General features: G+C 40.7%; 2 protein-coding genes across 7 annotated transcripts; one reads left to right on the plus strand and one right to left on the minus strand.

Annotated features, from left to right (window-relative positions):
* The first annotated feature begins 2,923 nt into the window (after window positions 1-2,923).
* LOC136360119 (toll-like receptor 1) lies at window positions 2,924-9,309 on the plus strand. Of its 2 annotated transcripts, none has more exons than XR_010743421.1 (2): window positions 2,924-3,135; window positions 3,797-3,865. XR_010743421.1 is itself a non-coding variant. In XM_066317102.1 (2 exons), the coding sequence occupies exon 2, from the start codon at window positions 6,395-6,397 to the stop codon at window positions 8,798-8,800; it is 2,406 nt and encodes an 801-aa protein (XP_066173199.1). In that variant the 5' UTR covers window positions 2,924-3,135; window positions 6,305-6,394; the 3' UTR covers window positions 8,801-9,309. The 2 variants fall into 2 exon arrangements, 1 of the variants encoding a protein (XP_066173199.1); XM_066317102.1 differs by lacking the exon at window positions 3,797-3,865 and adding an exon at window positions 6,305-9,309.
* Window positions 9,310-12,828: 3,519 nt separating this feature from the next.
* KLF3 (KLF transcription factor 3) lies at window positions 12,829-40,763 on the minus strand. 5 transcript variants are annotated; one of them, XM_066317115.1, is made up of 7 exons: window positions 40,745-40,763; window positions 36,092-36,130; window positions 29,355-29,451; window positions 23,489-23,984; window positions 22,466-22,616; window positions 18,072-18,232; window positions 12,829-16,942 (listed from the first exon to the last, which is right to left on the minus strand). In XM_066317115.1, exons 3-7 carry the CDS (start codon window positions 29,409-29,411, stop codon window positions 16,761-16,763), a joined length of 1,047 nt encoding a protein of 348 aa, XP_066173212.1. In that variant the 5' UTR covers window positions 29,412-29,451; window positions 36,092-36,130; window positions 40,745-40,763; the 3' UTR covers window positions 12,829-16,760. The 5 variants fall into 5 exon arrangements, with proteins under 5 accessions (XP_066173212.1, XP_066173209.1, XP_066173210.1 ...); XM_066317112.1 differs by lacking the exon at window positions 40,745-40,763 and adding an exon at window positions 40,104-40,656; XM_066317113.1 differs by lacking the exon at window positions 40,745-40,763 and adding an exon at window positions 40,104-40,656 and having other exon boundaries at window positions 29,355-29,454.
* Window positions 40,764-72,089: the final 31,326 nt, after the last annotated feature.

Consider the following 72,089-nt stretch of genomic DNA (forward strand, 5'->3'; position numbering starts at 1 on the left):
TTACATACATAAAAATATCAACATACAAAACTGATAACATGGGAGGTAAACACCCTCCAAAGTCTAAAAAAATGCCCAGAATGAAATGAAAATATGAAAGTGTAAATATTTTTATGTGTATTTAAGTAGTATGTAGCATAAAGGAAACTGAACTATGGCAGACAGGGAGACTTGACACAATGAGGGCTGCCCTGCTGAGAGTTCCGCTCTTTAGCTTTAAAAATGTTACAAAACATCTTCACTGAAGTTTAGCTGCACATAGAGGAAGGAAAGGCACTCAAGGGAAAATAATGGGACTCTGGGAGATTCTGCTGAGGGGAAGGTTCAAAATCTCTGTGAAACCCATGTCTTTACTCATGGCTTTGGTTAGTCTGTTTTTTCTTTTGGAAATATTTGCTGGGATTGACTATAATGCTCATTTGTAGTCTCTGTTTTGTCAAGAGAAAGCAGTACTTAAAATCAATAAGTGAGAAAATTGTGTGTTCTGCAAGGTGCCTCTGGGTTATCAATTTGATTTCCACAGCTTTGATCCTTTATTGTCTCTTTGTACCAAAGCAAAATAGGCTTGAGCATAAATGTGATACAGTCTCTGCTCACTTTGCCTTGTGGTGGCATTTAACTTTGTTTCACCTATTTGACATACAAGTGACGATGACTATTACAGTTAAACATAAAGTCATTGATGTGACCAAACACCAGTTTTGCAAACCTTTAGTTCTTGTATTAACTTTTCATGAGTGCTTCAATGAGTTCATCTGCTGTGACTATGCTTTTTAAGACATGTGCTATGTCTTGCACATGTAAGTTCTTGTCGGAGAGATTCTTCACACTTTTAACATGGTGCTGGTCCTGAATAACTTTTCATACCCAGCCAAGGGTAGCTGTGGCTCCTCTCTGGGTAAGTAATGATGACATACAGGCAAAAGTGTGAAATCTGTTTTTGTGAACATTGATAAAACAAGCTGCAAAAACCCCCAGCAGTGTAAAATTCAGAAATGGAACAATGTATCTGCATGAACATATGTGAGCTGACTATGGAAAACATGGTATGTAGCTGGTACATTTCAAGTTGCATGAACAGAAATACATTGCTTTTAGCTTTTGCCTGTCATGAAAAATGACTGAAAGAAACCCCAAACTAAACTTTGTTGAATTGGTTAGTAAAAATACACTATGCAAGGTTTCTAGTGGTTTAACAGTGGTATTCAGAAGTATCGGTTTTATTTTAACTCATTGCAAGTTTTTCTTTATGGCAAACTGTGTATTTGAATGTATTTTAAAGCCTCATAAAGAACAGTGGTAAGAAAATCAAACATACTACAACTAAAATGTGGTTTTAATAACTGTGTGTACACTAGAGTCAGTTCTGATGAAAGCTGATGGTGTATTTGATTTTATCCATGCAACAAGATTTTTTCTTTGAATTATATTCGACGTAAATCTGCCACTGTTTTGCCTAACTGTGATATCATTGTTCTCTCAGCAAGTGCCTTACTCTATTCAGTATCATGAATTAATGCCTAGCAATAGGTGTGTCACTTTTAACTTGAAGTCTAGATAGTATCAGCTGGCAAACACTCTTGCTGCTTATTGAGAAACTGTAGGGGCATCCACGGGCGGCAGGGAGAAGGAACTCTGCAGACCTGAGATATTCCAGAAACACGTGGTTTTATTGCAAGGGTCGTGGGTAAAGAGGGCTGCTTTCAGCCACCAGCCTCGGCTGAAGGGAAGCCCCAAAGAGAGAGGGAGAGAGAGAGGAGGTATGAGGTAAGGGAGGTAAAAAAGCAAATAGGGTAAGAGAGGTAAGAAGAGTGCCGGGGTCAGGGCAGTAGGAGAGAGGGAGGTAGAAGAAGAAGAAGGGCGAGGACCTTGTTCCAACACATTATATCTTCTCTTGTGTTGAATATTCTAATTTACAGTGACCAACCGGCGCAAGATACAAAACCCACAAACTTTGCATGCAACCTATGAGAACTACTATAATTACCTTATCATCCCATATTCTAAACTCTAAAGACTACTCTTCTTATCTACTTTTTCCTTGATGCGTTGGCAGGGTGGAGAGGGGCTGCATTCTTGGGTCCTTTTGTTTTCTGTCCTTCAACCTATCTCCAGCTAATTCCCTGCCTGCCATGCCTGCATCTCAAAGCTGGCCTTCATTTCTATTTCACTCACAGGTTTTACATCTCCAGTGTTACTTACCAGACAGTCATATCCATAAGCCCTTCCTGTCCCATCTTTCCCAACAAGAAACCTTCATGATCCCTTGATTGAGTCACAGATGTCAATTTTCTCCCAGGCTCACATCCCTGTTCACAATGCTAACTGAATGGCTGCTTTCTTGGATTCCTTCAGCCCCAGGTTGCCTGATATTGTCATGTTCTTTACAACTGTCTTGTCATAGGGAATATTCTCTGTTAATTTTTATAATTTTTTGGAGGAAGCCACAATATGAGGTATCCTTGATAACCATTCTAGTGTAAAGATGATTGGCCTATAAAGGTTTCTAACTGTGCCAGTTTGCCCCTGTTACTAGCTTTTGAGATACAAACTTCTGTCATCCATCAGTGTGCTGCAGTAATTACTCTCCTTGATGAGCAAAAAATTTTGGTAGGGTAGCGCTCTGCAAGAGGTCTTGATATGAGTAGAAGTTGGCAGTGAGGGCTCTGCTTCCTCTTTTCTGTGTGTGCAAAGAGGAGATGCAGTTGACAGATTTCTAGAACATCTGTGTAACATCAGAAGCAGACTTGAAATTTGAATTATTTGAACAGTCCTGCCGAGGGAAATGTTCTGCACTACAGATAGGTTTATTTCCTGCTAAACCGGGTAGTTATGTAAATATTAGAGAAGTAAGCGTGTTTTTAGTCTGAACTGTTAAAAGTTTCCTTTCATTGTGCTCTTAATCCCCACATTGTAAGAAAGTTTTATTAATTCTTAGAATTTTATAGCCTGTTTTAAAAAGCCCTGGGTTTTTTGCTTCCTGAGGTAGGTAATTATTGAAGAATTAGTATCTCATGTGAGATTCCCCACTTTGAAGATTACATATGTTTGAAATTCTATTTTGAGGATGCTGACCAAGTATGCAGAGGACTTTTGCTGGTTCTTCAAATTGGAGATGAATTCCATGCACAAAAGGTTAGTTATATTTTTTTCATTATTTACAATTATTTTTTCTTTTTTACATATGTGTCTCTTGGACTTCATTAAATTTGAGGTGTGTCTTTGCTCTTGGAAGATACTCTTATATTTTGAAGTTTCAGTGAAAACAGTCATCTGAATTTCAGCAAAGAGGAAGGGGAGAAAAATAATTTGTTATGGCAGTTTTAATTCACAGCCAACTCTAATTTAATGGCATTCTAAAACAGCATTGGAGGAGTAACCCTTGATCCTTACTATTGTAAGACTGTTTTTCTAGTATTTGCTTTACTCTGATTGTGGCACTCTGCAGGGCCGTGGAGTGTGGATTGTCCCTTGTTACAGTGTCTAGCATAGCATATACAGTAAATGAAAACTCATCTGGTGCTGGAACATGGACAGAGAATATATTTCTGTTTTTTTCTCCCTTCAGAACATTTCTTGCTTTATTACTGACATCCCTTTTGCCCAGGAAGAAGTTCCTCCAGATAGTTCTAGATGAAAGTTTATTTGATTCAAGAGTTAGATTGTTCATCAGTCTGGACTCTGAAGCCAACAGCACTATGAAGGAGCTGGGTCAGATTTCCTTGTCTTGTTTTTTCTTGCAATTGATACTGTACTTTGACCAATCATCCCAGCCTCATTTCTTTTGTGTCCTCAGATATCATAGCACAACTTTCTGAAGGCGTAATTTGACCTCTCTATTGGATTCAACAGAGGGAGAAATACTTTAGTGATTTACTCTTTTTTTTTTGCTTTTAGTGATGTTAGTTGCACATATTTTTGCTTTACTTAATTAAAAAAAAAAAAACACACACACACAAAAAAACCTTGATTAAGACTGATAGGAAACTTGAATGGGAAGGGTTGAATTTTGATATCAGTTAGTCAAATTATTAGGGACTAACACACATTATAACCTAGAACTGCAAAAAAAAAAAAAGGTTTTTTGTTTCTATTTAACAAAAGATTACACAAGTACAGAATTTTAAAACTTTGGAGTTTTAGATCATTTTAACAGAAAAAATCAGAACAGAAAATAAAACTGGGGAAGTTTGTCTCCTGAAACTAGTTATGAGTTATTTATGCTTCATATTGTCTGTGTATTTTGTTTAATGCTTGACAACAGGAGAGTAATGCTCAGGTAGTGGTTTTTCAGAAAAGGACTGATGCCTCTCCGAGTCCAAGGAGACTATTGATAGGCATGACCAGCTTTAAATCAGCTGGACCCTATCCACAAAATCCTTTCCTCGGGATACTGATACTTAGAACTAGATTCATCATCCATCACTATTTTTAGAGAGGTTCTTTGTCAAGTTCCAATTGTAGGAAAATACAGGAAATTTCATGGGATACCTAGGAAATTCTGGATTCTTTAGTAATGTCTAGTGTTTTCTTTCAGATTTTGGGTATTACTGCTTCATACATAGTCCAGTCTTGGTGTGGTATTACCATTAGTATGCTTTTGGTTAGGCTGGCATTACAATATTCATTTGTGAGGAGTGTGGAGAGTTGACCCTGCAGGGTGCCCACCCAAGCCATTCCATCACCCCCTTCCTCAACTGGACAGGGAAGAAAATATAAAACGAAAAGCTTGTGAGCCAAATAAGGACAGGAAGAGATCACTCACCCATTACTGTCACAGGCAAAACAGACTCAACCTGGGAAATTATTTTAATTTATTACAATTTAGTCAGAGTAGGATAATGAGAAATAAAACCAAATCCCAAAACACCTTCCTTCCAGACCTCCCTTGTTCCCTGGGCACAGCTTCACTTCTGAATGCTCTGCCTCCTCTCCCAACGGCACAGGGGTCAGGGAATGGGGGCTGTGGTCTGTTCATCACTTGTTATTTCCCACTTCTTCCTCCTGACTCTATTCCTCTGCTCCGTCCTGAGATCTGTCCACTGGAGATGGTTCTCTACAAAGTTCTCCAGTGTGAGTCTGTCCCACTAGCTGCAGTTGTTCAAGAATTCTTCAGCATGGATCCCTTCCATGGAGCACAGTCCTTCAGGCATAGGATGCTCCAGCACGGGTCCTTCACAAGGTCACAAGTCCTGTCACAAACCTGCTCCAGAGTGGGCTCCTCTCTCCACAGGACCACAGGTTCTGCCAGGAGCTTGCTCCAACATGGGCCTCCCATGAGGTCACAGCTTCCTTTCTCCTTCAGGCATCTACGTGCTCCAGCATGGGGTCTTCCATGGCTGCAGGTGGATCTCTGCTCCATCATGGACCTCCATGGGCTCTAAGGACACAGCTGCCTCACCACAGGCTGCAGAGGAATCTCTGCTCTAGCACCTGGAACACCTCCTTCTGCACTGACCTTGGTGTCTGCAGAGCTGTTTCTCCCCTATATTCTCACTCCCCTCTCCCAGCTGCAGTTACTGTTCCCCATGGCTTTTCCCCTCTTCTTCACCATGTTATCCCAGAGTCACTACTAATGTTGTGGATGAGCTTGAATCCAGCTGCTACTGGCTCTGTGGAACACAGAGGAAGCTTCTGGCAGCTTTTCACAGAAACCAAACCTGTAGTCCCCCTGCTACCAAAACCTCACCACACAAACCCAATACAATAGACAGTATAATTCCTCCTCAGAATTCTTGACTTACTGGAAAAACTAACTCTTATGTCTTTGTGCTATAGCAAGGACAAAGCTGATAGATAATCTGACCCTGAGAGGGTGCATGGCAATGTCCAGGGTCTTTGGGGTATGAAGAAGAATATTCTTTGAGAGAAGAGGTTGTTTTTGCACCAGTTGCTGGAGGGTGGTTTTATTGGAGGTGTTTTTCCTGAATATGTGTGAACTTGGGATATATAGAAAGAGCAGATGGATGGGTTGTTTTGTTCTCCTTTATTGATAAATGCATTGATGCTGGTTTGTACCGGCATTTTTTTCATGACTGTTAAGAAATTTGTATTTCCTAATATCTATATGTTTTTAACATACCAATGACATCTTGCCCATTATAAGAGAAGTAATTTATATTTGACTGAGTCAATAATTAGAGTTAAAGAATGGAAGTGACAATGATTGATAAGAACTGAAAACAAGAGTATGTAAAAATAATTTCTTATTACATAGATTTTATATTGAATTTTATTTTCACAATAAAAAAGCAACTTCAACCCTTAAACAGCTCCATTAAATTTTATGTATTTTTTTTCATAGGGCTGGACTCATCAGTGAGACATATTGAACAGGAAACAAAGATACACTTCTGTGTGTCTGTAAAAAAACAAGATAAAGCTGCCTAGCATAATGAGATCCCTCACAAATGTCTATGTCTTCACTTGTGCCTTTACATTCACACTGTGGAATAATATCCAGCCAACTGTAGAAGATGAATTTATTGCAAATTATTCAAGCAGTCTGCTAACTAATGTTCCAAAAACCATTCCAGTTCATACTCAGGTATTAGATTTGTCACATAATAGGATATCTGGACTTAGTACCTCAGAATTTATTTATCTTTCTGACCTTCAAGTATTAAATCTTTCTTATAATCTAATTACGGTACTTGACTTTAGTGTCTTTATTTTTAATGAAAATTTAGAATACTTAGATTTATCTCATAATAACATTTCAAAAGTTTGGTGTCTAACTCTTGCATGTCTTAGACATTTAGATCTTTCTTTCAATAAGTTTACTGCCCTGCCCATCTGTCAGGAATTTGGGAACATGTTTCATTTGGAGTACCTTGGATTAAGTGCTACGATGATACGAATGTCAGACTTCAGGTATATCAAACATTTGCAGCTGCACACTGTCTTCCTGACCTTGGGAAACTTTTCATTGTATGAGCCTCAGAGTCTGACAGCCTTGACTACAAAAAACCTCCACATTGATTTTGCAGCAAACCAAAACTTCATTTTCCCCCTCTTGTACGATGGAATGACCGCTTCAGAAAACTTAAAAATAGTTAACTTAAGGTATACCTTGAGCTACAAAGATTTCCCCTCTCCATCTTTAATGCTTTTGAAGAAAATCAAGACAACAGTTCTCACACTTGATGCTGTGGACTTACAATGGGCTATCATCCTGCAAATTTTCATGCTTATTTGGTATTCACCTGTGGAGAATTTGACTGTGAGAAATTTGACTTTTTGGGGACCACTGGAGGAGCCAACTGAACATGCATTTCTACCCTTATTAAGCTCTGTGAAACAATTAATCTCTTTGGATGGCTCTATGAAAACATTAACTTTGGAGCATGTTCGTAATAAGGTTTATTATTTCAACCAAGGGGTTCTATACAGGGAGTTTTCAGAAATGAATATTGCCAATTTGACAATAAATGATGCATATATGCCGCACATGCTTTGCCCCAATAAAACAAGCTTGTTTCAGTATTTAAATTTTTCTCACAACGCCCTGACGGATGAGTTGTTCCAGAATTGTGGAACTCTCACGGATCTGAAATTACTTATTTTGCCTAAGAATAAATTTGAGAGCCTTCTCAAGGTAAGCTTCATGACCAGCCGTATGAGCTCACTGCAGTACCTGGACATGAGCAACAACCTGCTGCGCCACGATGGAGCTGCCGTGCGATGCCAGTGGAGTGAGTCTCTGTCAGAGCTGGACCTGTCCTCCAATCAGTTGGCCGATGCTGTGTTTGAGTGCTTGCCGGTCAACGTCAGAAAACTCAGCCTACAAAACAATCAGATCAGCAATGTCCCCAGGGGGACGGTGGAGCTGAAATCCTTGGAAGAGCTGAACCTGGCATCCAACAGGCTGGCTGACCTGCCAGAGTGCGGCGGCTTTGCGTCGCTGCAGTTCCTGAATGTAGAGATGAATTCGATCCTCACCCCATCTGCTGACTTCTTCCAGAGCTGCCCAAGGGTCAGGGAGCTGCAGGCCGGGCACAACCCGTTCAAGTGTTCCTGTGAGCTGCAAGCCTTTATCGGGCTGGAGAGGCAGTCGGGGGGGAAGCTGTTTGGCTGGCCGGCGGCCTACGTGTGCGAGTACCCGGAGGACGTGCGAGGAACGGAGCTCAAGGACTTCCACCTGAGCCAGCTGGCTTGCAACACGACGCTCCTGCTTGTGACAGCTCTGCTGCTGACGCTGGTGCTGGTGGCTGTGGTGGCCTTTCTGTGCATCTACCTGGACGTGCCGTGGTACGTGCGGATGACGTGGCAGTGGACGCAGACCAAGCGCAGAGCTCGGCACGACTCCCCCGGAGACCAGGGGCCCGTTCTGCAATTTCACGCCTTCATTTCCTACAGCGAGCGTGATTCCCTGTGGGTGAAGAACGAGCTGATCCCCAGCCTGGAGAAGGGGGAGGGCTGCATCCAACTGTGCCAGCACGAGCGAAACTTCATCCCCGGCAAGAGCATCGTGGAGAACATCATTAACTGCATTGAGAAGAGCTACAAGTCGATCTTTGTGTTGTCTCCCAACTTTGTGCAGAGTGAGTGGTGTCACTATGAGCTGTACTTTGCCCATCACAAGTTGTTCAGTGAGAACTCCAACAGCTTAATCCTCATTTTACTGGAGCCGATCCCTCCGTACCTTATCCCTGCCAGGTATTACAAGCTGAAAGCTCTCATGGCGAAGCGCACCTACCTGGAGTGGCCAAAGGAGAGGAGCAAGCGTGCCCTATTCTGGGCTAACCTGAGGGCAGCCATTAGCATTAACCTGCCAATATCCAGTGAAGCAAATGAGTAGGAGAGTGATGCTACACCTACTAGTAGTACAAGTTTTTGAAAAACTGACTTTACTGTTTTGCATTAAACTGTTAATATTTTTTTCTATTTTCTTACCATATTCCCAGTTTGTTGCAATATATGGTACATATAGAAATTGCTATTGCTTATTCAAGCCATCCAAATAGTCAAAAGGCATCTGTGGCTGCCCATCATCAACAAAGAGAATGAGAGAGAAATTTTCATAGTGATTGACCTAATTTTTAGGTTGCATTTATTTTGGACTTTTCCCATTGAAAGCTATATTTGGAAGTAATAACAGTAGTTGTTGGTTCAGTGTTATCAGGCTGCCAAGCCATCCATTTAATCTTTGTTCTGACCTGAATGTTGTGAAGTTAAGATTGTAGGGATCTGCTTTCTTGGTTTTAGTTAAATAACACAAAGAAGAAAACTCTTGTTTGAATCCAATCCAGTACATTGGTATTGTAGATGTCAAGAATACAGTATCCACACCCTTTTAGCCTGTTTTCCCTTCCTGGAAGTCATTCCCTTCATCACAGAAAGACTTTCTTGGGTAAGTGCTGAATAGTTGAATCAAATAATCCTTGTTTGATGTTCTTCCTGTGCTGTATTAAATGTTAAACTTGCCTAGAGATAGATACCTGCCAAGTCATGATTTCATAGAATTTGCTATTCACTGTCTTCAAATTAATAGTTAATACCTGTACTAATTATTTTTATAGTATTGTAATGTTACTGCTTTCTGCTGTGATTCTATCAAGCTACACTGGGTTGCATGTTTTTTCTGTTTCCCAATTCTTAGAAACTCAATGTTTGGAGGTGAACTCCCTTTTTATCTCCAGGCTTTCACTGAACTCTGTTACCTTGCTCATTTAATTAGCAGGTGCTCAGGGTTATCACACAGGTGAAAAAAAGAGTAATTTTCCCTGGAAAATAACTTCTCTGCTAAAATCTTACTTATTCATGTTTGTTAGTAGGAGACATCTGGTAACTTGCTGTGCTTGTATTTGAGTCTAATAAACATCTCATTCTTAATTGATTATTAAATTTCATGTGTAATTTCAGTAATGATGTGGAGTTGTGTCATACTTAAAGCTTAATGGAATTGTAAAGTCCTGTGATCACAACTGTGAGCAGCACATGAAGTGACCAAACTGGTAAGAGGATGTGATCCTTAGCACTCATTGAGGTGGCTCACCTAGCACACACCAGGTGTGGCAGCTAGATAAAACAGTGAAATTGAAGCTGGGGGAGAGCTTCCTGGTGTTCAAAGACGCTGAGACACTGCTGGCACCCACCTACCAGTTCAGGTTAACTGGATAAGATCACAGTAGGATGGCAGGTGCCTGGATCCTGAGCTTTGAAAGGAAGATCTAAAAATCTCTAGTAAATCTTAATCATCACTCAATTATACACACTCATTAAATCTGTATCTCTCCAATTTAGAGAGGAGGATGTTGTGGGGGATCATGTCAAAGCCTTATTCAGAAATTAAGATTTAGTAGGTATTAGGGATCCTGCTGGATGAGAGGCTGGACATGACCCAGCCATGGGCACTCACAGCCCAGAGCCAAACGTGTCCAGGGCTGCATCCAGAGCACCGTGGGCAGCAGGGCCAGGGAGGGGATTCTGCCCCTCTGCTCTGCCCTGCTGAGACCCACCTGCAGGGCTGCTTCAGCTCTGGGGGCCCAGGGTAAGAAGAATGTGGACCAGTTCGAGTGAGTCCAGAGGAGGGCACAAAGATGATCAGAAGGATGGAGCACCTCTCCTATTAGAACAGACTGAGAGAGCTGGGGTTGTTCAGCCTGCAGAAGCTCCGTGGAGGTCTTTTTGAGGCCTTTCAGTACTTAAGTAGGGCTTATAAGAAAGATGAGGAGTTTTTAGCAGGTCCTGTTACGATAAGACAAGCGGTATTGCTTATAAACTAAAAGAGGGCTGATTTAGGTTGGATATAAGCAATGATTTTTTATAATGAGGGTGGTGAAACACTGAAGAGATGGTCCAAAGAACTTGTAGGATGTCCCATCCCTGGATACCTTCAGGGTCAGGTTGGAAAGTGCTCTGAGTGATCTGATCTAGTTGAAGATGTCCCTGCTCATTGCAGGGAGTTGGACTACATGACCTTTAAAAGTCTGCTCCAACCCAAGCCATTTTATGACTCTATGATTTTATGATTTAACGATTTTACCTGTCTAGGACTTCTTGACACTTTAAAGGGAATACTACTAAGAAATCCTGTGCCCCCTCTTCCTGAAAACCTTCTCTCCCTCCTAGGCGTTACAGCCTAAGGACATGACTAGCAGTCACACTTAGTGCTAATGGCCTAAAGGGAACATAGTCTATCCTGTTTACTGGACAAGAAAAGAGGAAGTAAAATTTCTTAATTCAGGCTTTCTGGTCTCTGTAAATTTAATGCATCAGCATTAAATGCTTAGTTATGTCAGCATGCAATGGGGAATTATGTCTTAAATAATATACAGAGTGGGCCATGGAGGAGTCCCTCACCTTTAAGACTGTTCTGAAATGTAAGTTTTAGGGTGTGAAAGAAATGGTTTCTCAAGTTTGCCATTGTTTTGTAATATTAATACTTTAAGAGCCTTTTATACTCTATTCTTCCCACCTCACAGATCTTTCATGCACATGCCAAATATTTCAGTTATTTACATACCTATGTACATTACAGCTTCTTAAAATACATATTTGAGTTCCTTTGATAAAGCAGACTTTTCTCGTGGTTTGGCGTGTTGGTTGGTTTTCTTTTTTAAGTAAACATTTGACAGTATTTCTTATCAAGCAACATTGTGTATTGGCTTAGTGTTCAGCCAGGCCAGAGTTTTAATTGTAAAGGACACATTTAAAGTGTTTTTATGACTAAAAATCGCAGTAAAGACTCAGAGAGCAGTTTTAAATCTTTGAGCGAATTTCTGTGTATGGCAGGATTGAACTCAGTGATAGCAAATAAGACAGAGGGAACAGTTTAATTTCTCAAGTACAAGAAACTGAGTATTATCTTAAATTACAATCTCGTGAATTTAAATTTTGCCTTTTTCTCAGACTAAGAGGGACACCCAGTGGCCGATGAAATTATCACTGCTTCCCGAAAGTGATCACTCAGTCTAGAGGATGCAATTCTTTTTGACTCATAGGAAAACAGAGATAAACCTTATCAGGCCAACAACTGGAGTAGTCCCTTGCAAGTGTGCGGGCTCGAGAGGACAGGTCAAGATGAGCTTTTTCCCGTGGCAGCTGCCACGCTGGGACAGTGGCCATGACTCCCCCATGCCATCGATCCCTCCTGCCTGAACCTTTGAAATCAACAGCATGATTCGAGTATCTCTGACTTTGCAATGTGCAGTCCTTATTTTCAAGCAGGAGTCCAAGAAATACGAGCCAGTCATTTCCTCATATTCCGATTGCCGTTTGCAGGCTTTTGTTTTTATGCCTCATCTCTGCCGTACCTGCTTTCCCTTCTGTACATCACCGTGGCACAGCACAGGTGCTCACCAGGCTGATCTGCAGGATCCCAGGCAGTGAGAGGCCAACATGCTGATGCAAATACTTCAGTCGAAACGGGAAGTGTTAGAGATGCATAGTGGATTCAGCCGGGCTCCCTCTTCTTAGGCATCTGATAAGGTGTGAAGAAATAAAACCCCGTTCTTTGTCATCTCTCCCCATTATCATCGTCATCATCATCTCTCAGCACAGCCTGCAGGTGTGTCCGGAGGCACGCAGGACTCATGTGGTGATGTGTCAGCAGCCTCTGGCACCCCGGCCTGGGAGCGGCTGTGGGGCAGAGCTTGGCTAGCGATAGAAAAGGCAAACTCACGAGTTTGGTGCTCCACACCTGCATATGGACTAATTAGAATGCCCTATTTAGAAGTAAGACATTTTTATGAGCTTGCCACTGAGTGTGCTGCTGGACATAGCTCCTGCAGCACAAACTCCTTGTGCTGCTGCCCCGTGTGCCTCCCACCCCAGCACAGTGTCACTGCTCTTTGCCATCCTGCACTTGACAGCATCACCACGAACAACATTCTGAGTGTTTTATTAACAAGTATAATACATATGCACTGTATACTAAATATATACTAAATATGAGGACTGTACAGTACAAATTTATGTTCACAGTTTGACATGACAAAATGTCATTACTGAATTCCCATTGGACTACCAAAGTAGAAACAGTGAAAGTACATTAAACATTCACATCTTTAGTAAGAAAAGATTACCAAAATGTCTCCATATTTGCAAGTTATAGTAATGCACACTAGAAACCTTTAATTAGCCATTTTGTCTTATTAGCTTATAAAATATATTACATTTTATTTTAAAAATTCTGCATAGTTTATGGAAGTATTAAAGTAAATAAAAATCCTTGCTATATTTGCAGGTGAGAGATGCTAAGCAAAAAGAATATTTTGACCCTCTAAAGTACATTAAGTGCTAATATCTGTAAAATATAATGGAAACTGATGTAGCTCTCTTCAGAGATGTAAAATACTTTGTAATTCTTTTAGAACATATTTGTATTCATCTATGTATCGCTAACCTTGACAGAGACAACATTATTTGAACAAGATGTGGCATTAGATGTATCACTGCAGGATGCCGTGCCGTGTGTGTATTTAAATAAACCCCACACACATTTAAATAAACTCCACCTGCATAGTTTCTTGCAATTGCATTAGAAATGAGTAATTTATTATAATCAAATGGCCTAACCAGGTACATTTTTACAGTATTACCTGTTATACACTGTGCAGTGCAATACTGTTACGGAGAAAGGTGGGGAGCAGTTTAAATACACTCATTTTCCAAGATTAGGGTTTTCTATCTAAACTGGCTTTTCTTTAGGCCATAGATGGAATGACTGGTTCTGCAAAGTATTTAATTGAGTATATTTAAAAATTGCAAGGTATCCCGCAAATCAAAGTTTGCTAAAATGAACCAGTGAGCTGGTTAAGAGGTAAATTCACATTCAGCTAAAAGTGTGTTTGTGACCTTTCAGACATCCCAAAAAGACACCATAGACACAACTGAAAAATCCTATCAGGAAAGCATTATCATGTAATAATCTCAAATACTTATATTTAATATTTAAATTTCTGTTGTCCTAATTTGCAAGACACATAGATAACATTTGAAAGTTCTGCTCAATCTCCACTGTATTTGACCTCATCATTAGCATAAATACTTTCAGAAAAAAGGTACATAAGCTAATGAATTAACATGGCAAATAACCTAGACTAAATTATTTTAAGTAATTCTTAGTTACAAAGAAGTTTGGCTTTAAGGGTACTGATTTAAAAAATATTAAAGAAACGTATTAATGAAACCACTTAATGTAAGCCTCCAAAGAGAAACAGAGTATTAGAAAGAAATGTTCCTTAAACATCCCAAATTTTATAAATTTTCATTTTTAAGGTAAAAATGGGACCAATTGCCATTAAGGTGCTTATTTTTTATAGTATCTGCTTTTCCCCCTCTACAACAGAGAATTGGGAATTGTTTTCATCCCAGGGCATTAAATGTCCGTAGACTTGTGACTGATGCCACAGGGCTCCCTCCACACAGCCTCTCAGCCAGTGACGCGCCTGGATTCACGAAATTGCCATTAAAACCTAGAGCCAATTCTGCTACTACTGACAAAAAAAAAAAAAAAAATATATATATATATATAAAACAACCCCCCACATTCTGGAACAGCTGCTCATTAGTATCAGTCTCTTTCCTACAAGTTTCTCAATGTCACTAACAATCTGGCCTACCAAGAAAGGAAAAAGACCGATTAATGTGCCAGGTGTTTCAGGGCCACAGAGCAGATGAGAGAGAGTTACAAGACACCAGATGTAGCCCTACTGAGGTGGTGAGGATGGATGGAGCTGGAAAAGAGCAATTGCTGCCAGAGCATTTTTCTACAAGTACAGACCTCTCCTTTTCTAATTCCACAGGCATGTGGATGTCAGTGTAACAGCTGGTAAAGCCCTATCACCAAATAAAGGCTCTTTGCACCCACACTCTTGCATCTCCAAGATTGTTTGACATTGGGCTCCACTGGATATAAAAGCAAAGCCTACTTGTTCCATAAGTTCAAATATACCCACCTGCAGATGGACACTCCACCTGTCTCCTGCAGAGTTCTATGGAACTCTTCCTCCCCTCACACCTCCACTGTTCACTGGGTTTTTCCAAAAGAAAGGAAAAGCTGACTGCAGCACGTTTAACATGGACAATTCAACAGGGAATGGTGGTTACCTTACACAGGGCAAGGAAGGAAAATCTGCTTGTGTGTGACAGTGTACAGAAATACATCTTGTTTCCTTGCAGTGCCACAAAGTCTACCAGCTAATACAGACAGAAACCTTCCTTTCAGAGGAACATTTCTAGGAGCAACTGCAGGTTGCTTGAATTTGACTTCTTTTATCTACAGAGCTGTTTGCTGGTAGGCATGGTTTTAATGCAACAGACACGTCCACAGGGAAGCAGTTGTACCTACCATCAACATTCACAAATCAGAGTTAGGAACTGGATGATCTGGTATATGCTTTTATCCAAAACAGATACATGACTCAATTTATCATTAGAAGTACTTCATATCTGATGCCATCTTCTCATAAAAATATTGTGGACCAATAATTTTAAATACTGTAGTGTATCACAGTGGTACTCACAACAATATAGTTCAGAGCATTTTTGACTTAATGATTGCTATTTTCTGAAGTACAGCAAAGAGGAAAAACTTATTTAGAAGAAATGCAGGGGCATGATTGCAGGGGGATAATCTATATCCCTGAAATGAGGTGCAGTAGGTTTCCACGAATGTCATTAAATGCCAAATCTCAGGAGAGTACCATAGAATCACAGAATCATAGAATATGCTCAGTTGGAAGGGACCCATCAGGATCATTGACTCCAAACTCCTGGCCCTGCACAGGACACCCCAAACAGGACACCATGGACACAAAATGGATGGACACCATGGACACCATGGACACACCTGGGATGAACAGGACACCATGTTCCTGAGAATGTTGTCCAGACTTAACTCAGACTTGGTGCTGTGACCATTTTCCTGGGAAGCCTGTTCCAGTGCCCAACCACCCGCTGGGTGAAAAACTTCCTGATGGTAAACCCCTGACTCAGCTTCAAGCCGTTTCCTCAACTGTGTGTGTTCCATCCATACACTTGCACAGAAACCAGACATACAGAGTCACACAAAGTCTTCCCTTTAAAAAATCCATCAGGGCATTATGCAATAAAAACAAGGATATACACTACACTGTAATACAGGTGACATGACATTGGTTTAGATGCACAGTATCATGTATGGACCAATTCCTGCCCATTTTTCTTCTTGATTGGGGTAAATGATACTATGACTCAATCTTTCTGTGAAGTAATTAAACTGTTTAAGATTTATTTCCTCGGCATTACTCGCTGGTTGTTCAGAGGGGATTTTTAAATCAGGTGTCTTTCTAAAACTGTTGTATTAACCACTCTGCACAAATTAACACAGCTGGGAGAGTCCATTCATTGCATTGTTGAGCATAAAATGAGAGTGTATCCCTTACAGGGCACATAAATAATAGTCTCTGGCAAGGACTAGCATTTTGGATATTCAATAACATTTACTATTTTATCAGTATATGCTGGGTTGATTATACGAAGAAACCAACAAAAGCTGTTAGTTTAAAACTTCCCTTATTCACAAATGAAATACAATAAACATACTGAATGCAGAAAGGGTTTGCTTAGCATCCCTAGGAGAAAAAAAAGATGTGTTCACATTCTTTAGGTCTGACCCGTGGCAAGGACATAGAAAGGGTTAGATAACATCTGTTACTGACCATACGTACGCTTTTAATGGTATAAACTCAGAGATCCAGACCAGCTGAATCCAAATTAAAATGCATGTGTAAAAAACAAATAAAAGTGTGACAGGAGTCAGGGACAGAAGACATTCAGACTAGCATGTGGCGTTTCCTGTGAAGAGCAAGATGGTCTGAACGTGAAAAGCTACGGTCACAGTCTGGACACTGGAAGGGTTTGATTCCTGTGTGCTTGCGGAAATGCCGCGTTAGTTCATCAGAACGAGCAAACTTCCACGTGCATCCCTCCCAAGTGCATTTGTACGGCTTTTCTCCTGGAAAAAGAAACACAGAAGTGGGGATTTAAAACACGGAAACTTCAATTCTGAACATGTAAGTCCATACATAAATCTGACAGATTTATTGTGCTGCCTTGCCAAATTTCAGCAAGTACTTCAATGCTTACTCAAAAAGCCTCCAAACAGCTCAAAGCTGGAGAGTACTCTGTGCTAGAAACGTGTAGTCAAAGTTAACTGACCAAAAAATTGTTACCTGCCACAACTCCTTTTTTCATTCTCTCTATTCCTCTCTCTGCCATATCAGCCCTTGTTTTGTCTTATGAAGGGCAGAAGGATGAAGGTTTAAGCATTTGTTCAAGTATTTTCAAAACAGGAGTCTCATTTTCTAGATTTCTGGGGAAAAGGACTGTTCTATCATAAAGCACAACAGGCAGAAATCTTGTGATTTCTGAAATTTAACACCCCTGTTGCAAGTACCTCAACTGAAACTCTCTATCATTACTAATGTGTCATCCTCCTCCTTTAACACCCCTGTACTGCCCAGCAGGTAAAGGGCTGGCTTGATTTACAAAAGACATGAATTGGGCTCCATTTTTCCTAGAAGAGGAATCCTTGTAAAAACCTTGGATGTGCCAAGATGAACATTTCTGTGGAGAACAGATATGGGGATATGTTTACTCAAACACTCATTCAGAAAAAAAGCACCACTGCACCAGTGGTTAGCATCTCCACAGAGCAGATGCGTTTGCATTTGGCATACAGTCCAGACTTCTGCAAATGGGCTACTCCCATGGAATCACAGTCAAATTTAACACTGATGTCATGGTGAGCCAGTGCAATTTGGACTGATTTGTTGTTTACAGGGTGTGTGGATTGAGTAAACTGCAAGCAACTGGACAGAAAATGAGTGAAGAGGCAGTGAATACAAAACACATCAGCATGCCCACATGAATCTGTTCTGGCTTACAGTCTCTCATTGTAGGTTTTTCCTACTATGTCCTCTGTCTTTTGCTCAGCCTATAATTATTTTCACAACAATGCCAGATCTACCTTCTGTCATTTTGTTATTTACACCTGTGGTCACCTGGCCATTACCAGAAATTACAAGCTTAGCCTACTATTTTACCATGGACTTGATGAAAGAGAAGCATAGCTACGCTCAAACCTGTATGAGTTCTTCGGTGAGCTTTCAGGTGCGAGCTTTTAGTGTAGACTTTGTTGCAGCCTTCATAATCACATCGATGTATTCTGCGTTTTCTTTGTGTGTCTGGAGATTCCACAGGTAAAGGTCTTTTTCCTGGCTGAACTATAACTGAAGGGTGATTCCTGCAAAGTCAAATTAATGTTAAAAATCAAAAACATTTAGCACAGCAAGCTTCAGCTAATATGATTCATAACAGAGCCTTTTTATTCACTACCACTTTGTCTCTTGGCAGAAAGAACAACATTACATGCATGTCGAAAAATTCAACAGGGTTTAGCAAATTTTGTGTATTTTAGCAGTAATATTTTTAAATGTTTGCTCACTTTGTGGCATGATGTAGCCATTTTTACAACTTCCTCGCCCTTTTTTAAAACTGACAGAGGAAAAACCCCCTTTGACTTTGTGTTTCTCAGTCAAGCCCAGATTTCTTAAACCAAGTGAACTTTTCTTGTAGTCGTTCACTATTATTTTTCCTTCAAATACAACTAATTTGATTGTAATTGGAAACAGCTATTCCATATTATTAAAGAAATTGTATCTTTAGGGTTTCAAAGCACAACTCAATCTTTATTGTTCCAGCCACTCCTTTAGAATGTAATTATGAATTTCCTGTTTGGTGCTGGCAGCAGGGTGCGGCCTCCCTGTACCACTGACGTCAATTCCTAAAAGTAGAGCTTAGCCTGTGTGGCACACCCACAGGATGTCTGAAGTTGTCCCTCCACCTTCATAAACACAATTTTTCACTTTAGAAGCCCACAGGTACAGTGCAGGTAAGACATATATGAACTACACAAGGACTTCTGCAACAAATATACCCGTAAGTGTTCACACATGTGAAAACATACAAGCTTCTTAAAAGGTGTCTTTGACTGCTGAATGACACCCCTGTTGTAGAACTGAGGACAACCTTGATTCTTTCTTCCACATCAATCTTAGAAAACGTATATTTGTCAAAAAGGTACGTGTAGAATGTAATGTGCAGATATTAGCATTCCTTGTTGCAAAACCAGCTCCTCCATGCAACAGAAAGAAGCTTTGTTGTACTCCTCTGTTTTTTTCTAAGTTAATGTATTTCACATTTTTACCGATCAACTTGGGTTTTGTAACACTGGGTTCTACTGGTTACTTACTACAAGTTCCTTTAGGGCCTAATTTTCAGAAACACTGAGTACCTACTTCTCTCAGCAAAATAAAGGCCACGTGCTAAAGACAGAAAATCTCGTAAATAAGAAGACCCACAGCAGCATGATGGGGATTACTGATGTGGGAAAAGTTGAATTCTGTTACTGGTTCTTTTCTTAAGATTAGAAGCTGGGAACTGGGAGCCAAGTTATGTTTCTTGGGTGGTTCTGTGACTGTTGAGTGATGTACTCTTCAAGTACACATTAAATCTAGCCAAAATATTATAATGACAGGAAACCCCAGATGGTGATGTTAGACAGAGATGTACTTTTATTTAAGAAGGCAAGATTCTAGCTTCCAAAAAATGCCTCTCTAAAGCAATGCTCAGTTTTAATGCAGTTGCATACCAGTCTTTTTGGAGAAGCTCTGGCTTAGAACAGCAAACAGACTTGGTTTAAATCATTATATGTGGAGGCTAGTCCTGGACACGGTAACATCTGGGAAAAGGGAGAAAAAAGGATAGTGGCCATACCATATACCATTTATGATTTAGATTTTCAACTGCAAATGTCTGGAAAAAGCACTGAGAATGTCTCCTTTTCCTCTTATGGAAGAGGAGGGTGGCAAGACAACAGAATGTTATCAATAATCAGACAGGGCGTGGCAGTTTTAAAAAATGGTTAGGGTGGTGTCAAATTCAGAGGTAAATATTAAGTGCCAATAATAAAAGCACAGCCCTAATTCTTTCATTCCCTCTTATACAACCAGATGTAAGTTCATGTAAGTCTACTCATTTGTCACTCTTCAGTAGGTAAGAGTATCTTCCAAAAATTATGTTAAAACTTCAATAGCTTTTTCTTCTTTACCACAGCACGGTGTTGACAGCATGAATTAGACTTTGAAACTTGCATGAAAATATTTTAATGAGGCTCCTTATACTTGGCCAGAGATTATTATTACCTCAAGTTTGGTTTTAGAAATAACTGCACATCGATTATCAGTCATACCAGGAAGTCCAGTCATCTCTACAGAAATGCCACCAACATCATTTTTATAGATAGATATGGATATCCAGATACACTGCCAAAGGCTAACTAGAGCAAATTAAAGTCACTTAAAAGTCTTAAGTAAGTCACTTTAGTGACACTAAAGGTTTCCTATGCCCTTTTAATGTAGCTTAGGTGTTTGAATAGTACAGTCTGGGCAGCTGGAACCAATGAACAGTGATAAAAACTTTTATGCCTAACTAATGCCTATAGCCCACAAAGCTGTGAAAAAACAACATCTTTTAAAAACAAAGGTTTAAGTATCTCATCTTGTAACTCGTGTGAGTTGTCTCTGTATTTTTTTAGTTAAAAGAAACACAATTTATAAACTTCTTGTTTTGGACACAGCAGAATGTGAACTTGAAAGGGCTGGCTCTAGGAGCCAAGAACTAGAGCTCCACAAGACAGCTACAGAGCAATTTAAGCTGTTACAATGCAAGGACAGAATCTCCATGAACATAACATTCTGCATGGGCAAGCAGAGGAGATGCTTTGGAAACGTGCACATACAAATGTTTTCTGTGACAAAGCTATCTACACATTATACCAAATTTTATATTCTTTGTTCAGTGGATGAGTTTCCTCGGGAAACTAGACCCATTGGGAAATAAAGAATGCAAATCATTAATGCAGGTGACAAGTCTGCAGAAGTCTCAGCCCTGGAGGAAGGGTGTGGTACAAACCAGGAACAGCACTTACTGGTTTGCTCTTGTAAAAGAGACTTAACAAAGACAAAAAATAAACTGAACCATTTGCTAATCCTGACCTAGCAGTAGTATGTTTATTACAATAAAATGTATAAGGTGATTTAAAAGAAACAGCATATAAACATTGTTTATGAAAGCTAGCTGGCAAACAATTGCAAAGAGCCCGCAGTCTAGGAGCTGCTTCTGGACTGTTTGAAGACAAGGAGGGGTGCCCATAAGAAGGCTGTTGTGGAATGTAGCCAGCTCTGGTGCTGTGGTGGGCTTTTGAACCCAATGGCCATGAGCAGGAGAAGAGGCAGCACTCTGGAGGAGATACAGGGGACCACTCATCCACCCTATGCTTTTCATTCTCTCTCTGGACCATACTCAAACCTGGTTTTGAGTGTCTAGCTTGAAGCCCTCTTTCCCTTACTCTATGAGGTGAGGTCAAACACAACACCTCAAGGGTAACAATGAGCAAGAGGGAAGTGTAGAAATGGATTCTGAGGTTCTGTGCTGTGAGCTCTGCTCAGCTCCCAACTTCAGCTCCTGCCAGAGCCACGTTGGGAACCTGCCTTCCTACCCAGAGTACTGCCTGCTGAAGGATGAGCCAGGTTCCCGGTCATTCCATGGTTTTGCTAAGTTGACAGGATTTTCCCCCCGGGAAAACAGGAACTTGAATGGTGCCCATGGCTCCTCAGGTACTTTCTTGAGAACTTTTTAATGTTTTCAATTAAAAGGTTTATACCTCAGACCTAATTTCTTCTTCTAGCCCTTGTCCTTTCTTCTGCAAGCAGCAGCGTTTTAAAACCCATTAGATCTGTGATCCAGTTCATGCAGCGGCCCCAGTAACAGCTATACCAGCACAGTGAGTTAATACTGGGATGGAAACAAGTGGCTGCGAGGGAAGAAAGCTTCAGAAACTACTTGAGCTGCCAAAAATATCACCCCCAGAACAACGGCCTCAGGTAAAAATGCAATTTCACTGGGTATACACAGAACTTGTAAGCCTGAAGAGGGTCTTCCCACCAAGCAGGCAAAACTTTTGAGAAGAAAAAGAGGTCCTCCAAGAAGAAAAAGTCACAACACTCATTTTAAAGAGAGGTATTTCAAGTAACATGAATAGAGATACCAGTATGAACTTTGAAGTTTCTTTCAATTTTGCTGCTGGTTTTATGTAAGTAGGTTATCACTGGCTTATTAGGAGTTCTACTTTCAGTAAATTGTGGAACTGAGACCTATCATCACTTTAGAAATGCATTCTATAAATGGCAGATCTATTGCAATGTATAAACATGATCAACTCCTGTATTGGTGAGGAAGGGGGAAAAGAAAGTTGAAATCATATTTCACAGTGACAGTGGTGGGAGGGATTTTCCCGTATTTTATCACATGTTCTAAAGCATAGCAACAATCCTTCCCACTCCTCAGAACTGCTAACTGTTACAGTAAACTTCTTTCCATTCCTTTGCTGATCTTGGGACTACTGTTAGCTACTTACTCTTGCAACATTACTTGCTGAGGAGACAAGGAGGTCATCATTGGAGGTGACATTTGTTCAGGATAGAAGTCAGTCTTTGACGGTTCGCTTCCGGGCTCTACTTTGATTGTTTTCTTCAGTGTGGGCTTCTCATAAGACTCAATGACAGGCACTATATGGAGAGGGTAGGAGAGGGAAGGCAACACAAAAATTACTAAGAGTTATGGAAATAAATAATATACATAAAAATCTATAGTTAAAACAAACCTATCAGTTCTACATTTACTGTGACAATTTATACTAAATACAAAATCTTTCCATTTTAATTATCTCCTGATGAACTATGGTTCAAAACATTTCTATTAATTTTCATCAGTCAGATGTTATTATCAGTCCAAATTTTGGTAGATCAATAGTTTATGTAGATACAAACAAGTGCAACAGAGCTGGTGAGGGTCTGGAGAACAAGTCCTGTGAGGATCAGCTGAGGGAGCTGGGGTTGTTTATCCTGGAGAAAAGGAGGCTCAGAGGACACCTGATCATTCTCTACAACTGCCTGAAAGGAGGTTGTACCCAGGCGGTGGTTGGTCTCTTCTCCCAGGCAACTAGAGACAGGACCAGAGGAAACGGTTTCATGGTGCACCAGGGGAGGTTTAGTTTGGACATTAGGAAGAATTTCTTCCCAGAAAAGATGATTAGACATTGAAATGGGCTTCCCAGGGAGGTGGTGGAGTCACCACCCCTGGATGTATTTAAGGAAAGACTAGATGTGGCACGTGGTGCCATGGTCTCGTTGACAAAGTGGTGTTTGGTTACAGGTTGGACTCGATCTCAGAGGTCCTTTCAACCTGGTTCTGTGATCCTGTGACCTTGGTAAGTCTGGTAAAATTTTACACAACAGATTCTCTGCCTGTTTATTTTGGAAAAACAGGAATTATGTTCCACTTCCTAAAATGCAAACAACCCATAGAAACCAACTGCTTGGATATTTGTGTTATTTTATTGGGATGAGACAGCATAAAAAGGAATTCTGACCACACCAACCTTGCATGCTACTTGGAGTTTCCATCTCATCTGCAAGAACTGTGGACACCATGATGGGCTGCTGGAGATGGGGAGCATACATGAAAGGAACTGGCTGGACCACAACAGGCTGTATAACTGGGAGTATCCCAGGGCTTCTCAGTCCGTGGCGTGAAAGAGCAGCGGCCATTACAGGTGGGATTGTTATTGGCATGGAAAGAGGCTGTACTCCTGGGGGTGACGGTGTGAATTTACTGAGGGGTGAGCTGGGTGAGGACAGAGTCAATCCAGGTGAACTTCTCCTATGCACAGTCTGAAATTTTAGCGGGGAAGGAGAACTTCCAGTTGAAGGTGGTGAGCTCCGTTTATTTACTGTAAGGTCTACTGGCTCCATCTGGATCCCATTTGATAGTCCTTCAGGGTTTGAGTAGAATTTATTGTGCAACATACTTGGTGTAGAATAAATGACGCTGTATTTGTTTGGCTTCATTTGGTCCATGTAATTGGATGGGTACGACTGTCAGAAGGAGCGGAAGAGAAATACAGAAGATCAAATAATAAATCAACACATACGCACAGCTACTGCTGAAAAAGAAAGGCAGCCAATAAAACAGGCAAAAAGAAGAAGTTTCAAGAAAGCACTTTAATGTACTTTCTAAATAAAAGGGAATTAAATAAAGCCTCAGATTCCACACACAGGAAAGTTAATCAAGTTCTCATTCACTAACTGTTTCAGAAGCAATGTATAACAGATTATGAAAACAAATCTTCAAGGCCTATTCAACTACTTTTCTCCCTTTAAAATTACCTGTCATTTATTAAACTGTACATTTCTTAACTGACCTGGGAGATACATCTGCTATGCCAACCATATAACTATATATATACACTGAGGATCATCAATTCTGGCAAGAGGGGGGTTCAGCTGGGCTTAGAATTGCAAGTAATGGGTCCCAATCAAATTTTCAAAGTAACTGAAAAACAATCACTACTGAAGAAAGAAATTATGAATCTGAACCCTACGATCAATACAAAATACTCAGCTGAACTATGTAAGTAATGGGTGAGAAACTCAAGGGTGCAAAAGGTAAAATCTAAACCCTTCTAAACCATTTTTTGAGATATAAAGCAGCTAACCAGCCAGTCTGATTTTGGAAAATGAGTACAAGGGTAAACATTTGGTGGGTTGGAAGAATATTGCTGTTAGTTGTAGCTAGCACTTCCCATTACAATAGAAACACCAAAACTAATCTTGATCTATGTGATGATCTCCACAAATTTGGTAATAATTTATATATACATATATATATGTATTATATAAGTAACACACATATCTAGAGATTTTTATAAACCAAGAAGTATTAAAATTAACTGCAGAATGCAGTATTATTAAACAAATATCCAGACCAATACTGCATTTAAAAACTGTTGAAAACTGAGGTTGATTACTAACAGCTAACTCACAATGAAAACTGATGTGATGCTCTAAGACAGCAGCAAGACACAGAAAATGCAATGCAATGAAATTTTTTGTTGTGTTGTCAACTTTTTGAAATTAAATGCTACCTTTGGATTTTTAGGTAAGTAAACTAATATTAAGAAACCAATTGCTTCCCTGGCTACCAAAAATATTTTGATGAGTAGGATTAAAGAATTCAAAATGGTATAAAGTGAAACAGATCAGAAGTATAAAACTACTGTATTTTTATAAAATTATTTTCATAACATTTCAATTATTTTTCTTGCTGGGGTGAACACTTCTGTCAATACATCTTCCTGGTTTCTTACCTCTGTCTTCCCCGTGAGGCAACACTTGGTTCATTTTAAAAGTCAATGTAAACTGGAGATCTTTTTGCAAAATGACACGAATGTAATTTTATTCTTTTCAGTTACTGTTTGAAACACTGAGTTTAGAAAACACTAAATTTTCCCCCTGCATTCATAGCACTTTGTTGATAAAACAACAAAGCTCAGTCACTCAGTCCATAAAACATTCAAATAAAGAAGCACACACAATAGTCAATAATCTTCAAACAGTAAATATTACAATAAAATCTCTGAAACTTATATATTCTCTTTAGGACTATCCTTAAAAATTCCATCTATGGAAACATTCATCTTTGATGGTAATTGGTTCATCAGAATTTTATTAAATGTCATTATTGCAAGAAGTGATGTCTGTAGACTTGCCAGCACTGCTGAGCCAAGCAATGAAATTATTAGCATTTTAAGTGATGGAGACCACTAAATATTGATATAATTTAATATTTAACAGCATTTCATATATATTAAATCTGATAAAATTATGGGCACAGCCAGAAAATCAAAATTTTACCAGGTAAGAAACATTAAATACTTCTGTTAAAACTCCTGTTATTGGTTTACAACACAGAGTTCACTCAGCTTTAACAAAATGGTAAACATTCCACCAAGCATCAGCGCATTTAAGGTGCTGCAGGTTTGTCAGGGATGATCACAATATCACTGCCTATGAACTTTTCTTCCCTTGCAAGAATGCTAAAAAGGAAAAAGCCTGTGAAATTTAAATCTCCAGGAATGCTTTTGGCTGATGAGTCTATTAAGAACAAGTATCCCTAGGTGTAACCTTCTCCTAAGAACACCTGGCCGGAACTGGAGGAATAACTGTCTGGATGCTCACATGGCTTGTGCATTCTTTGATGGGGGAGCGATGATGATTGTGATTGATTTTGGTGCGTAAAAAAGGTAGTCTCTGTCTGCTAGAGACAGGGAAAACTGCTCTCCTGTGACTCTGGGCAGCTTCCAGATAAGTTCCCCACTCCCTGGTAGAGAGGCCAGTGGAATACTCCCACAGCGAGGACTGGAACACTCACTTTTCGACAGGTGAGTAAAAATGCCAAGATTCAGTCACATACAAAGATAAAACCCTGAAGTAGTTCCACACATGCTTTGTTCCTTTGTAGTTGTGCATTCTGCAAAGCCAAAGACTGTAAACATTTCTAGCTGAACCTGCTAATATATATATTTTATAACCCTTCAGACCTCATTATATATACTGCATTGACAATATTTAGATACTGTATTATCAGTAAACCTTATCATCATGACCCACATCATCAGTGTCATATTTCTCATGTCTTCTCTCTACTACTCTGCTACACAGAGAAAAACTGTTTATTCCAAAACTGTTTATTCCAATTCAAACAAAAAAGCAACTTGTTTCACTGAATGGTAGCTGGTGTATGTCCAAATGTTTAAAAAGTCCTTGCAGGAAATAGGTAGTCCTTTAGTTAGGACTTGGATGACTTTTCAGTAGTTCATTAAGAACTATCATAATATATGTTCAATAATTCATTTCAATAATTGGCATGAGCTGTTGGCAGAGTGATGAAGTAACGTGGGTGCAAGCTTCAGTCACCTGAGAAGTATAGTTAATCCTTTCAGCCACACACCCTGAAATACAGTGGTGTCAAAACCACTACCAGTTTCCTCCTTCCACTCCTACTATTGCAATGTTTTAAAGACAGATAGACTCTACAACTACAGTACACAATCAGATAGAAGAGTGAGTTATTCCTAAGGGGCTTAATTTAATTTGGCCTTTAATGATTCTATCAGAATGAAAGATGCAATACAAAAAATCCTGATTTTAGGTTTCTGGGTTATGTTAGCCCATACTGCTCTGCTTGGCACTTCAACATCACACCAACAGTTTCTCTCTCATTCCACCTCCTCAAAAGGTGGTCAAGAAAACGAACTCATTCAGTGGCTGCTATCCTTTCCCACGTTCCCTCCACATCACCTCCCTTTAGAGGTGTCTCCAGAGCAGTTTATGTTGTAGCACTAGGGCTCCAAGAAAGCCACAAGACCAAGAAGAGCTGGGAAGCTCGAGGGCTTGGGGCTAAGCAGCCTATGTGTGTACAGAAGATGAAACATATATGGTCCTCAGCCTGAAGTAAAACAAGGTAGTGTCCAATGATGGAAACTTCACTCAGAAACCATACTTTCCTCTGGATTTTCTGCTTTTTCTTTTATGCCTTTTTTTTCCCCTTATGCAATGGCAAAAAGAAAACCATGCAGATGTGGTAAAATGCTCTGAGTAGTTTTTAAGAGTGGGTCAGAGTGATTGCACTGACTTACGAGAGAAGTCCAGAGAACCAACACATGGAAGGCACCACATCACTGGGAGAAGGATATGGTACAGAATAACCAATATTTGGAACTCCAGTCTTGAAATGCACTTGGCTCAGAAACGCCCCCTTGTTATTCCCATTGCAGTTTTTCCTTCATCTGCTGGTCTGGGAAAGACTGCTCACTCCTCTCCTGGCGAGCCTTTTGAGGGACTGACCTTGCCCATCTGGCAGAAGCACAAAACTGTTTGGGGCACTTGTGTGTTCCTGTGCAGAATCCCAAACCATTGCAGAACCTTCTTTGGGAGATGCAGGCAGACATGCATGAGAGGTGGCCCAAAAGACAGCAGTGACATGTCTTTTGTAAAACCGGCCTCTTTTCTGGTTTCAATGCACACCATTAGATGATCTTAGAGTAGCTAATCACCACTTATCTTAATATAGTTACACAATAACTGTGATTAAAGTGACAGACAGGCTGGCCAATATTAAAGTTCTTTCTTGACCCAAATATTGGAATTCTATCAGCGACGTTTTTTTCTATCATTACTTTCCAGCAAATAAACCCCATGAAAGTCAAACTGTAATTTTAAAATGCACATAAACTTAACTCCCAGAAGTGTTATTAATAGCACTGAAGAAATCAGACTGTTTACAGATGCATTTATATTTATGAATATTACTCTTTGTTTTAAATAAAACAGGAAACAAACTTTAAAAGATGCCACTCGGGGCACAAGTTTAATGCACACTCAGTTTTGTACACTGACTTCACCCTTCTAATGCATCAGCCTTTCTAGGGGTGTGGTTTCATGTTACACTTAATCTGTCATTGCAGGCTACTGCAGAAAGGGGAGATCCTGCTCTCTCATCCTTCCCCCTCCCCTTGCTCAGAATTGACCAGCTGCACAGAATCAGTTAGATCAGCTTCCTGATCTGACCAAAAAATAAGTGGTTTTGGTGGGCTAGCAATTCTGACCCTTCATTGAGCTGATCCAAAGGTTCCAAATCATTCTAGGACGGCACAGTTCTTCAGTCACACAACGGAGACACAAAGCTGGTATGGAGGGAGCAAAGTCAAAACCTTTCCTTTCAGCAGCAGCCTGTATCATCTCGATTCTCACTGCACTGCTCCCACCTACATGTCTCTGCTGCTGCTGCTTGTAAGACTCTTCTCTGAGATGACCCTATACTTTAAGTTCACTGATAATTAACCCAATTTTAAAGAAGTGCCTCCTCTTCCCCTTTTTACCCACTAGTTCTCATTTGTTCACTTGGTAAAGTAGTGCAACCAGTTTATCCAGCAAAAAAGCCACTGTTGGTTTGGGTTTTTGCAGGATTAATTCTCTGCTGTTTAGAGCAGTGTTAGCCAGGGGCACCTGTTCCCAAAATCAAAAGAAAAACAGGGACAGCAAGAAGCTGTTCAAACGTGCAACATTATAACCACAGGCTATTGCCACTTCAACATGAAGCATGCCAACTTAAGTTCAACCCATTTCCATCAGCAGCATGAGCTAGAGAGATCATATTTAACAGAGCAGTGGCTCAGGAATACATGGATGCTCTCTCCTCTGACAGGCAACTTGTCAGTCATTAAAGGCAATAAATTAATAAACTACAGAAAGTTTTCCTAGAACGTGAATCTGATTGCACTAAAAGGAAAACATAGCTTCACATGCTTTCCTAAGCTAGTCCAAAACTTAATTACATCTCATTATGACTTTAAAGGTGGAAAAACTAAAGAATCATCTTTAGGGCAAATATATTTGAAGTCTTACCACTGAAACAGGCTCCATGGCTTCTTGCTTGATAGGGACTGGGTCGAACATTAGCATCTTTTTTATTCACCTGTTCTGATGTCTCTGAGGTTCTGTCCTGCTGGGGAAAGACAAGGTTTTAGAAAGCCACAGAAAATACCTGAATCAACTTTCTGAATTGTAGAGAATTTACTATTTTGTCAGATTAATGTGAATATTTATCCATCTCTAACACAGATTTTTAAATCTTTGACTGAAATTATTGCAAGTCTTTCTTTCCAAATTGCTTATTGAAACAAAGGGACATCTGCTCACTTTCATTAAAGTCAAACTGAATTTTTGTAACACATGTCAGCACACCAAGACCACAGAATTTTCACTTTCATTAGCTGTCAAATGTTGTAACACATCACAGTTTAGACCACGCATTTCTCATCAGCATTACAACTTCAGAATAACCTTGTTTATACAAGTGAACTGGTTCTGGAGATGAACTCTCTTTCCTTAGAGTCCTAATAGAAACACTCAATAGATCATATACAGTGACACTGATATCAGTGCAAAAAAAATGATTAAAATTCAAGACCAATGGACTACAGTCAACGTGCTACACTGACTTAACAGAAAAAAATGCATCAGTTATAACAGATTTACTGACAATTCAACAACTATTTGTGCAAACTGTGCAAAATAAAAGCACTTCAAAAAATTCTGCTTGCATTCTGTGCAGCTTCGGGGTTTTTTTCCTACAATGTTCAACCTTACTTGTCCAATCTCTAAATGCCTGAAATAAAAGTATTTAGCATAAAGCATGTCATAACTGTCACACTACACATTTGCCATGGTCATCTTGGAAAGATACCAGGAAGGAAAGGAGATACCTCTTCTGGGTAAAGCCATGAGGGCACACAGAGAAACTAAGGGGAAGCAAAGGAAGTTGCTCACAATGACATTTGGATGTTGCCAAGGTGTTTATAAATCACTCGAGGCATTATATGACTGATGTCAAAGGAACAAGTTCTGACTGTACACCGCAGACCTCACAGCCCAGCCTGGAAGCGGTACAAGCTCTTTTAAGACGCGAGGACAAAAGCAAATAACACAAATTCAATTTGGCCGGTAGATGGCACTGGAAAGAAGCGAATAGAGCCAGACTCTACCATCTGCAATTCACCCCGCAGGACAGGCTGAAGGCTCACCAACAGATTTGTAGCTGTGGCTGGGAAATTCTCCCAGAAATGTAAATGAACATTTAAAGATGTACCTGCTCAAATTAAAACAATTCTAATAAGCCTATGCTAATGAACAATTTTGCAGCTAGGATGTGTTTATAGATCAAAATTTGTTAAGAGCTTCCAGAGAAAGAAGGAATGAGTTGTTACAAGTCTATCATTAGTTACTCAGGTACATAAATGAAGTTTAAAGACTTCTGGAAATCTATTACAACAGTGTACACTTTAAATAATGGAAATAAATAGGTAGCAGAGTAAATTATAGTATCTTCATAATTCACCTTATAAAAGTTCAGGGCCTGACAAAAACAAATGGTAAAATTGAAGTGAAACAAATAATGCAGCTTAATGCAATTTCCAGTTTAAACTTAGTATGTAGTTTTAATTTTGGAGCAGTCATGTAAGATGACACTATTTGCTGAAAGTTGTGATAATTCTGTAAAGTACTGTAAAATACTTAAAGTACATTTGTGAGAAGGTTATTAATTATACTATTTTCTTTGAATGGTTATCATTTAGATAACTGTTATCTAGTTATCTTTTTCAGGTTTCAACATGTCACATAGCTGGAACTAACATTACAGAATACTGACTTGCCTGAAATATATCCATCCATTTATGCATCATTCATATTCTCACACATTCATCTGCATTGTGAAAACAGAAAAGTTGTACTTTTAGACATGAAAAAAAGTTTACAGTGAAATGTAGCCACTCAGAGCTCCTACATAGGAATTTGGAACTAATTCCTTTTTAAGTTTCCAGAAACTTTTGCTTTTTAGCTTGTATGTGCATAGATAAAGTACAAACCAATTCATACTTTATTGAAGGAATAAAGGAGAAAAGACAGGAATGAAAGAAGAGAAATAGAGGAAAGAGATAGAGAGACAGGGGAAGAGAGCAAGAGAGAAAGAAAAAGTTTGTTCTAAGTAAATGCAGTTATGCTCATCCTTTCTGTAGAGTTTTTGTAATTCTGAAACCATATTTTCTTCAGTTTAAGAGTAACTCCTTTTCACCTTTTAGTCCAAGAGAGTGTGTGAAAAGACATTTTACACACATTTCACAAGATACGCTACACATTTCAGTGCTTCCTGAGATAGCTCAAAATCACTGTGCAGGAATTGAACTGACACAGACAACAGGAAGTGTATTACTCTGAACAAAAGTGAAAAGTAATTCTCAATCTTTTCCAAGTGCAGTCATCTAAGAACAGCAGAGGAAAGCTTTTATGTAAGTTTACTATGCTGCATTTTTTATTATTATTATTTTACTCTTATGCAGGTTTCTTTTCCTCATTTGATAGTGACTGGAAACCAATTTTCAAGAAGAGAAAATTATTTAAGATGTAACACTTGGTATTGTAGGACTGCGACAGAGTCAATACAAGTCATCTTTGGATCTGGCATTTAAAATTTAGCTCAAAATGACGTTTTTCTAAGGCTGTCAATAAACTCACAAAAGACTCCTCTTTGTATGTAAAAATAATGCTCCAAACTGATAGCTTGGACCACACTCATGAGCAAATATGTGCATGTACACTCACACACTAACAAAAGAGCATGGCACTTCTACTAAGAAGTAGGTAGTTTTTCCCAGTATATTTGTAAAATCATGCCTATTAACTCAAAACTGCTCAGTCTTTCTCTCCTAAACATTTGAGAAGGGGGCAATAGGGAAGATAAATAGTCTTATCTGTTTCTATTACAGAGGAATGAAAAAACAGTTGGGTTCTACTTTACAGAGTGATTTCAGAATGTACTTATTTGAAAGCCTGCAAATTGTTTAGTACATACAAGTAATTTCTGGAAAATCAAAATACCATCTCTCATTGCTGAGGTGCTCTGGAAAAACTGGTGAGGTGATAGTAATATATTTATGCCAAAGGTATTAATAAATAAGAACTTTTGTCTTTGACTTTATTAGGTAAACTGTTTAGCATTAAAGGGTTTTCTCATGTGAGGTAAAAGAATTCAAAATGAATGTAATCTGAAACTAAATAATTAACTGCAATCCAGTAAGCAAACATTCCACCCTCTCTCTTTTTTTTGCTCTCTCTCTTTTTTTCTGCTAACAAGCCACCCAGTTTTACTTTCTTGCCTCCTCCCATTCACTCCACCCTATGGACCTCTGCCAAGTCAGTCCAACTTGTCCAAACAGGACACGGCTTTTGATAAGATTTTGCTCACACCCTGTACTTCAGAAAGACGAATGAAGCAACTGGGTTTTGTATGCAAATAAGGACAGGTGCAAGGTAAAGTCCAGGCAAAGTCCCTCAGTATTCTCCTATCAGAAGTCCACTGAAGACAGCAAGCCAGAAACAGCACAAACTCTGCTCTTATGATCCAATATACAGCAAGGTATCCATTCCAGAAGGGAAGTTCATTATCGTTGGAGCTCATCTCCTTGTCAGGATCGAACACTTCTCAATATTAACTTCCTGACAGGTGTATGGTTTATTGTTTCAGAGACATAATTGAGATTAAATGAAAGCTTCAAGGTACTTGAACATGTATTCTGACAATAAGGGCTTGTATGGATTATTTATCCTGGATGAAATGTGCGAAGTGGTTAAAGAATGCACTCAGGCTACACATCTGCACTGCAGAGCAGCTGGAAAAGGGCAACCACAGTGCAGCTGCTCCCAGCAGCCCTGCACACCTACTTTCAAGGTCCACCAATTCTGCAGACCTGTTATGAAAGGAAACGGTGGGGTGGGGGACCAGTTTTGACTGTGCAAATCCAACAACAAAGCTTATTCTAACATAAAGCCTGTGCTCCCATTAAATACCTGGAAAAGCAGTCAGTGACTGACTTCTGTTGCAGACAGGGGGGTGGCGACCATACATTTTGCCACTCTTCACTCTGCCTGAGAACACATACAGGGTTATTTCCTCAGTCTTTGTGCCTGGGGGAAGCAAGGGAATGCTGCCCCATGTACAGCAAGTCTTTGTCTAGAAGCTCCAAGGTATGATTGCTATTGTCAGTATAATTACAGAATAATGTAATGATATCTGCTAAATTAGCACTGCATGAGTGCCCTCTGCAAGGAACTGCAGCTCTTGCAGCACTGTTTGAATCCAGCAGCAAACACTGTCACGTTGCAAAAGCTCTTCATTCCAAGCATATTGAGACTCAGACCTGTTGCTCTGAACCTATGACTCCTGTGAACCTCAAGTCAAACTTCCTCTGATACAAGGGAGAAGCAATAATATAGCAGATTTTTTGCTGCCACTGATGAAATCCAAAAGGGAAGGGAGGTTTTCTGAACCCAGGTGAGAAGCTGTCTTCAGTGGAACCGCCAAAGAGTTTGACAGAGAGGAACCAGTTTCTGAGAGAAACATTCCCTGTGGAAGGTACAAAAGTTGATTTCCAGAGCTTGTAATGTGTTTGCACTTTACTGTACTAGTTGCTCCTCAAGACCTGAGTCATCAAAAAAGTGTTTCTAAAGTTCCATTAACTTTAATGGGAAGTAAGCAAGTGCTTAACTGCACTTGACCCCAAAATAGCAGCAGGCAAAGAAGCTCTCCAGCTCAGCACAGCAGTCAGACTCAGCCAAAGCAACAAAGGTCCAGACATGGTGCTGTGAGAAGAGACCAGAGCAGCCAGACCATGAGGAACAGAGCAGGAAAAGAATCATGAAGAACCAGCACACCAAGAAAATCTTCTACTGATCAACAGCTTTCTGTGTTTATTTGCTGGATTTCCATTGGGTAACAATAATAATGGTTGAAAAAGTTAAAATATTTTGTAAAAGAAAATGGAACCTATGCAAAAATTTTCTCCTTGTAGTTTTATTGATAGGCCTTAGAAAAAAAAGAGCATTTCTACAAAATTTTGGTATTCAGTATTTCAAATTACATTTGTTTCTTAGCAAAGACTTGAAAATCTTTTATCATCCTCCTTCAGGACTGCAAGCAGGCTGAATAGCTGGTGTTTTTGCCCAACTTGTGCATCATAACTTTGTTGATGTCACCTTGTTTGACCTAGAAACACTTTGACACGTAGAAGACTAGTCGGTACTTCAATTAAATTTCTGATAATACTGTTGCACACCCTTTGAAGCCACGTGTCTGGAAATGGCTTTCTCATAAGTAAAAATCTTGGGAAAAAATGTTCTTGGAAGTGCTTGCTAAGAAAATATCTTCTTTACCAAGGAAAAACTGAGCCCTGTTCAACCTTCAATTCTATACTTACTGAACCTAAGAGGAGAAAGAAAAGGACTTGAGGCACCTCCATTAGACAATATTCTCCCTTATCAGAGCAGACTGCTGTCTGGTTTCCTGTCTCAAGCTACTTCTTAGAAGGAGAAACAGTGTAAGGATAAAAGATCAGACTTTTGAAAACAGATTATGTATGTGGAATGGTATGATAATCTTTCCCTTCCAAACTGAACTTCACTCTTCTTGTTGTGTTTTTCTTAAGAGGTTAATTTTAAAGATAACTTAAAAGGAGATATATTAAACCTTTTAATCGTGAGGGGAAAATGACAGAAAATACTGTTCTCTTATGTGAAGGGTTCTGCTATTTCAGGAAATGTGAAAAAAGAGATCCAACATTTTTATAGCATAGGAAAGAAGAAGGAAAACCTAATCTCAGAGAAAGGAAGTACACATTTATGAATAACTGCCTAAATGATTGATTTGAACAAGAATCTGAATACAGGGCAAATGCTGATTAACTTCTATGAACTTATGGAAATTTAAAAAAAAAAAAAAAAAACAACGAAGGAAAAGAGGTGGACAGTATAGTGGGTACAAATGTGACAGTGATCCAAGCAGCTTAGACTCTTTAAAAGTGGAAACTCTGTCATGTCTTCATGGATCAAGTTTGTTGGCCGGTAACACACACTGTCTGCATCATAGTCAGACCATGCATTTGTTTGGAGGTTTTTTCCCTTCTGAGTTAGTTTACTATTTAAAACCTCTTGGAGCTTGGTCTTTCCATTTCGCTGATCTACACTTACACTTCCTTCCCCTGGGAGATATCACCTGCAGCTACAAAACCCCCAAAGGAAGCTTCAGCATCAACTGAAGGCCTCACAGGGAAGAGTTAAATCTCTCCTAAAACCAGCTCTGCCAAACTTCATATTCTGGACTGGAAGCAACTAGCCTCGGAATGAAAACACAAAGATTGAATGCTGACAGCATAAAAGAACTCTAGAAGACCTCCTGTTAGCAGTGTTAATTAATATTTAAAAGTTGGTTTACAAAAATTATTATAATTTTAACCTCAGTTCCCTATTTTATAGAACTTCTGGCTACAAAAAGGTGTGAACCACAAAATTTACTGCATTTATTATACAACAGTTTCCAATATTAAACACAGTTAAATGCAACTCTTTTCCTCTGTCACTGGAAAAAAAGGATTAACTGTTTGAAATCTTGGGCAAATTAACAGTACAAGAATTAAAATATGTAATTGTGTTCTAATAGGTAAACTCATTCATGGTGTTCTAAAACGAACACAAAAACTACAAAATAAAAACAACTGAGAGCAATGCATTAAAATAATCAATAAACAACTTACCAAAACTGTGTGAGCAAATACTTCTTTTTATCTGGATTTCTGAAGAGACAAAAAACAGTTTGCTGTAAGTATATGCACATAATCCAATATTTTTTTTTTCACATACAATTAAGCTCTGAAAGAAGTTTGAAGTGTCTGTTTCAGATACTTCCTAAAGATATGTTCAATGATCTCAAACAGCTAACCTGCAGCATCCAGAAGAGCAAGAACAGGAACTAAGAGACTACTTTAAAAATGACTGGGGGAAAAAAAAAAAGAGAGTAAAATGAAAGGCTGGAAGTATTTCTCTGTGTACAGAAACCATGCATATTCCAGCTCCTAAGAGACAGAGAAAAATAAATACTCCATCTTGCATTTTCATCCAGGGCACACTGAAGCTAATGCAACATTTTCCTCTCGATTTCAAGGAGCTTTGGCTTGGATCCTTTAGCTCTTCTTCTGTCGTATTCAAAGCAACAGAAAGATTTATGTTTTTCTCAATTTCCTCTCAAATTTTCACTACATCTGCCTGCAGTAGGGTCACGGGGAGAGGCAAATATAAGAACAAGAGTAAACCAATTACTTTTCTGCCTTCAAAAATGCAAAATGTGGCACAGTACTTATTAATGTCAAAGGAAAGTTAGACAGCAATGCCTCATGGTCTGTATTACATCTGGAAGACAATCTTCTAGCCTGTATAAGGAGAATATACCTACTCCTCTTGAGATTTGGAAATACAAAGTGCTTATAGTGAGCAATTCAGGTTGAGTTGAAGGGCTGAAGTCAGAATCCTCTCGCAACCATGAGCCTACAGATGTGGACTTTCTTCTCACTTATACTCTTTATACATCAGTGCAACTCTGTGACTTTAATGGAGCTATTCCAAATCAGCTGATGAGCAAGTGAGAGCAGAAAACTGGCTCGGGAGACTTGAGTTCAAGTTTTCAGCGAACAGAGCTAAAAACTCCAGTTCACCCCCATAACTACACTGGAGCTGAAGGCGCGCGTTAAAGGTTAACTTGGAAACCTCGTTATGACATAACACAGGCATCTTAAGCAATCCTGAGTGTGTAGAGACATGATAACTCATCGGGTGAGGATTGGGAGTTGAGGGGCAGTGACAAGGGGCCTGGACGAGGCTACCCAACTGCCAGAAAACAGCCTGAAACAGGAAAGAGCACCACATATGCCACTTGGAATGTGTGACGCAAACCCCAGCCTTGAAACAAAGAACAGGAAACAGCTCTGCTGGCTGTGCTGGGGAGAAAGCACAGAGAAACATTTAGGCGGCCCTCCCTGACCCTATATTCATGAGCAGCTGGAGTCTTTTAAAACAACAACAGTGGGTGGAGGTGTTTGTTCATTGGGTGTGAATGAAAACACTGTCCTTATGCAGGAGACCTGCCCTATTTACAAACAGACTCCCTTACCATGAGGGAGAAGGAGACTTTTAAGACACCACAGGTCAGGAGGATTCACTGAAACCTTCCCTTAGACCAGTTGGTTTATTACAGTATTTACACAATGCCAGTAGCTAAACAGAGCTTTGGCTTCATGACATCAAAGAGGCAGCGCCCAGCCTGGCAGTAAGTACCTTCTCTGCAGACAGAGCTGGGGGATGAGACCATTGCAGGAAGGATTTGTAGAGCTTGGGGCTGCTCCTGGACAGTGGCTCACTCAGGCTCAATACTGCTCCATAGCTGAGGACCAACGTCACTCAGTACACCCAAGAATATTTTTCTAAGCCATCGCATACTTAGCCTTCCACATCCCTGTTTTCATATGCACTCAGACTTCATTTCAGAATCTGATTTCCTATGAATTTACTGCTTTTATTTTTGACGCACCCGCATATAAAGCTGAATAAATGAAGTAAGCTGAAACAGAGGAATAGCACACCTTGTCTAGACTTCATGCAGTACAGTAACTTCAACACTTGTTTTCCTTCAAAGCTGTGGTTTCAAATACTCTCTCTTCTCTCAGATACCTTGCATCAGTTATTTATATGCCACGGGTGGGACATCTAATAATATCAAATGTGAGAATGGTACAGCAAATTACGTGGATGAGTACCATAGCAATACCAACAAACACTGTGGGGTTCCAGGCTTGGAGTAATAATGAACATGGGGTAAAATCTGGCTAGTACAGCATCTACACAGCAAGGTGTAGGTGTAGGTTTTATGCCAATAGTATCAGTTCCCTACTCTTTCATACTGAGTAACTGCAAATATGGGTAATTTGGTGATTGTATAACATCTCCAATATCACTGAGTCTTCAACTCACTCACATTTACAGCCTTATTTATCTGAAGGCTTTTGCTTTTAGCTAAACAGGTGTTGACTAGGTCAAACGTTCACAGTACCTGAGGGCTCCCTTGCAGTCCTGCAGCTTGGAGGAAATTTTGCTTGGATTCTCAGGGAAGGGAGAGAACATTTAGCATTCTTTCCTGCCCCCAGCCCTTGCCCTTACCCCCAGTCTCTCCTGTGATCTGTACCGTAACTATAACAGGGAAAAAACTACAAAAAATATTTGCCAGCTTGTACAAAAAAAGCCTACTCAAGTTAGCTTTGGGTTTTTTATATTTTGCTACTAGGTAATAACGATATACTCTTAAAAACACAAGGTAAAAGCTAATTTGAAATAAGCGTCTTCTGGGTCAGGTGGGATTATCAAATCCAGATGTTATTCCTCTCACACAAATACCAACTGCTCATGTGATTATCACGCCAGTATCTTTAAAGTATTTAACGGAAAAGTCACTAGTCTGCAGCCATGTAGTTCTGTCTTTTCAATACAGATAATGTATATTTATATTAGTTTAAATGAAGTCGAGTCTTCAGAGCTCTCCTACCAGCCACTCAAACTCCACTTTTCCCAACAATTAAACCTTCAGAGTTCAGTTCTATAAACAGTGGCACTTCCTGAATTTTCAAAGTGAGGAAGTGAATAAAACACAGTGGACAGTGCAGGTACAGTACCTGAATCAAAAAGGAAGTAAACAAAACAACTTTAATGTATTTTTTAAAATGTAATTCCTGAATGACTACTTGAGCTATTCCGAACTAGGTCTTTCTCCCAAGCTCCATTTAGGTGCTGTGATCTCCCAGCGCAGGTTCATGTTGTTGAGCCTTCCTTTGCCAGGGCTCCCCTAGCTGTGCCAGGCACTCACCTGACAGTGGTCCAAGGCAAGTAACTTCTATTCCCGTTTCGGTTAAAAACAAATAAATAAACAGAAATCCAGGGAAAAAAAAAAAAGAAAAAAGAAAAGAAAAGAAAAGAAAAAAACAGCAAAAGGCATCTAGGAAAGGGTACTCCTAACTCCACACTTCGCTGCTGTGCTGTCCCACGTTTTACCTTCGCCTGCATGGCGGCCAAGCGGTGCTAAGGTGACGTGACAATACGAGAGGCAGGCTTTTAGGAGCCGATTTCATCCTGGACTTCACCAAGAGTTAAATGGGGGACATGGCGCTTGCCGATCCGCTGCGGCTGGGACACGGCCCGGACGCGAGCTCCTGCCCTGGCATCTATCCATCGCCCGCGGAACCCAGCGAGCCCGCTATACTTTGCGCTGCGGTTCGGTGGGGCACTGTATCCCGCCCGGGATCCGGTCCCGCTTCAGCCTCCACCCGAAGAGGCGGCCGGCCCGGCGAGAGGCCCCGGGGGGCGGGCGGCCGCGGGCTCTCCCGCCGGGAACGGCGGCCCCCGAGCGGCCCCGCCGAACACACAGGTGCGCTGCCCGCCCGCCCGGCGCGGCCGACAGCGGCGGCCCTCTGCCCCCGGCCCCCGCCGGCCGCACGGCGAGTTCCCCAGGCGCCGTGGAGGGAGTCCTGCTGCCCCTTCCCCGCATCTGCGGCCTGACGGAGGAGACCCGGCTCCCGCCGCCCCCGGCGTGCCCGCGGCTCTCGCGGCACCACCTCGCCGCCCCGGGCTCCGCGCCGCTCTCAGCGCCTGGAAACTTTCCTCCTCCGGCACCTCCATCCCGCAGCCGGCACAGCCCGGCCCCCGCGTTACCCCCGCCCTCACACTTACGCTCGGCAGGCGGTGCGGAGCGCGCCGCGATTCCCTCGGCTCCCGCAGCGCCGGGGGTCGCGGTAGGTGGCGGCGGTGGGAGCGCTCCGATGGGACCGAGGCGCGAGGCCGGCGTGTCCCGCGTCCCCGCGGCTGAGACGCCTCAGCGCTGTCTCCGGGTCTGTGTGCGAGGAGGAGCTGCCCGCTCCCGCCCTCCGCCCGCTCGCCTTCCCCCCGGGCTCCTGGCACCGGGCCGCGCTGTCACATGACGCCGGCGCCGCTCGCCCTGCCAGGCTCCCCGGGCCGGCGGGGTGAGCGCTGGTGGGAGGGTCACGGCAGGGAGCGCGGCCGGGCGGGTCCCCGCCCGCGGGGTGGAGGCTCCGCCGAGGGGCCGGGGCGAGTCACCGCTCACAAGCAGGCGGGCAGGCACTGACTGCGCGCCCGCCCTGCCTCCCGGGGGCAGACGGCCTCGCACAGACACTAATTATCCCCAGCAGCCCGGGGAGGAGAGGGGAGGGGAGCGGGGCCGCCCCACCGACAAACCTGCCCGTCCGGCTCCTCCTCCCCGCCCGTGTGTCAGGCAGAGGCGTGCACCTGGCAGCGGCCCTGCGGCGCGGCGCACCCCTCCCTGCTTCCCTCCCTCCGCGTCCACCCCGGCCGACCTGCGGCGGCAGCAAAACAACAAGCAACACCCTGCGCCCGGGGGGAAGGAAGGGAGGTGCTCACGCTGGGCCGTTGCCGCCGAGCTGACTTCGCCGGCGGGGGCCGGGAAAGGGCGCGGGGCGGCGCGGAGCCGGGCGGAGGCTCCCGGCCCTGCCGCCGCGGGCTGCCCGCGCCGCGCCCCGTCGCGCCGGGGGAGGTGGCGGGGCCGGGCGGGGCCAGGGCTGGAGCGCGGCGGGCGTGGGGCAGAGGTGTCGGCCCGGCTCCACCCCGGCTTGGCGGCTCGCCGGCCGGGACCGCCGGCTGCTGAGGCCCGTGGCGGGGTGGTTTTTACAGCTGCGCTCAGCCCGTCGTGCCTCGGGTGCGCTGCCGCCGGAGGGAGAGGGGCTGGCGGGGAGAGGCGCTGCCGGCTTCCCTCGACTCGACCCCCGTTGCCAGAGGCGGCCATCCCCTCCCTCCCCTTCCCGTGCCGCCGCTACCCTCCCAGCGCTGTGTCTGGCCCCGGCCCGGGGCAGGGGTGTGTGTGACCCAGCCCGCCCCTGCTCCGGGCTCCGCCGGCGGCGGGGAGCGGTCCTGGCGGCCGCGCTGCGGGGCCGCTCCCGGCGCGGCGATGTGCGGTACGGCGGGCCGCGGGCTCTGCCCCGGGACTGCGCCTGCTGCTCCAGACGGTTTTCAGCGGAGTGCGCTGCACGCACCCTCTGTGAAATGGGAGGCACTTCGAGCCACACATAGACCGAGGGACTTCACCGGGAGCAATGCTTTTTGAAAAAATGTATCTTGGCTGACTGAGTCTGTTCCACTGGTTAAGGAAAAGTGCTGGTACTTATTCACTGTAGTGTGCTTACGGTGGTTTTAGTGTGCCATATGAAGTCATGTTCTCGCTTTACTGGTGTATGGAACCGAACCATGAGACCAAGAAGAGGCAAATGCTGCGCTTGGCAAGGCCCTGTCCAGTGCTAATGGCATGGACAGATGGAAAGCCAGTGGTACTTGTGGATGGACAAGTCACCAGGCAGGTCTTCACTTACATGCTCTGTTTCATGGGTAAATCAGTGGAAGGGACTATTTCCAGCTCAGCAGGACCAGTCTATGTATATAACTGTCTTAACAGGACCCAAGTGTAACATAGCTATTTCTTTGTATATTTGGGTTGAAATTTCTGTTCACTTTGATTATTGTTGACCCAATCGATTATGCTGTAAAAACAAAGCAAATAAGGAAGGGGAAAGGATGGGGAAAGTATTTTCAAAGACGCGGCTGTGCACACATGTTCAGACTATGTCTTTATTTCTAGGATGTTTTAATAAATCCCATTACTTATCTTGCTAGTCTGTATGGCTTTAAAAAAAGCAAATTAAGACAGCAATCTGACGCCCTGAAGGGTATGACTCAGTGACATAACAATAAATTGTAGTATCTCCTGCAAAGTAATTACACCATATCATGTCACAACAAGGTATTGTTGAAATACTATCATGTAGCTCATAAAGTGTCATTTTTTTATTATAAGTCTATAAAATAAACAATGCTGTGTTACACACATGGGCACAAAATATTTCATTAGGGCTGTGAAAAGGAGCTGCTGTAGTTTTCTTGCATGAACATGCTCAAGATGAAGTAGGTATGTCCCAGTTCACATTCTTTCATTCTGGGAACTAGTAGATATTAAAGAGCTAACTGAAACCCTTAGGTCAGAGGCAGAGCTGTTTTGATGTCAAATCTTGAGAAATGCCAAAATATTTAGTAGTAGCCAGCATGCTGCTCCTGCTGAAGTCACTGGCTTTTCTTTCTATTATCTAGCTCTGGCCTCAGATGAACCTGTTTTAATCTGGTGTAATTTTACTGTCTTCTTGTGAAGTGACAGAGGAGAGGGAGGATTGAGAATGATGCTTTTGCACAGTCAAGATTGTATATCTGCCAGCATTTTGTTGCCTTTCCATGTTTGTTTTGGCAAGTCCAAATCTTGAAGGGAGCAGAATCTTACTGATTTTAGTGGGAGCTGAAAAACCAGAAGGGAGAAGCTGGGAGCAGAGAGGGTCCTTGCCATCTGGTTACCATATCCAGCAGTTTTAACCAGGTCTGGAGGTGTTTCTAGATCAAAGGACTGGTTGATGGCAGCCCTTAACATCTTCTAGCACAGCACCTCTTCCATCTCTGCTCTACCCATCATCCCCACAGAATGACTTCTGTCTCAAAACGGAAGGTAGAGAAGTGGTATGCAAGTCCTTGAAAAAAAGGAAGAATGCTGCTTGGGTGTCCTTTAGTTTGTAGCATCTGCCATGAGCCTGTGCAACAAGATGGAGCATCTAACCAGATGGGGCCTTGAGGATCCATAATTCGGAGCATTAGGAAGAGTGTTTGCAACATGGTACAAGTTTCTGATAAAAGCAGAGAGGAAGTATTAGCTAGAGTGGGTTGAGGGGAAGGTATGGATCTCTGGTGTGAACAAATCAGTATTAAAATTTTAAATGAAAGGGTATAGCATGTTCAGATGTGTGTTAAAAGACTAAATCCAGCCATTTGTTGAAATGAACCCTTGCTACATTCAGCTAAATTGCCACTGTGATAAATGTGATTGTTCTGTCACATTTCTGACATATTCTGCTTCCCAAAATTCAGTTAAAAAATAAATACGTAAGAATTCTGTGTACTTTTTTGGTCCTTGATTCAGCTTCAGGTTATGAGGTGAATTGGAAGTAGTTTGCTGGATCCAAGCAGTACAAGAGTTAAGATGGCATTTCTTCTAAGTTGTTCTGTGTTACAAAATGTACTATATATGTAGTCAATGAGTGGTATTTATGTAGGGAAAATGTCCACTTCACCAGTGGGCTTTTTCCTCAGTCTACAGATACATGTTTGAGAGATTTGAATATCTGTGTATATAAACTTACTGTTCTGCAGCATTTCAGGTCAGATAGTCACCTCATACATCTAGTACTCACTGAATGGCTTCTGGAAGGAATGAGGGAGAGATCATCACATAGCCAGCAATATTCATTACTTTTATTAAACACAGTTCCCATTTTGGAAGAACCACAAATTTTACACTTAAAATGCTATTAATTTATTTAACCCCAAATGTTTAATCTCCACAATACAGTGAGGATACATGCTGTAAGTCCAAGTTGTTAGAAATACAGAAGTTGAGGCAGTATGAATTTGAATGGAAGCTTAAATTACTTAAAAGCTTAGGTATGTTTATGTTCAATGTACTTACCTGAGCTGGCTTAAAACCAGTCAGCTGGGGAACTGGTAGCAAGCTGGTGTGGCAGTGTGGACCCTGAAGCTATCTGGAAAACATGCCCAAAAAGCTGGGTAAATGCTTAAGTGGTTAGGCTGGCCTGAACTCAATGGCCAGACTACTACCAGTGCCCAAGACAGGTAATGTAGAGCTTGCCTGGCTGTGTATACACAGTGTTGCAGTCACATCACTTGTGACTATAGCATAGACATACCCTGTGAATTCTGTGACTCAGCCTTGTCTTCTGGCAGTTGACTCCCAAGCTCTTCTGGGAGTTTTGTGGCTAGTGTCAATTCAGTGGTCCGTGGGAAAGGCTTTTGCAGGTATTAAAAAACTCAAAGCAGAACATAAGGTTCGCCTTTATTGCACTGAAACGTCCCATGTTGTAATGGTGGGCTCTCATCTTGTAGCCACGTGAGCAGCCTGTGAGTCAATCTGCGTGTTTGCATAATTGGGTCCTTCTTGTTTGCTTGGAGGAAGGGCAAGGCGAGGGTGAGTAGCCAGTTCCTGGCTCTGTCATACAGGTGTGGACCAGAGGAAACCACTGGAGGAGCTTGGGCAGAGCTGGTATTGAGGTGCATGGGGCCTAGGGCAGAGGCTACTGTGTGAACCCCTCCCTGCATCTCTCCTGCCCACACATGGATGACGAGTCCTGCTGCCTGACCTGGCCCAGGTTCTTCCTCCTGCCTGTCCCTTTCTGTGGCCCGTGGACCAAGACAATTACTGTAGTTCCTTGCTCCTGTAATGAATTCACATTTTGTGCAGAGACTAATTTCAGACACCACAACACAAGGTTCTTTTGTGCTCACCGCCTCACACAAGGAAAGGATGGGTGGCATCTCTTTCTAGTTAAAACCAACAAGTCACACAAAAATCAGCTCTCTGCGGGCCAGCCCTCAAGCCTGCAGCAATCAAAATTACAGAGGCAACATGTGGGGACTGGGATGTGTGTGTGTTGAATTTCCTGTTATGTGTTAATGTTTTTAAGTCACCGGCATGATTTTGCTGCAGGTGGAATGCTTACTGAAGGCTGCTGAGCTTGAATTTTATTATTTGAAGTGTAGAAAGATGGTTGAATTTAGTAGTGGTATCCAAGATATAGTTGAGGGACACCTGAAGTTTCCATAGTAGAAAGAATAACAGCAATTTTGGAAGCAAGAGCAGATATATATGTGTGAAGATTGATGGGTTTGGAGACCAAATCTACATCAAGTATATACTGACATGAGCTCAAGATGATGTGTGGATGATGTTATGATTGAGAATGATCTTGTGTAGGTGCCTTGTCTCTTGATACTGTTCTTAAGCTTTATTTCTATAACGATGTTTTCCTCAGTACTGGGGCTGGAATTTCTCACAACAGGAAACAGAAAGATGGTGTGGTTCTGTCATACAAAAATATATGCAGTCAGTGGTTTGGTTATAAAAGATCTGTTGCTTTCAATCTATGTTCACTGTTCCTTCCCAACAGCAATGGAAAACGCATGGATAAAAAGCGAGTTACTCTGTTGACTTTCATTGTATAAAGATTTGTTCTGTGTTCCAGTATATGCTCTGGAAGTCTTGAAATGATGGTGTATTGGATGTCCATGGCCAGGTTTTGATAGTGAAGGGTGCCTTCTATGAGAAGCTGCCAGAAGGTTCCCCCATGTCCAGCAGAGCCAGTGCCAAATGGCTGCAGGACAGCTGTGCTGCTGGCCAAGGCTGGGCCAATTAGAAATGGTGGTAACGACTCTGTGATAACATATCTAAGAAGGAAGAAAGTTATTGTGCAGATGTAATTGCAGCCAGAGAAGAGTGGGGTAACAATATGTGAGAGGAACAACTCTGCAGACACCCAGGTCAGTGGAAAAGGAGGGGCAGGAGGTGCTCCAGGCACTGGACCTGAGGTTCCCCTGCAGCTGTGAGGTGAGGCAGCTCTGCCCCTGGAGCCTGCAGAGGACCATGGAGATGCTGAGATCCACCTGTAGCCTGTGGGAGAGTCCCACACTGGAGCAGGTGAATGCCTGAGACAAAGCTGTGACCCCTGGGAGACCTGTCCTGGAGCAGGGTCCTTGGAGAGATCTGCAGACCCATGGAGAGAGGAGCCCATGCTGGATCAGGTTTGCTGGTAGGATTTGTTGACCCCTTGGGGACCCCTGTTGGAACAGCCTGTCCTTGAAGGACTGCACCCCGTGGAAGAGTGACCCGTGTTGGAGCAGTTTGTGGACAACTGTTGGTTATGGGATGGACTCAGTGCTGGAGAACTGTCTCCTGTGGGAGGGAGCAGGGGAAGGACTGCTCTCCATGAGCAGTGGCAGAAAGATGTGATGAACTGACTATAATCCCCATTCCCTGTTTCTCTGTGCTGCTGGGGGAGGAGGTAGAGCTGGGAAGGAGGGAGGGGTAAGGGAACGTGTTTTTAAAATCTTATTTTACTTCTCATTATCCTGCTCTGATTTTGTTAACAATAAATTCAGTTAACATCTCTAATTCCAGCCTGTTTTTCCCATGACAATATTTGGTGAGTGATCTCTCTCTGTCCTTAACTCATGAACCCTACATGGTATTTTCTCTCCTTTGTCAGCTGTGGAGGGGAATGATAGAACAGCTTTGGTGGGTGCCTGGCATCCAGCCAGGGTCAACCCATGGTAGATGAGAAATCAAGAGAAGTAATTCTGCTCTTTACTATTCTCAGAAAATCTTGTAATGCACCAGTTAGATAGAAAGTGGGATTGTTAAAAGATGGAAGTTGACTTTGCTGCACAAAAAGTAATTTAGATGTGTCAGTGTATGTCTATTGAGGGTCCCTATAATGTAAAAGTCATTTGACTTTGCTCAGTTAAGCAACTCAGTGGAGTAATGCCAGGTTACTCCTAGGGGAAAACCAGGTCTTGGATCTTTCAAGAGATAGTTAAGGCTATCTAAGTACAGTAACCTATAGTTAAAGCTGCTAGACCTTCAGTTATTATTTATTTCATTGACTAATGGGAAAATAGATAAATTTTAATAATTTTGTTGAGATTTTTTTCTGTTGTTGTTTAATTTAAGAATTTATTTCCCCATTTTGTTGTCTTTTTTTATGTATGCCTTTATATAACTTGAGTAGGAGACAGATTGATCTTTGGAGGTTTCATATATCCAGACATCACAGGTTTTTATGTGTTCTGCAAGAATGAAGGTTTTGGGTTTAATCTGGTGATTGAGAGCTGTTTTAAAATGAGGAGAATGTTAACACTCCTTTCACATTTGGGGACATTGTTTGCTTGTGTAGTTTAGGATGTACTGTCAGGAATTAAAGAGTCCAGTTCAGGTCTGATGTAACTCCATTGACTTACTGGAATTTCCACAGTCACAAATGACTCATAATGCTCAATACTCAAAAACAAACTCCAAAAGCATGCAATTTTGGGAAACAATGTTTGGTTTGTTGTTTTGGGTTTTCTTCTCTTGCAAAGCTGGTATTGTAAGAAAAAGATATACTAGAATAATTTCAAAAGTTAATATAGAACTAAAAAATATTGAATCTCTTTTACTCTAATGTTACTGAATACTTACTGAAAAGTTAGCCCATTTCTTTTCTGAATTGTGAGGCCCTGAATTTACTTATCAGACAAAATGTGGAATTGAATACATTTGACAGAAGAATGTACTGAAATTGGTAAAGTATTGGTTCCTTCTCTTGCTCTTTGAAAAACCTTTGCAGACTCTGACCAGTTTGAACTAGCTGCCATCTTTAGCTGATTTTCATAAATTAAAAATATCACTATATAGAAGAGTATTTCAGTAAAGGCTGTGACAGCCCAGGGAAGAAATGGTGTCAGGAGATCTAAGAGCAGCCTCCTGAGTGCTGGAGGTTACTGAGGAGGTGAAACTGAAGCTGAGGAGCCCAGTGTGGACATGGGAGACAGTGGTTTCCTAAAAATTAAGGAATGGGGGAGGGGAATTCTAGACAAAACAAGAATAAACATTTTTCCCTTGTGAAGTTTTGGAACAGGTTGCCCAGAGAGGCTCTGAAATGTTTTCAAAAGGTTTTCAGGATCTGACTGGACAAAGTCTAGACAAATCCATGCTAAACTCAGAACCTGTTCTGAACAGGAGTTTGGACTAAATGACCTCCTGAGGTCCTTTCCAGCCTGACCAACTCTGTGATTTCTTTGCTTCTGCATTAAGTACCACTGTTGGGGGAAGATAAGGATCGTTATGTACTTTAAAATCAGGCTGTTCATGGCAACTTCTAGCTGTAAAATGTTGTACTTTTTAAAAAGAAAATGTGAATGAGAACAAATTGGAGGTTAAAATTATCATAATGCAGGCATTAACAACAAAGTAAGGGAATAGCCAGTGGCTACTATCTTACATACCTGTATATGGTACTACATGCTCCAGCAAGAATGGCATCTGTTGTGTAAAAACAGAGAACAAGTTTTAACCAGCAATAATATATATTTTTATTCACTGCCTATTCTAAGTATTAAAAGAAAAAAAATCTGGGAAAATACATAATTCCAAAAATTTAAAAAAATTCTATCACCGTGTCTATTTTTTTAACATAACTGCTGTTTTTATGATACTTCCAAACTACTTTTGTAAGACAATGATATTTAGAATTTCAGTGTCTATGAAAAATGATTAATGGGGTGATATCAGCTATAGTGTGAAATATAGATCTCTTCCACGAAATTTAATTTCTTTGCCTTCTACACAGATATCTAATAATGTCATTATTGATCCTCCTATTTTAATGAAAAGTGATTTGACAGAAAATTTTAATTGCATACTTAGCAATATAGTGTCTGCAATAAGAAAAATCTCTCTCTCCATCTGCAAAATTCTATACTCATAAATTAATGGGAGAAAATGTCTGTTCAATGACTATTGCTTTGACCACCTGTGCCTCACACGTCCAACTACAGAATGAAGGCTAGATGAAATTTCACTTATTCAGTATGGGCATATTCTTTGGGACAGTACAGCCAGCAGAAACTTGAGATGAGGATTATCTTGTAGGTCTGGTTTTTCGTCCTAGCTAGGGTGTGTTACCTTAATAAGTAAGCCAAATAATTACTTATTTACAGATTCAGCAAATAGTAAGGTCACACTGGCATTTCTGAGCAAAGAATGACACTGAACTGACTGGTTAAAGTGGCTTAAATTTATTTGAACTACTCCAGCTGTAGTTATAATTCAAGCAAAGCCATAAAGAATTGTAAAAGTAAAGGTACTGAGATAGAAGGGGATGTGGCATTCAGAACATCCGAAGTCATGGGGGTTTACTTCGTAGGTATCCTGCCTACAGCTCAGTTTATGGTTCAGGATTTCATCAAGAAAGTGAGTGACATTAAAATGATGTGAAAGTAAAGAAACTATTTCACAATATGTGCAAGTCTTTCAGTTGTGCTCATAGGTTCTTCAATGCAATAGGAAAAACATTTGTACAGTGTGTTTTGCCAAACACCTTCACAATATTTCATGAATCAGATAAAACCTTCACCAGAAAAACCTCTTCCAGTCTAAGCTTTGAGGAAAAACTCACCATTTCTGTTCCTTAATCTACATCACTTCATACCAGTATTACATTTTCAAAAAAGACTAGGTTCTTTTTTTTAAAGTCCTCAGGTTTTCAGGGTGCATCTTGCAACAATTTTGAAGGAATCAGGTTGTTAAAAAGTGGGAGTCATGGTTTAATCCCAGCTGGTAACTAAGTATGACACAGCTACTTGCTGCACCCTAGTCCCCAGTGTGATCAGAGGAGAACTGGGGGAAAAAGGTAAAACCTGTGGGTTGAGATAAGGATAGCTTAATCATAGGAATAAAATCTAGTAATAATAATAATATTGTAATAATTTAATGAAGAGGGAGGCAACAAAAAGAAGAGATAGCAAAGTAAACCCCAAGAAGCACAAGTGATGAACACTGTAACTGTTCATCAGGTGATGAATGTCAGTGGTGATGAATACCCCTGAGCTGTGACTGACCCCTCCCCTCCCCAGTTTCTATACTCAGTGTGACATTCTGTGGTATGGAACCTCTCTTTGGCCTCTTTGGGCCAACTGTCCTGGCCATGCTTCCTCCATGCTTCTTGTGGACCACCTTGCTGGCAGAGGATGGGCAGCTGAAAAGTCCTCGACTTAGAGGAAGCACTGCTCAGCAACAACTAAAACATCAGTGTGTTATCGACATTATTCTCAGACTAAATCCAAACCCCAGCCCTGTACCAGCTACTTGGAAAAAAATCAACCCTATCCAAGCCAAAACCTGGGTGGTAGGGGAGTCAATACATCATAGAAATTGTTCTCTATTGGCATTTCTCAAGGCAAAGTGGGCTTTTAAAAATTTGTTTGTTTTGTAGGGTTTTTTGTGAGGGATTTAATTTCACTTCATTGTTAGTAAAAGAAGGTGGAAATAGAATTGAAATGTATGTATCTATATCTGTGTACTATAAACACTGGAGTCAGGACGTCCTACTTGCCATCTCAGTGCTAGATCATTTGCTACCCCTCATTACATAAACCCTGTTTTTTTTTTTTTTTAATGTACAAATGCAGTGGACCTGTGTCTGACCTGTTTTACATGCTTTGGGAAAAATCTACTAACTTAAGTGTGTGCTTATTTCAAACGGTGTTGGAGACTTTCAAGTACAGCACTATACTCATAGCTTGTGAAGAGTATCTAAATGGCCTCTATTTAATTAAAAGCTACATATGGGTCAAAAGCTCTGGTATCAGTATAGAGTTGGCAGTGAGATAGAGCTGTGAGATATAAAACTGGGGTGGCAGGTATATGCAGGGAAGGTGAAACAAGGCTTCTGTTCACAAAATCTGCTTGTCTATATTATTGCCATGTGATGTTGATTAATTCTTACTTCTGGTCCTAAATGGCTGTGCCTGATGTCTCTGTCTTGTTGAACTCTCTCCTTGTTTCACTAAAGAAGCAGCAGCATCTGCACTGGTTGTAAAGGGACTATTTGTAGCAGTTGCCAAGAAAGGCAAGATTCCAATGGACACAAATTTAAATATAAAGCATTTGGGCATTTTATATGCCTGGGATGCAGGGCATTTCCATTTCAGCTCTCCTTCAGTCCTTTTCTTTAGACATTGATGACAAGCATCACATCCTCGCTATGGGAATTTCTTTCCTGCAGCTCTGTGAAATAGGGAAGCACGATCACCATTTTCAGGAAACTGGTAGTGCGAGCAGGGAAGTGTGAAAATTACAGTGTCTGAATTTGTAGACACTCAGTTAAATGTTCAAATGTTCAGAATTGTGGATTTAGGCTTCAATGCTTCAATGTTTCAAGACCTGAACCTGGCTTTGTTGGAAACATTGGGAAAGCAGTGCACCAGGTGTCCACTTGGAGTTCAGTTGCATTTGGTGGAGCAATAGAGAATTTCTAGGCTTTGAGGATAGTGGACTTTTCCTAAGCAGTTTCCTAAATTATGAACATAATGAGGGGAAAAGCCAAATCAATGTATAAATTGGTTTAGAAACTTCTTTTTCCCTACCATATGATAAAGAAATATTCATGAGTAATAGAAAAAAGCCTGAGGCCATGAGCATACTACCATGGTTAGGTAACATTGCTCAGAGTTTGTGCTGAGGAAACTGGTGGTTTTTGAACTGTGTTTATCCAGCCACCACCACAGATCTTGGGCACAGAGACAGCAGTGACATAACAACTGACTAGCTCTGCTTTTTGGGCTAGTTAACTTGTGTGCTTGGCCACTGACACCCTGGGCCTAGACTTAGCTTCTTCCAAGAAGTTGTATACACACTGGTTTGTGTACACATCATTGTCCTGAACAGTCCAGACGAATGCAATGTACCTTCATTCCTGTTTCCAAGCTGTGGAGTGTCTGCTAGTATGTGTTGCTGTCTCTCTCTGTCTGAACAAGATCTGCTGTTACCCTTTCAATATTGTTTATGACTATGTTTCACCCAGTTGTTCCCAGATGCTTCAGCCGTGTTCTGTCCCATATGGGCCTCAGGGCAGGCACACAGCTTCCCAGACCTGGAGAGAGGTGTGAAGGGTACCTTTCCCTCCCAGCACTTTTGCACCAAATGTTCTCTGTGTCAGATTTGCACAGGAGGGTGTTATGTCCCTCCAGACATCCTTGCCCTCGCCTCTTGCAGAGGCTGGTTATGTAACTTTGTAAGGCTAAGTTCCAGTATCTATAGTAACATTTAAACAGAAATAAAACAGTTCCCAAATAAGGAAAAAGTTACTTAAAACTATCCAGAAATTAGATTTTACCTCTCCTGGGTCACTTTGAAACATGAGTTGTTGGATGTATACAAACCATAGATGAAAACCTTGTCCTTACTGTGTTCTTTCACAGGATGCAAGAGAGATGGAAGAGAGGAGGATGTCTTTAGAGAAGAGACAGTTTACTTGGAACAGGGTGAGGTATAGACAAGTGGCACTTTCCAAAGATCCAAAGATGCTTTCAGAAACATGGTTAGAGGGCTTTAGTAGGGATGGGTGTGGGAAGAGTCACGGGAATGTTAATAATTGCTGCCTTTTAAAGTGTATTTGTGCTGGGAGAACACTGCTGCTCACGTGCATATTGAAGATTTTGTCTGGGATGTCTGAATTTCATGGGACTAAGACAAACAAGATTAGTAGAACATGAAGATGGCTTTTCAATCAACTCTCCTCTGTCTGCACTGAAGGCATGCTCTCCTCAGGTTTCTTTAGCTCCCTTATGAACAGCAAAGTTTTTTCTGAAGTGAGACCTCTCAAAGGAAACACTTCAGTAAAACCTCACCAGTGGCAAAAGCATCTTCACATTAATGAAGAAATTCAACTTTTGGTGATCAGTTATTTAGAAATACCATCATAAAAATCGGCTGTAGAAATCCTGAAGCTTATTTTTAAAAATAAAGTTGTATTTACAAATAAAATATTTTAAAAATAAATCTGCTGTATTTATTTCTGCAGACATCAAATTTGTGCTGTCATCTCTTCAGGGCAAGCAATGTCCTAAGTCTTCCTTTGGTCTCTTCCATTGTGGCTGCTGCTATTTCTCCTCTTTATGAAGTAGTTGCAGAGTACATCTGAAGAAGGCAATATATTGTGCATACTTCTAATAAAATACCTGGACAATCTGCTACAGGTGTGTATTCAATGAAAAACTGAAAATTTAGAGTTTGGGGTTTGTGGAATCTCCAGTTTTGTAGAGAATATATGTATTTTTCTTGGATAATACTAATAGCTCTTTTAATGCAATTTTCAACTTTTTGATTTTTTTTATTCAATGTACTTGAATAGCATTATATTCTGGTACAAAGTTTCGTCTCTTTTTGGAGTGTGCTTGTGGCAGGCAAGAACTATAAATTCATGATACAGAAGTCTCAAATCAGAGAGGTTATTGGGTTCCAGAGAGAATCATAAAATACGTCAGTTATTTAAGATGTAATGTGAAAATAGAAAAGGTACTTTAAATTAAGAATCAAGCTGTCAAGCTTAAGGAAGTGCTATTTTAAAAATAAGAGAGGTAAAATAACATTAATTTTTAAAAGCAGTTGAATTTTATTACCTTAGGGAAATAATTAACTCAAAATACAAATTAATGTTTCTCTCAGAAAGGTCTATTAATTTGCTTTAAAATTTGCTACTAAGTCTGAAATGTTTAAACTCTCAAATCTTCCAAAGAAAATTGTTGCAAACACCAGTCCTTTGGAGGTGGAAGTTCTCAAAAATAAGTACTTGAGAAAGTTAGAACCTCTTATACGGGCACCATAAACTTAGAGAAGTCCTCAGTGACAGGCTTTTTCCCCAATACTCCAGAAACCAAGACCTACTCAGTTAGTAAACTAGCTTTTACATGAATAGTTAATCAAAACATCATCAAGCCATTTAAACTTTTTAAAGTAGCTATGATCAGGGCTGGGGAAGAGAGTCAAAGGCTAATAGGAAAAGGATCACATGTGGAATACTTTCACCATAAAGGTTATAAATCTTTCTTCAGGTATATAAAACACCAAACCTAACAATTGAAATCTTGGCAGGTAATAATGAAGAATTGGGAGGATCAGAAATTCTAGAGTGGAAAATCAACATACACACCCACTGGACCAAATTCACCCATGTGCTAATAGCCGGCAAGAGCTGATTTCATGCATATCATGCATGCTATCTACATCCTTAAGTTGGAATAAAAGTTTAGGGGTAATTTCAAAGACACTTGAGGAGAGAGAATTTCAGTCTTTGTGAACTCTCCTACATTCTACAAAGACTTGTGTGTATGTAACCAAATATACTGCATTATATATTATGTTATATTTCTGGTATAATAATTGATAATGTGTGAACTTAAAATGCTGGCTGTAAAGGTTAGGAAGAATTGGAACCTAAGCAAAGAAATGTAAGGCATGAAGAATAAATCAGAAAGTCTTTTAAGTATGTGTCAACAGTAATGGAGTAGTTAGTGTAGGCACTGGGCTTTATATATCAAACCCACTGTATGAACAATGGCCCAGATTCTAAATGCCAGTATGTCAATGATTCCAAGGAGATGCAAGGGGGATACTTTGATAGGGTTTCTCTTCACTAAGCTTTATGTGTAAGAGATTCATCTCTGTTATTACCTCTTACAGTTTACAGATGAAATAGCATGATGGGCTATGACCAGCAAAATACTTAGTTCTTAATTCTGAAATAATTAGACACAAATCTTGAAAAAACATTGATTCTGTGAGTACAGTCACTTCAGCTGGGTTGCACCAAGAAATTATTTGCCCCTGCATATTTAGCAGAAGATATCTTTGGGTGTGTAATTGAGAGACAGCAAAGCAGGTCCCTTTTTATGCCAATGGCTCGCACACTGAGGAACCTTGAAAACACTCTTGTTTCACATAGGCTATCTGTGGAATTCCTGCCATCTATGTGCAATGAATTCAGACTGAGATCTTAATACTGGCTTCTTTCAATCGAGTTTTGTTATGCCCTTGGCATGCTTTCACACCCCAACCTCCCATCTGCAGCCTGCACCTGCATTGCTCAATATTTAACTCAAAGATCTCTGAACTTCCTGGACCATTAAGGTGTCTCTTGGTTTGTGGCTTGCTGGTGCGGCTGTTGCTTACCATGAGAAGGGAGTTTAAGTGCAGTAAAACAGTGTAGTTTTCCAGTTTCTTCAGTTTTGTTTCTGCACACTGAAACTGAAAAGAGCTCCTGTCTGGCATGCTGCATCTTTTCCTCGGCATGAAGCATGGGGCATGAAGAGCAGAGTTTAGCATTTACAACCTGAAATTAAAATGCTATTGCTATGCGTTCTTGCATTTTCTATACAGTAGCAGAGTGAGTGCAGGGTGCAGTGCTGTCTTTACCTCAAACAAAGCCACTATTTTCTGCTCTGAGCTGCTAAACTGTTTGAAAAAGGAGCAATTCCTTTGTCTCATGACTCTTTCTGATAAGCTGGCAATAGGAATTCAGGACTCCATGCCTCCTCTCATATGACACAGCTGAGCTTCTCCACAACGTGCACTCTACATGCAGCAGCTCAATGGATTAGAGATTCAGTAGGTATTTTCCCGGTGATTTTACAACTACATTGCTCCACAAACTATTCACCCTGGCTTTATAGCCATACCTCTCCCTTCCTGATCTGGTCAGTCTTTTCATAAGCCTAAGTTCAGCATGATAAAGTGGAAGATATCTCTTTGGAGTTCCCCTATAGGCATATAAATATTTCTGGTGAGCTGTATACTTCATTAGTAAGAACAAGTATTTTCGAATCAAGAGGTACTGCTAAAAATGATAAAACTGTGTGTGTGCTCATACAAATACTTGTGGGTATTAGACATGTGGGTATTTAGTGGAGAGAGACCTTTCCAAAGGGTAAGATCTCTCCATGTATCAGTGTAGGAAATGTTTTCCTTCTAAAAGAAATTTCTCATTTCCAACCATTACAGAGATAATCTCAATCATTGTCTTAGGCTGACTTTTTGATGGCTAAGGTGAAGGGAAATGGACTCCATCCTAGACAGTTAAGGTTGGTTGTAGAGTGTGCAAAGAAGGCGGTTCGTGCTTCACATCTCTGGCTGCTGAAATCAAAAGAGCCGATTGAGTGAGACTGATGAGAGTTTCACAAGGGAGCTGAAAAAGAAGCATTCTAACCCAAATTTGAAACAATTAAAGTAAAATCTTCAGCAGAGCTAAGTTGTTCCCATGAATTAAGGGGAATGGTCTGCAGGGCTGCTTGGAGCTTTTGAGTGGAATGGGAACACAGGATCATTAAGTATTTCAACAACTCTGGTGGCTGGCTAGGGAGGATACAAGATATAGGTATTATCAGTGCTAGGCAGCAAGGGCAGTGCAAGAGTCCAATGGCAAGCCTGCTGCATCATTGGGAAGCTGAACAGAGGGAGGGAGCTTTAGGCCATCCATCCGAGTGGACCAGCAGAGACTGAGAAGTGCTCAGAAGTGACCTCAGCTGCAGGAGGCAGAATGCCAGCCACATTACTAACACACACTCCTTCGCCAGCTGAGCCTTTTGGCAGCGCTGGTGTCAGCAAAGCAAAACACGGCTTAATGAGATTGCAGGAGGAATAGCAGGTGATGGCTGTAGGTGGGCAAAACTTCTTTTCAGTAAAAGAATAGCTGCAGTTTCACCTTGTGGTGACAAGGTTGCAAGATAGACCAGAAAGTGACCCCTGGGTGGGACTACCCCATTCAGCAGAAAGATGGTCTTGCCAGGCTTATAACGCTCCAGGATCCACAGTTCATGTTAACAAACTGTCCTCTTCCTGAAAGCCAAAATTTCCAAATCCTGGCTGCTTCAACACTGCTAGTCCCTCCCACAGTCCTCTAGGTTTACTGCATGTTCCATGCAGGGTTTCCAGCTCCCTGAGTGCTTGTGCTCAATGCAAAGCAGGGCTGCATCACTGGGCAGCGCTTGGCAGAGGAGCCCGGGCAGGGAAGAGACCCCACACAGCACAGTCTGGATAACCTATGTGCTGGAAGCAGCTTCTAGCAGGGACAGCCACTGGCAGCATGTTTGTACCCATAGCAAACCAGAGTAACTTCAGGCAAACTGTAAACTTGAGTAAATCTTGCCCAAGAGCTCTTGATTTAAATTTAAAAGTGATTTTGAGGTGGTAGTACCTGTGAGCTGTTGAAATCCTTGAAACATTGGTGATGCCCAGTCTTCTATGGATGGCTGAACCCCATAAACCTATAGGTTATACCATACCTATAGAATTAGTACCTATTAGGTAGGATGATACAATTCTAAAGGACATTTTGGATCGTCAAGTCTGTGTCTCCTGTGGCAGACAACTGTATCATACAATCCCTCTCACAAGTTAATTGTGTCTCTCTGTAAAGCAATTAGGTTTCTATTTTCATTTAGTGTCTGTTTCAGAAATGTATTTCTTCGCTGGTTAAGTATCTACATTATTGTAAAAATGTCAGAATTTCAATTTCCATCAAGTGTCAGCATTATCCAATAGCTGAAAAAGTTATTTTAGCTTTCTGGTGTTATGCTTGATTCCATTTTCACTAATGACCTTAGCTAGATTAAACAAATGAGCCTATTGTATTTTCATGTATGGTAGCCTATCCATTCTTTGGCTAATGCCAGTCATCTGCACTGCTTTTGCATCCTGAATTCATCCCTTCTGAATAATGAGTGCCCACAATTGTGTACATTTAGTACACAACTTCAGGTTTAGGTGAAGCAATGCACATTTCCATGAATATTGTTCCATTTCTAATGGAAATATTTTGTCTGAAATACCCCAGGACCACATTACTTAGCTCATAATTACATTTGGGTCTAATGGGTTTCCTGTGGTCTTGGTATCCTCTGTTTTCTCTTCTGTGGTTTCAGTTGATAACCTCCACCATGCTTCAGGAATCCTTGATTCTAATCCCTAAACACAGGAATTAATATTATATTTCATTAATTTTTAACCTACAGGAGCACTTTATTCAATGGTGCATTTGTAACATACTTAATTAATTGTCCCTGATTGATATCAATGCAGACAGTTAAGGAATTCATTATTATTTTTATTTCACATAAAACCAAATGAACAAACAAACAAACAAACAAACAAAAGTATGTACTCAGAGTGTGTGTTGCCTAATTTATGAGGCCATTAACATTTGAGTGGGTTAAAAAAGGATAGTAGTAGTAATATTGAGTCCTAAAGGGAAATCTTTAGTTTAGATTGCTAAATCTTTACACCAAAGGTGTACAGTTTTACTAAATTTAATTGAGTTTCATAGTTTGTCCCTTTGCAGCAAGGAGAATGCATCTACTGCATTTTTCATTCCAAACACATTAAATAACTTTTCCCCTGATAAAACCACACCTTCATTGTGCAAGGATAACTGAGCAATAAGACAGTTTAAGCAAAGTTAGCTTAATTAATACACTTTTGCAATTCAAATATGACAGGTTTCCAGAAAACTAGGTGAGGTGAAGTTTTCCAGCCTATAGATATACACGGGCCAAATGTTACTTTTGGTGAAGGATAATATGCTGAGTTGTAAAAAAAAAAAAGATTTCATGTTTTTTGTGCTCTTGAAATCACCAATTTTTCTCTTTATTCTATAAAAAGTCCAATATTTTAGAATAAATATAGGAGGGTAAAGTTCAGGGATAGCATTTTATTTTAAGACTGTTTTCCTGCATTTGAATGCTTGTCTTCCCAACTCTGTGGTTCCACTGTTGGTATTATTTTTCTTGACATCTTTGTGTATGCTTTGTATACATAACATTCATGAAGATGCAAAAATATTGCATACAGTGCAAGAAAGGCTTATCCATTGTCTTTTTAGATGCAAAAATATTACATAGAGTGCAAGAAAGGCTTATCCATTGTCTTTTTATTACTGGCAGTTCTTGAGAAATGGAAAACAGTGCTTGCTTGCTTCTTCTTTCTTTTTAATTTTTTTTTTCTCTATTTCAAGCCTACAGAGATGGGGCCTTTGGGAACTGTGACATTGTTTTTCCTACTTTGAGGAAAATGTAACTGTCATCCAGCAGTGCCTTATCTGCCACATTTTTCTGCCTGAAGCAATGTTTTATAGAATTACTTGTTTATAAGTGTAGAGGATCTTTGGCTACCACATGCCCTCTGGCTTAAGTAATTATTCCTAGGAATCTGACCAGTCATACTTAAAAATATTTAAAAATAAAAGCTGACAGGTCATTTTGGTGCTAGCAATGTTTGAAAAACAAGATAAAAAGCTTTATGAAAAGAAATATTAACCAAACGAAAACAATGCCATAGTCTCCAGAAACATTTCATGCTCCAGGTGAGTTTGATGTTCACAAGAGAAGGACCAGCCTATGGGTAAATAAGGAACTTTTCCCCTCCCCCCAGCTTTCAATGTAGCAGATGACCAAAATGATCCTGATGTCCCTAGGATCATACCATATCTTTGCTCTGCCTCCACAAAGTGGACTTAATGTTTTGGTTTTCTTTATCTTCTTTGGTTTTTGGGATCTGTTGTATGCAAATACCAATTGTCTTCTTTCGGGTAGTAAAAGGTTTGCTATAAAAAACTGTTAGATACTAATACTGGCTTGGATTTTCAAAGATAGGAAAATGAGGTAGGTCCCCATAGGTAGCTCGGTCCACTAAATGCCATGGGAAATTTAAACATTAAAAAGAGTAACCCTTGCCACTGTATGCAGACTGCATATGTAAGTTAAGATGTATCATGTATGGTATGCTATTAGTTACATCCATAAATGTCAGCTGGTTCAGCTCTCAGGAGAATAGGGAAATTGTGGGTAAAATATAGCTACAACAATTTGATAAGAATTAAAATCTTCCTTTGGTTGGTAAATGTTTGATATGCCTTGTAGAAGAGAATCACAAATAGTCTTTTAAAAGAAGAATTATGATCAGAGACAGGGAAAAAGCATGAGCTGACTTCCCAGCTAACCCTCCGCTGCTCTAAAGATGTGCATTTTTAAGTTAAAAATCAGAAATAGACTCCTTATAGTTGAAGCCTATATTGTAGCTTGAAAAGAAAGGATGAAGAATGGATTTTTTTTCCTGCAATAGTGACACATCCAGTTTCCTCAAACTTTGAGCTAACTTGTACTGCTTTTGCAGAGATGGTGGCCATATCTGAAAATATCACTCCATTGGGTAAGCTATAAGCAACCCACAGTCCTGGAGGCCAGTCTGTGGGAATGAACTCTGGTGTCCCTGTGAAGCCTTAAGCTTAGAGGCTAAGAAAAAGAGCAATGACAGAAGTGCCTACAGGATAGGAACATAATTTTGCCATGAGTAGCAAAAGAAACTGCAATGCTTAAACCAAAAATTAAATTTGAATAGCAGACATTTTTATTGAGCAATTGGACAGAGTTCAAAACAAAGTGATCTCTGTGTTTGCCCTCCCCTTTTTATGATTCTCTTTGAAGTTTATTTTCTGTTTAAATGAACTTGTTTACTTCCCAGAAATTCATTCCTCTTTCTATAAGTAGATTCATGAAGCAGAAATTATGTCTTCATGTTACACAAACTCCACACCCTTTGTGTTTTATTGCACTACCGGTAGTTTGGTCTTGTTCAGATGTTTGCTTGCAAAGGAGATATGGGGCTCTGGTTGTGATAGTAATTTATTACCTCTTTTATTGTTGCCATTTGCCCTATAATTTTAAAGGTAACCCGAGATGTTTCCTTAAGAAAAGTTTAGCCTTGGACTTGTGTCCCCAGCCCTCTGGGATGCTCAACAGCCTCAAACTCTTGTGTAAGCACCAAGTACTCTTAAGTAATGTTGGGGCTGAGACAAATGTTGAATGTCTCACAGAAAGGAAAAGAAAACCAAGAAAGCTTCACCTTAATTTAACTTTTTCCACATCCATCAAAACTTATTAATGTTTTAGCTTGGAAGATACTTCCCAGCAATTACTGTGTGGGTAGCTGTGCAGTTCACTCTGTGAGTAGTCATCAATAAATTGCTGTGTATGAGGCATGGAATTAAAAATGCACTGTGGGTCCCAGTGCAATGCTCTGGAGACAAGATTTCATTTCCTGGACTGTGCCATCAAGTCGGGGAAAACATACTTTAAAAAGTTGAGTGTTCTTTGAGCACAGGCTGTGCCCAGAGTCTATGAATATGTGCCCACACTCACAGGTACAAGAGCCTAGGTCAGATTTGTCATTATTGCTCCCTGGCCCACTGCAATGATCAGCCAAAAGGTCCTAAAAGTACATTCCAGAATGGTTAAAGAGGAATATGATCAGTTAAGCAGCTGTCTAGAGAAAATGGTGGTGCTGTGCAAGCTGCAGGCAGCCTATGGCTGGTAGTAGCAGTGTGTGGGATGAGAGGCAGGGAATATACCCCTGCTCCAGGCAGACCTCTGGCTGCACCCTCCATCTCTACTCTCTTCTGCTTACCACATTAATTTCTTTTTGTTCTGGGATTTTTTTGCTGCATAATGCAAATAAGTTTTTGACTTTTCCACCTTAAAAAATCCTCATCTTTGATCTCAATTTCTTCTGTAGCTACTGCTTCTGCTTTCTCCTTTTCACAAAATTTTTAAACACTGCTAGGATTTCCTCTCTTTTTTTACGTAAGAACCCATTCAGTCTGCTGTTTACTGCACTCCCAGCAAGTCTTAGCTGAGTTTTAGAACCATCCTACAATTTCAAACTTTATCCTATCAGGCTTCTCTGGCACATAGTCTGGGCTCCCTTTCCATGCACGGCCCTGCTCTTACCCCTGAGTGTTTCTGCAGCACAACTATCACTGCCCTGTGTGGGTTTTATGGAATCTGCACTTGGTCCACGTGTGCCAAAGCTTTGCACAGAGTGTGCAAAACAGTACAGCAACGACTGCACCTGAGGCTGGGTGCACAGCTTCGCACATGATAAATGGGCAAACAGAAATGTGGATAATGAAAAGGACAAAACCCACAATATAACATTGAGTTTCACATGATAATTTTGTTGGGTTTCTGCAATGTCACTGCCCTTCTGAAGGCAGTTGAAAGATGCTTTTTGCATGTCACCCTGAATGTTCCTTTCTTGTCTGAATAATGACCTTTTTGGTTCTGTGCAGCACCTAGAGGAGTTACTTTCTATGGTGAGCACACAAGAGAGAGAGAGTGAGTAACACAGAGCAGTTTCTGCTGAGTTCAACATCCTGTGTGTATCTTGCTGACCAAGGAGACAGCGTGTGTGAGAAGGTTTATACCTTTGGTCTCACTGAGAATGAAAAAGGGTTTTATTTCCTACCAGGTTTTGCATACATCTCAGGCTGTACTTGCACAGCAAGTGGTCACTTAGTGTTTTAGACAGATCCTTCTGTCTTTCTGAGTACAGAGCAAGCAAGGAGTTGTGGTTTCCTTCTCTATCAAGGACAGCAAAACTGAAACAGTAATATTCCACATGTGTCTCCATTTATGAAAATGACCTTCTCAGGACTAGAGAAAAAAAATTACCATTTCAATTTAGAAAAAAAGTATTTAAAATAATAGTTTAATTTTAATATAAAGGTCTTTCACCATTGAAGAGGTGTCACTGGTACTAAGTTACCCCAGATTCATGTAATTTCTACACCATCATGTCAGTGTGTCAGCTATCTAAAATACTAAATACCTTCTCACAGGGTGAGAGCAGTCAAGGGCCATCATTTCCAAGACAGATACAAGCCAGTTCCAGTCACAGATCTCCATCAGTGGTTAGAATGGGAATGTTCTCATTCCAGCAAGTCTACCTGAAAACGGAGATTTATTATAATATAGACATTTCATGCTATCTCCAGAGCTTCTACACTAGAACTGTGTCCTACCTCATAGAAGTGTGAACTGAGCCATGCAATAATGTCCCCTTCTTTTCCCTCTCCTGGCAGTCAACTGGTCTTCTTAATATTTTCCTTCTGATTTTCACCCTTGTGTTTTCCTCTTACTCTAGGTATCCTAATTTCTCCAGATGTTTCCAGTACATGAACCTGAACTTCACCACAGAACTTTAGAATTGGCTTAACTGCAGTTGAACTTCTTAGAAATCAGGACAAATTTGGATTTAAATGGCATAAATTGGGTAACTCATTTTCAGTAGAGTTTAGTCTGAATTGAGATTTTAGGTCTGGGCCTGAACTGTGTTAGATCAAACTTGAACAGTTTTGAAAAACCTGCAAAGACGGAAAGATTAGATTCAAGTCCAAAGTCCTAAGCCCTGGATTTAAGTGCTCTTGTATTCAAGGTTTTATTTTCCCATAGCAGATAGATGCAAAACTCAGATCTCTAAGTTTTAGCTGTGGCTTATCTCATAGTTCTGTTCCACAGCTCAAATTTACATCCTTGTAATACACATTAATAGTGCTCTCTGGCCTTCTGCAAAGACATCAGATTTCAGCTCTTTGAACACTGATGCTGGGTGTGTCACCTTGTTCTGTAAGTTACTGTGCTTGCCACACTTGCTGCACTCTCACTGGATTGTGTTGATGCTCAAAGTTGAGTTCCTGGGTACAGCAGGTGCAGGTCTGATTTTTCATATGCCACACTCCCAAACAGCCAGCAGGAAATCCAAGCTCACCTGTAAGCATCATTAATGAGATTTGGGGGCTGATTTGATTCCCACCAAAATCATGGCAAGATGCTCCTCCTGATGCTGCAGGATCAGAACTATCAGTCTGGAGGTGTCCTAGAAATTATGATCTTTCACTCAATGTTTGTCCAATTATAAATACAGCACAAAATGCCTCATTTCTTTTTTTTTTTTTTTTTTTTTTCTATAAATAAAACAGTCAGACCTTTGGGAAAATACAGTGCTTAGGACAGGAAACCATGGTAGAAGAATAAGAGTTTTTCATGTCACTACAGTCTTAGGACACAGTGTTTAACAGGCAAATTCCTGTCATGGACTACACCCCTGGGTCTGCAGTGGTTAGAAATGCCAGATTATGGTCATAGCCTGTCTCTGGTGTGGAACTGACAGCAGTGATCTCTGAAGGGAAAAGAGATCAGGTGCGGGAGAGATGGTAAAGAGGAGAAATGAGGTGTTAAAATTAGAATGATGTCCTGACATCTCTGTAAGCTTGGCTCAGTCATTCAGCTTAAGCTTTGTTATGTGAATAAAACTCAAATCCTGAATTTTGAGACTCATACAGACACTGATGAAGAGCATCACAGTCTTGTATGACACAGTTTGTGTGCATATACGCAGTCTGTATGCATAGCAGCCTCTGCTGAAATCTAAACCCTGGAGCTCTTGAAACATTTTTATTTGTTCATAATTGAAACTACACCAAGGATTAATTAACCTTTTTGCTTTCCAGCAAGATATCTGGAATTTGGCCACATTGTCCTCATTTAACATTTATCTACAGAAATGCAAGAATTATGAGACTGTATTCTGTTTAAAAATGCCAATTTGTCATGGGATAGCTTGATTTAACAACTGAGAAACTTCTTAGTTACTTGAGACATACTTTGTAAGAATTTTCCAATGTAAAAAGTGACTGGCTTGACTTCATTTGAGGGCTAGAGAAACAGGTTGCTCCTTAGCTGAGACTGAGCAAGGTAGATTTTACCCTTGATTGAGCTGTGAAAGCCCAGGGATCAACAGCTCTAGATAGCATTTATAATGAAAGAACTTGGGCAGCCAGCACAGCTTCCTCAAAGGCTACATGAAAATTCATGGCTACTACCATGAAACCAGGGCTAAGAAAAACAATAGTGGATCCATCCCTTTTGATAATTGGAATTATGATTAGCAAAATGAAAAACTGCTTTCCATCCCCTTGGCCCACAAAGGCCTCTCCCATCAGGAGTAATTGGCACAGTCATCAGTGAACCAGCCAGCTAAGGCATGGTACACAGGGCACTTTGGGCTGGCAGGCACTGGTTTTGGACAGAGGTCACTGATTTTGGAAAGCTGCTGATTAGGGAGGGTTAGAATTAGGAAGGGAGTGAAAGTGGAGTTCAAAACATAGACAGGCAGTAGGAATAGATGGTGGAGTAATAATTTTTGTGTGTCATATAGTTAGAAAATATGTGATAATATCAGAAGAGGATTTCACAATTTTCCTGTGGAAAGTATTTATCTTTTCCTGAATGTAGGTGTTTTCTGCAGGCTCTTCTTACAGAAATGGGGCTTTCTATTACAAGTGCCTTAGTTGCTCTAAGAGCAAAGCTGGCCCTGGGCCCTGACACTGTAAGTACAGCTTTTTTGAGAGGTTCCCCTGTTTAGCTGAGCTCTGAAGCACACATAGACTCTCTCTCCCAAGTTACTCATCAGCTGAACAGGTACAATGTAGAGCTAAACAAGTGTCTGTGTGTGTACTCACTGCAAAGCTCATGTAGAATTCCTGCCCATAGAAAGAGACTGGAAGAGGACCCCCTGTGAGTGTTGTCCATGGGAATTACAGGCAGAATATATGCTTAAAAGTGGCATATCCAATGGGCTAGCACAGCACTGAAATTAGGTGGCTTGAAATGGGTGTCTGTCTGCTATGCCTCCCTTGCAAGAGCTGGAGGGATCCATCTGCATGAATCTGGGCTGAGGATTTTCTTTCTCAGCTTTCATCAGTTCTGCTGCAGTTTCTGTATGTGTTCAAAAAGCAATTATATGAGGTTTCACTCCTTGAAAATGATGAAAACATTGCCAGTCATGCCACTAGCAGTGCCTCTGCCACACCAGTGTGCAGCTCCAGTTTTGCCATCTGATTTGTGTATGTAGACACTTGCTAAATTAACAACTGCATGCACAAGCAGCCAAGACCTACAGAAAGACTGAGATTTCAAAATTCCATGTAAATTCCTAAAAAATATGGCACTCTCACATAAATGTGTTTTTCCACATTATCATTCAAGTTATGGTAACCAAAATTTTGTTCTCCTGCTGTCTTGTTTACCTAATAAAGGCTTTTTATGTTATTGAGCAGATTTTTATATAAATCCTTAGAACACTTTTATTTGTGTAACTGTGTGAGGGTATGAAACTGGCTGGAAGTGCAGTAATGTCTGAGTTATTGATGCCCCTGAGCCAAAGACCATGAACAGAACTACAACACCTCCTGAAGAAATGGGTTGCTACTGAGAAAGTTTTAGGTTCATAGAAATGGCAAATTTGTACATCCACATTCTCACAGATGAGTGTTCAGACATTCAAAAAAAGGATACAGGACTTTATTAATACATTTAATTCTGATGGTTGAACTCCTACTAGTTGTGATCTACAGATGATTCCTCTTGCATGATAAAAACAAAAAGGAGGATGTTAGAGAAGCCTTGGAGGAAGGCTGAAGGTAGGAAAAAAAAAAAAAAGACTACACTGCAGCTCTTGAAGTCTGCTGAGTTTAAAGATCTTAGTGAAGCAAATGAAGATTGTCACAGGAAAACAAGAGAAGAAAGCTGGTGACAGACAGATTTGAAACTGAATAATCAGGAAAAAAAGAGACTTAGCTTGAGGCTGTTGAGATGAACAAACCCCTGAGGCAATTTTTGAGTTCAGTGGTGTGAATGAGTCAGGTTTTTTAGGGACAGGTAGTGTCTTTTGCTCAAACTGCACATAATATTGCAAACTAGGGGTGGAACCACAAAGGTAAGAGAAAAAAAGTAGGAATGAGAGCAGGCAGAAGGGAAATGTCATGTTCTCTGCTAGAGTAGGGTAGCCAGGGCTGGAAATCAACAGCAAGCAGCAAACACGATCTTTTCTAAGAACCACTGGGAATGAGGACTGAGGATGTAGTGAGCTGGCAGTGAACCAACAGCAGAGGAAATGGTGGAAGAAAGAAGGGTTGAATTCGTGGAAAATTAGTTTTCTTTCTCTGGGAAAGAGGTTGTTTTGGTTTTGACAGTCTTATTTGAACAGAAAGAGGAATTTGCCATCTGTGGAGACATCACTTCCAGAAAATCTTAACCTTTTCCTGACCGACTGTGGAGCAGCAGCTGCTTCAGACACTAACTGTGCAGTAGCCCCAGTCTCTCATTTTTTATTACTGTGAGTTTGAACCATCAGGGGTCTTTATAACCTTGTGATACAGAGACTTTCAGTTCTAGTTCTTCTGACATGACCTTTAGTGGCATTATACCACTGGAAGCATAAATCTTTCCATGCCATAACTCACATCCACAAATGTTATATACTTACACCCAGGGACATAATGCATAGTGTCACAGCTTTTAATGTAGTGATTGCTAGCATCTCTGGGAAGCTAATTTCATTACCTGTCCTCCATACTTTGAAGTAAGAAAGTTATATTATTTATGTCCTTTTTATTTGTCAGCACTTGGGGTACTCAAATAGCCAGAGTGATGAGGGCTTAGAGGGAAATTGGTGAGTATTATTTGTGCCATAGAGTCAGGTGTGCAGTGTAGCAAACTAATAGTTAAATTTGAATTACAATAAATCATGCTAGGGTGGCACAGGAAAATAAAAGCCAGCAAGAAGGGTTTATTCTAAAAATAAAGCAGAAGTTGTTTGTTAGGGTGGTCCGGAAAGAAACAGGGCAGTAAAATTTGTAGATGTCATTTTGTGAAACACTAAAGGAATGTGTAACAAATGGGAAGAATTCACTGCTATATTGTGATGAAAGGAAAACTGTGGCTCGGTAAAATAGGAGTTGTATTCCTCATATTCCTCAAAGATACTGGCTCTTGGAGGAATAGCTGAAGAGAACTGATGTAAAGTTTTGAAACTGAACTTCCCCTTTGGAAAATGCTGCTCCACAGGGTACAAGATGTATTCACAATGAAGAATGTTGAAAACAAATGGCTTTTTCAATGGGAAAATTTCAGAGAAATTCAAAATTGAGTTGTGATATTCCATTTGGATATTCTCTCCCTGTTTTATTTTGATTCCCTGCATCACTTTCCTGAATTTTGACTGTTGGTATTCTTGTTTTATTTCCATATGCATTTATATTTTATTTAAGTTCATGCATGTATGTATTGCATGATGATCTTTTAACACTATTAACATTATTTACTAATTGAAATATTTTGGATTATTCCTGTAAAATATATGATCTGCATTTTTCATCTCAAATCTGGTTAAAAACACACTCTAGCATGCTGAAAATTCCCCATTCCCCATTTCCTGAGAAGCTGTGCTGCCAGTTGATAATTTGGTTGGAAAGCATCTCTCCAACATCTACATTTCTGTTCTTTTTTTAATAGGTAATGGTTATTGGTTATTTTCTATTCCTTGAATTTTCTTGAATACTTTATTGCTATTTTCCCTGCATAATTACAGTGACGTGAAAAATCATCAAAACCTGTTAACTAGTGCTCCTTCAACTGCAATATAGTAACTGGCCATAAATTCACAGCATCATGGAGTAATCGAGGAGGGACACCTGGATACTGGGTAGTCCACCCTCCTGTCCTGCTCAGAGCAGATCAGCTGGAGCTGGTTGCTCAGACCATGTTTAAATACCTCCAAGGATGGAGACCCCATGGCCTCTCCAGGCAACCTTTGCTAGTGCTTGGCTCCCTTCATAGTGCAAGAAATTTCCTTGTATCTAGTTGGAATTTCCTGTGCTGGAGTATGTGTCTCTCATCCTGCCCCTGTGCATCTCCAAGGAAAGCCTGATTCTGTCCTCTCTCACACTCTAGCTGCACCCAGAGTGTACTCTGCTGTCTTGCAGCCTGCACAGCAGCTACAGCTCAGGGCTGTGCTGACAGGTGTGGAATGGCAGTTTATTAAATACAATAATTTGATTGTAAACACTTGTTGGATCATATCATCAGCTCTGCTGTTATCTCTTATAAGACAATAAAAGATGAACCTTTATTTGTGGTTTGAATCAATTGATTTTTTTACCCAGTATGGATGAAGGATTTCAGATGGTGCCGTGTGTTTTGCGAGCACAATAGGTGTGTTTCTGCTCAGAGAGTACTGTGGTTTACTATCCGGATGAAGTAATGGGGTTTCTGGAGAAATCTACAAATTTAAGCAAAAAATATTTTTAACCAGTCAATAGTTATCTGGGATTCCCCATATCTTTAATCTAGGGGGTTTGGTTTGGTGATTCAAGAAAAGTGCACTTAACCCGAAAGAAAATATTTGTACGGTACAGATTCTCACCATTTATCACGTCCAACTAATCTTCTAATTTGTCAGTTTATGAAATATTTGGATTAGAAAAGGGGCACAACCATTTTGTGCTGGCCGGCAAAAGGCTTTGCTGGGCTCTCTGAGGCTCATGTGGAGCCCTGCAGAAGAGGAATGGTGTGATGGCAGCAGAGATAGGTGCAGGCTGAACAACAGGAGGGGTGGTTGGCAGGAAGGGCTGTCCCCAGAACGCTGATTCAGCAGCCAGGAACTAATTGTGCAAGAGGACTGGCACTTTTAAGGTGTTTACATTCTCTTATCAGACCTGTCAGAGTAAATAATGCCTTTGTCAGCAGTATGGCTTTGGCCAAAAACCTTTGCAAACGCAGTGTAAGGACTGTCTGGACCTCCTATAGCAAGGTAAATCATGCTGCTTGAGCTCTTGGAAGTCCTTCGGAAAGGGACAGGAGAGATACGATTCTGCCATGGTCAGGAAGTTGCTTTATCCTATTTCATCTAATTTCAACCTTCATGGCTCCATTACCTTCAGAGAACCCATGCTGATTTAAGATATTGTTCAAAATACCCAAATGCTCTGTGCTAAGAAGTGCTGCAGTTAAGCATTATACCCTTGTATATTGGCTATAACCAGTTTCATAATGTGAAAAGTTTTCCTTACTGCGTAACAATTAAAACAATATATGTATGTATATTTGTGTTATAGAATTCTCTAAGAGCCTCTTTTAGGCCAGTTACTTCTAGGAGCAAACAGAGAAAATATCAGTAAAAAAAAAAAAAGAGAGACAGAGAGGAGATTTGTGATTTTAAATGTTTTAACTTATAAGATAAGGAGTTTTCATTCCTGCTCCAGTCTCACATAGGAACCTGGATAGAGAAGGAAACAAAAATATTACACCTCTTTTTCAGAGATGAGTCTTCAAACAGAATCTAAGCACCCGAGTCTCTTCTTACAGCCTCAAAAATTACTTAGCATTATATGCTCCAGGAGGACAATTAGATTCCCCAAATCAGTAATTAGTCTTTAGAAATTTAAGCTTGAATATGAGTCCCTGAATCAGTATGAGGTGACTGAAGTTATAACAATTTACATTTCCTTCTAAGTCTTTGTGCATCTTTTCAAAAGGTAATTAAATTAGCAGCTGAAAACACTAAATTGCTTGCAGCAATAAAATTGTCCCACTATATAAATCTGTGAGACACCCCTGCTCTGAATACTGTGTGGTCTCCTCAAACAGGGTACAGTCACATTATAAAAGGCATAGAGAAGGTGAAGAAAAATCATTTAAGATATGGAATGGCTTTCATATAAGAAACACTTCAGTAGACCAAGATCCCTGAGCCCAAGGAGAGGTAATGAGGGAGGATAAACTAGCAATCAGTAAAGGGAGTAGGAGGGAGAAAATGTGTGTGGGTTTAACTGCTTTCTGTTTCTTGTGGTACAAGATTTAGGTGGGATGAAGTGAAATCATCAGGTGGGAAATTTAAACAAATGAATAAAAGGAGATGAAACCGTGTAATATGTTGTTAAAATAGAACTAATTTGCATTGGGTGTTGTGGATACTGGGGGCCTCCGGGGTTTCAAAAATTAATTAAAGTAGAAAGTTAAGCATCAAGTACACTGAGAGTTCTGAAAGGATGCTGCAAGCCAGAGCAATACTTAAACAATTAAATTTATTCAGTACAGAACTTTTAAACATAATTTTCAGTAACACATTTATTCTGTTTTCTCTTTTCTTATCCTTAACCCCACTACATCCTGTTTTTAAATTGAGCTGCTCAGAGCAGGGACTATCCTGAATCGATGTTCTGTAGAGTGACAAATATTTTTTGGTGCTTTCTAAATGATAAGCAATACTGATTAGTCTCCCCACTAGAGCCTGATTGGTGTGTACCTGGCTGCTTTTCCAGAGAAAAATAGCTTAAACAAAAATACCTTGAATTGGACCAACAGCAGATCCAAGAAACAGTGATGTTGCTGCTATGCTTGTCTTCTTTGCATGTCCTGCTGTCATCTTGATATGCGGGGAGGTGACTGAACATAAGAGGGTGTCACTGTGGCTTGTAAAAAAAGGTGAACCATTATGCCAAATGCAAATAGGTATCTTTGCAATTTTTGCTATAATGACAACAAGAGAGTGGAGCTATAAACCTTGTCACACAGATGGAAAAACTTTCAAGAGAAAAGTGTCAATTTTAGAGAAGATGAATTTCCATACATGCAATGGAATCTTTCTCAAAGCTAGGTGCAGATTATTACTGCTGAGGTGCCTGTGGCAGTTTGGCAGTTTGATGGGAGACATGGAGAGCATCTCCTGGATGACACTGAAAAAAATAAGCAGTCTGAGAAGCTGTGCAAACCTTCTGCTGTGGCAGCTGCCTGCCTGTCACATACATCTTCAGGCCCTGTCCTTTAAAAAAACCACGGTCAATGAGAGGGGGATGAGCCACACCTCTTCAAAAAGCTTTCCTGAAACAATCACAAACAAATAAAATGCATATTTTATTTGCACATTACCATGCAGGTAAGCCTGGGGAAACAAGTTATGTAAGAGAAAATGTTCTAAATAAACTCCAACAATTTAACCTCATTTTTGGTAGCTATTTAAAAAGAGCCTTGTGGCTGTACTATTGAAGATGATTAAAGGATGCTTTTTCACCCCCACATTAGGTGATTCTTTGATTGAAAAAGCTAAGGAAATAGTTATAGAGTTAAGAACCTTCAGCTCCCATAATTGTGAGCAAGCTCCAGTGCAGAGATTTGTCTTCCTGTTCTTTGGCAGACAAGTCTTCAACTACTGTATTGAGCCATGGCAGCCATAATAATAGAGTTCAGGCACTAAAACCTGGTGCCGCTAAAACATTGGTGCCACCTGAGCAGTGTAATGCTGTACCTGGCTCCTGGAGGGGCCTGATCATTTTCAAAGTGCCAACAGATGTCCTCCTTCTGAGCAGACAAATCCCCTTACCCTTCCCCTCAAGTTTTAAGTGCCGGCAAATAACTTGTAGTTGTCAATGAATAGAAGCATCACTGAACGACAGCATGTTGCTTACTTGAAGATAAATAATTTACTGAAATCTTGGCTTTAGGCAGATGACTTTATAAACTGCTCTTGCCATTTCTTCTGTACAG

The sequence above is a fragment of the Sylvia atricapilla genome, chromosome 4 (genome assembly GCF_009819655.1).
Source record: "Sylvia atricapilla isolate bSylAtr1 chromosome 4, bSylAtr1.pri, whole genome shotgun sequence".
Classification (NCBI taxonomy): domain Eukaryota; kingdom Metazoa; phylum Chordata; class Aves; order Passeriformes; family Sylviidae; genus Sylvia; species Sylvia atricapilla.

Excerpts from the sequence above, each read along its gene's own strand:
- LOC136360119 (XM_066317102.1), top strand. The coding sequence starts at position 6,395 with ATGAGATCCCTCACAAATGTCTATGTCTTCACTTGTGCCTTTACATTC.
- KLF3 (XM_066317115.1), bottom strand. The coding sequence starts at position 29,411 with ATGCTAATGTTCGACCCAGTCCCTATCAAGCAAGAAGCCATGGAGCCT. Across the intron at positions 23,985-29,354 it reads CCATGGAGCCTGTTTCAGTG|TCGTACCCATCCAATTACAT; the intron begins GTAAGACTTCAA and ends TCCTTCTGACAG. Across the intron at positions 18,233-22,465 it reads CAGCAAGTAATGTTGCAAGA|GAATCACCCTTCAGTTATAG; the intron begins GTAAGTAGCTAA and ends TTGACTTTGCAG.